The following is a 71,734-nucleotide window of genomic DNA, read 5'->3' as shown; positions in this document are numbered from 1 at the left end:
CCAATCCCGTGTTGCCTCTCTACCGGCATCATCTCAGTGGAGCTGTAGAAACATTGTATGAGAAAGGCATTATGTTTCCTGGCTTGTAGATGAAGAAACTCAGACTCAGAGAGGTTAAGCAATTCACCCACATTCCCACTTGCACATATGCCACATTCTACTTCACCAGGACCTTCCTAAAACATCAACTTGTGAGGCCTCCTGCCCTCCCCTACCCCTTAGGCAACCCCACTCCAGCTCAGAGTTGGCATTAGGGAAGAGGAGGAGAAGTTTGTGAGCACAGGGGTCAAGGCAATGTGTTTTGCTCTGAAGGTGGCTTTGAGCCAACAAGGGGCTTGAGGCTGGGGGGTGGCAGTTTGCAAGGAATGGGATGTGCCTAGCTGTCAGGACTCGCCTCTTTCTTTCATCTACAAAACACTATCTGAACTCGCAGTCACAGAGCATACAAAACCCTTCAATCCATCATATCATTCAAGCCATTCAACAACTCTACAGATCACTGTCATCAATTTAAGATGAGGAAACGACAACTTGAGGAAGTTAAGTCATTTGTCTGGGTCACCCAGCTAGTAAGTGGAGGACATAGATTCAGTTCTCATCCCCAGCACTGAGCCTGGGGAAGAGACGTGAGGGACACAGACTCGATGAAAGCAAAGCAGCCTTGGCCTTCTCCCAACCTGCTCCCAACCACAACCTCAGCCTCCGCCACTGAGTTTTATGGGATGACTTAATTACCCTTTGTTAACCCCAGGCAAGATGGCTGCCAAGCTCGGGACACACCTGCTGGTTCTGCACCTTGCTGCCCAAGGGCATTCTGGGAATGGCCGGTGGCCTTTGCTGGCAGGGTCTGGAAGACGAGCAGAGGTTTCTTCTGCCAATAGAAAGTTGTGCCTTAGGCACACGGGCTGGCCACAGGGAAGAGCTGGGACAACACTTTACTGACTCCGGGAGCCTGAGGACAAGTGTGCACACAGCATCCTACAGCAAGTCCCATGGATGCTAGATGTCTGGAGGACACAGAGGAAGATAAAGAGAGGGAAATAGAGGCAACTGGTCAATCCATGGTACCAGTCCTGTAGCAGTCAGCCTGGTTCGGAGAAAGGATATTGTTTGGGTTCGAATCACAGCAACATCGTTTCCTGGCTCAGACCTGTCTGACTGTGTTTTCTCATCTCTCACAAGGTTGCTGGGTAGATCGGAGATACTGTATGCAAACACAGCTTCGAGTATTTACTGTATTTCAGGTACTCAGTGCTGGTATTGCTTAGCTCCTTTCATCTTAAGGACTCTGTGAGGTGGAGACTCTTTCATCTCTACTTTATGATGAGGACACTGTCTCAGAGACGGTGAGTAACTAGCCCAAGGCACATAGCCAAAAGTGCTGCTGCTGGGGGTGAAAAATGTCAGCCAGTAGTAACAATGCTAGGAGGATAGCAGGGACTTGAGTTGGGCTTTTATAAATTATGAAATATTATGAAAATTCGAATGCAAACATATGAAAGCACATAACGTGAAAAATGCCCATGTAACACAACTTAAAAAATAGGATGTTAAGATGGCAGTCTTGCTGGGTACGGTGGTGTACACCTGTAATCCCAGTGGCTTGGGAGGCTGGAGCCGGAGGTTCGCCAGTTCAAAGCCAGCCTCAGCAACAGCAGGGAATTAAGCAGCTCAGTGAGACCCTGTCTCTAAATAAAATACAAAATAGAGCTGAGGACATGGCTCAGTGGTCAAGCACCCAGAGTTCAATCTCTGGTACCACCCCACAAAAGAAAAAAAGAAAAGAAAAAAAAGAGAAAGAGAGAACTATCACTCTATTAGACATAGTTGTATCAATAAATGCGTGGAGCTGAATTGTGAACACAATTCTTCCTAAGAAGAGATAAGACAAGGAATTCTCACTTGTCCCACACAATTTCCTTTTAAATGGGCTTTTCAGTCATGGGGGAGCTATTGGGAAGGCTTTTGGGGACTGATACTGCAACCCATCCTGACCAAGATTTAAGCAAAGATAATAATAATAATAATAATAATAGTACAGTGATAAAAGTCTAGCTTTATATATGTATAGTGTGTTGACCTTTTGTTTTTTTGGTAGCAGGAACTAAACCCAGAGGTGCTTAACTATTAAGCCACATCCTCATCCCCATTATTTTTCATTTTGAGAAAAGTTCTTGCTAAGTTGCTTATGGCCCCACTTAGGTGCTAACTTGCAATCCTCGTGCCTCAGCCTCCTGAGTTGCTCCACCGTGCCTGGCATGTGTGTTGACATTTTTAAGGCATTTTCCTAAACACTACTGCTTCTTGGGATTATAATGTATTAATGAGTAGATATTTTGAGGATCAGCAGGTCCAGAGGAATTACAGAGATTATTCTAGCAGCAGAAAGTTTTTTCCCCCCAAACAACCTTACCTAGGACAGAATCCAGATGCTTTTCAGCCTCCTGGTCACCTCCTCTGTCCTTTGAGAAAACTGTGGAGACCTGTGACTCTGGAGGAAGCTCTGGAGTGGACCTTTTATTTTGCAGAGAGTGAGATCAGGGTAAGCAGGAAAGGGGACCAGAGCTTGGGTCTACCAAGTCCCTGCTATGCATTATCTCTTTTAGTCTTACCCACAGAGATACAGAAATGTCATGCAAGTTATCCAGGATGGCACAGCTGTATTTTACAAGTCCACAGAAATCTCAGTAGTAGGTGGCAGAATCAGGATTTCAGATCCATCTTCCAACTCCAAGTCCAGAGCAGCTGACCCCTGGACAAAGCAGAATATTCAGGCATTATATTTCAGACCTGCTTCTCTTTACTACGGTCTAGTTGGATGGATCTTTTTGAGAGTGTCTTCCAAAAACAGGCTCAAGCCAAAGAGGAAATGTGACTTAACTGGGTGTAGTTGGGTGCATCTTCCTGGGATCCCCCAGCAGGTTAGGGCCTTAGCAAAGGTGTGATGTGTAGAATCTGCCTGAAGCCCTCTGCTCCTCTTCCTGTCTGTGCCCTTCCAGGACCCTGCACTACATCTTCAGGACCCTCTTACTGATCCAGCAGGTCTACTGATACATAATTTCCTTTCTCAGCCCCCAGACTCAGACTTCAGTCCATTTACTACCATAGACTTCTCCCTGAAAATGCTCCAGCATAAGAGAACACTTATTGCCTAACCTATATGAATATGCGTATCTGTAAAGTAGCTCACAAAGACTTCTGTGTGCTCCTAACTCCTGGAGTTGAATCCCCCTCTGCAGGAAATACTTAGAGTGGTGTCGGTTGCCTTCACTGATCTCTGACTATATCCTGTTGTTTCAAAAGTCTGACACCTCTCATATACAACCAGAGAAATGAAAAGTTGTGCTGCAATTGTGTACAATGAATCAAAATGCATAGGTGTATCATATACCTGATTAAAATAAATAAATTTTAAAAATAATATATCAATACGTAGAATTTCAAAATATAGAAAACACATGCTACCACATATATCTCCATTAAAAAAAAAAAGTCTGAAACTCTTTGAAAAAGGCAACGTACCAACATGTGGGATGACAGGGAGTATTCCAAAGGCTCAAACCCAAGACAAGGTCATTCTCCAAGACCTCATAAGTTTGGAAGAAAAGTAGTAGACTTTTCACAAAACCAGGAGTTTAATTTAAAAACATAACATCCTGATTTCACGCCAATCATCCACATTACAATCAAAGATCTAGAGGAGGCCAGCTGAAGTCTGCTCTCGAATATGGCACAACCAGTTAAGGAAGAGACTTCACTCAAATTGAGATCTCCTGAGATGTTCCCCAAGGCTCCTTCTTCTGCCATATAATGCCAGATTCAAGACTTGATTTAAAAAAAAAAAAAAAGGTTAGGTCACCTGTCTGGACCATTGGGGAGCCACCTGAGTAATATAGAGGACTATATGTGCAACCGGCTACTCAGATCAGGTGAGCATCTGCAACACTGTCACAGTATTTAAGATTGTGCAAGACGTGTTTGAAATGAAATCTAATGATTGGTGTTCACTTTTATGGCATCGTTTATAAAAATATACAGTTCTCATAAAATGTACCATGGCCAACCAAAAGCCTGTTAAGTGCCTAGAGCTTTTATTTCAGAGCTAACCATCTGAGTTCCTCCCATGTCCCCACTAATGATGCCCCACATGACCTCAAGCCCCTGGCTTAAATTTCTTGTGCCTCATTTTCTGTGTCTGTAAAAGGGAGATAATGACACTAGCCACTGGACCAAGTTGGCAACATGCTTGGAGATCCCCAGATCAAAGGTGCACAGCCTGGACCAAGCAAGCTGATGACAGTGCTTACCATCATTAGTGTTGTTATTGTTGTTGTTGTTGTTTGGAGTGGCCGTGGCGCAGTCCAGGAAGGCCACTCCAAACAGACGTGACTCCCAGGGCTGATTCAGCACCAGGGATGATTGAGGAAGCATTTTTTTTTTTCCTGCAGAAGCCACTGTTGTAGAAGCCGTCTCTTTTGTTGACATCACATGGTGTCACATTCCTAGACTTCCCATGTGGCACAAAGCATATGGGACCAGTCCTCAAGCATCTCCAAGATACAAACTTCTGTGTTTGGGAGAAGGAGGCCACAGAGGAAGACCCCCTTATGATCACACAGTGAATGAGCAAACCTAAGGATCACAGCTAGCAAGCTTTCGATTCCAATCCCAGCTCCACCACCTTGTGACCTTGACATGAGCAGTCATTTCTCAGGGTCATCATTTCCTGATTGTAAAATAAGGATGTTATTTTAGTGGTTATAAAACAGTGATCATTACTGTGATCCCTCTGTCTCCTAGGCCTGATATTTATAGTCACCCTCAAAAATCACAGCAGGGGACTCTGCCCAGACAAGGTCTTGCCTGGTGTGTTCCTTTATAGTTTAGTGACATTATCAGTCACTGCTCTTCCAACTGATTGTTGGCCCCTTGCCACACTTGAGCAGTAATGTTCCAAGTCTGGGACAAGAAAATGTACTGAGCTTGTTTTAGAATTTACCAGTAAACTGGGGACTCAAAATGGAACCTCAAATCCTTCGTACTGGTAAACACTTATGGTTTTCAAAGTGCATTCACGTGGGACCATCACTTGTCTTTGCGTGAACTCTATACCAAAGATCACCATCTGGGAGGACGAATTTGAAAAGAAACTTCCTCTGGGTGCTTGCTGCTCTGTGAAGCAAATGAACACAGCTCTTGGGCAGAACCCAAGTCTTGATAAGTAGAAAATGGGCTAGATTTCAACACCCATGGGGCAACTTGGCCCATAAATTTGTGCAGGGTGCACATTGAACAACCAAATAGGATGGTCCTAGATCTGCTGACTACTAGACCTACTGACAGAAGCCCCTTTGTGTAGCTCAGAGAGTTGATACGAAGCCTTGTCCACACCCCATCAACTGGTTTCTACAAGAGTTACATGTTATTCCCCAAACTTGAAAATCTTCATTTGGACAAAAGGGGATTTTTTTAAATGCTTGATAACCACTGTACATATATTAAATAAAAGGAGTATTTGTTTGGAAATATGTAAAAAATTATATATTTTCTTAGGCCCTGGTGGTTAAAAGAAGTGCAAAAATTTTTAGTCAATGCAAAGACTACAAAAGTTCATTCCATAGGCTGGGGTTGTGGCTCAGAGGTAGAGCGCTTGCCTAGCATGTGTGAGACACTGGGTTCCATCCTCAGCACCACATTAAAAAATAATAATAATAAAATAAAGGTGTTGTATCCATCTACAACAAAAAAATTAATTTAAAAAAAAATTCATTCCTCTCTCTTTCTCCCCACTCCCTCTATTGGATAGACTTTCTTTCTGTTCTGGTCCATGTAAAATCATCAGTCTAGTTACTTTCAAGTAAATTAAGTCAACAGCAGTGCTTTTTAATCCCCGTTTCTGCTGTGTGTGTGCGCATGTGTGTATGTGTGTGTAACAGGAGGGTCCCATGTGCGATGAAGGAAGGGATCTACCTCTATTTCAGTGCCACACTCACCTCTGCCTTCAAATGTAACTCTTCCCACCCTGACCTTGCTCCTGCTGCAGGCTGGCAAGTTGGGGTGCTGCTGTGTCCTCAGGTGCTGGAAACTTGGCCCATCCACCCTCCACTCTCATCTCAGCAGGGAGCCTCTCTGGGCCTCCCAGCTCTGGGTTCTTTGCTCTCTCTTCTCTCTTCTTCCTTCTCTGCCTCCTGTCCCTCTCCCTCTCCCTCTCCCTGTCATCCTCTGTACACCAGCTGCAGGGCCAATCAGATGCCCAGGGCTGTGCATTCTGAGGCTATGGGGGACAGGAAGGCTTCCCCTGTCTACATACTATACACCCATTTATACACTATGCAGGCCTTTCTAGATGAGGAAGGAAGTTCTAGTGTGGAACTTACCTGAAGCCTGGGGACTCCCCCAGACTCCCTGGGAAGCTTGTCGCAGGGTCCCCCTTGACTTAAAGCAGTTCCTACCTTGCCTCCCTAGCTAGGTTACATCTTGGAAGATGGGAGATCTTACATCTGTAACTTCAAACACTTGAAATTAAAGACACCTGCCACCTCTGTTTGGAAGTTGCACCATGCCATGGCTAGAGAAAGGCCCTCCGGATGCAAGTGAGTGGAATATGGGAGATGCAGCAACGGTTGACATGTTTCGTCACACTACAAGCTAGCATTTGTAGACAGAGAAGAAGAAGGGACACTATTAATGCTCTGGATGTGATCACTCAGGAGCCCAATGAGCTCTAAGAAATAGAGCCAGGACCAAAGCAGAATGGGAAGGCTATGTAAAGATATGTATCAAATGCTTATTTTTCAAAAAATGTGTGTCCCCTACAGCCAAGCAAGTCTTTCTAGGGGTTATCTTAAGACAATCAGAGAAGTACACAGTGGCTATCTACAAAGAAGTTCCATGCAGAATTGTCTACAATGAAAATAACTGGAAATAATCTCCATGTTCTACAGTAGGGAACAGATACTTAAATAACTATGTTCTTGCAATGAAATATTATGTAATTATTAAAAAGAGATGTTCTTAAACTGTATTGGAGTAGAAAGATATTAAGATATCTGATTAGGTGAAAAAGCAGGTTACTAAATCAAAAGTACAGCATAATCATATTTTTATTGCAAAGATAAAGAATATATTATATTTATGTCATGCATGTGTGTGTGCGTGTGTGTGTGTTTGTGTGTGTGTGTGTGTTTTCAGTCATCTCTTGGTATCTGCAGGCTATTAGTTCCAAGATCCACTCTCCTATGCCAAAGTCCAAGAATGCTCAAATCCCTTATATAATTTGCATATCCTCTTGGATGCTTTATATCATCTCTAGATTACTTATAATACCTACATAATATAAATAGGTAAACAGTTATTATACTATATTGTTTATGGGATCATGACAAGAAAGAAGTTTGTATGTGTTCATTACAGTCAATTTTTTTTCAAATATTTTCTACCCATGATTTGTTGAATCCATAGATATGGAACCCATGGGTATGGAGAGCTGACTGTACAAGATATAATATCTATGTGCCTGTGTGCGGTATATAAATATTCATATTTGGTATATAATATTTATATATGTAAATATTTATATGTGGTATGTAAATATTGGCAGTAGCTATCCTGATATTGGATGTGCTCTGTTTTCATTATCTATATGTTTTCAATTTTCTACAAATAATAAGTTTTACTTTTGCAGTTAAAAAAAAAATAATGAAAAAATTTTGGTTGTGTTCAGAAGATAATCTGTGTGTTTTGGAGAAAATATAGAAAAACCACTCATTGAGAAAGCAGAGAGCTACAGCTTCTGGAAACATTGAAAAAGACTAAGGTGCCCAGCTTCAGGGGACAGCTGTTCTCTGCCCCTGCTCTTCACAAAAGGTTGGTGCACTAATTGGGGTTCTTTGTTGCAAACAATAGAGCTCAATATGGCAAGTTCCAACATTATTCAAAGATATTAGGACTTCTGTTTCTGGAAAGATGCGGATGTACTTCCTGCTTTCTCTCCCACTGAGTATATCTATTGAGACCCAGGAGGTAAGTTTTCTGAGTTGGTTGTTGGTTTCATGTATTTCAGATTTGAATAAAGCTTACATTCTGTAACTGAGAAATGCAGATGAGCACAGACATTAAAAGCCCCCAAAGAAAGTGATTCTCAGTCCAGGAGCAGGAAAGGGGCTTGGTAGGAAGAAAGAAGTTTTTAGACTCTCATCACTCTACTCCAGACAAACACCACAGGAAAAAACTGTGCCTGACCACACCCAGGCCACCAAAGGCTAACTGGGGCACTACCTAGACTCCCACATTGGCCAGGCTGTAACTGAGGCTCCCAAACACCCCCACCAGTGTGGTGTCAGAGAAGGCCAAATGGGGAGTGGGGACCTTCAAATGGCAGCAAGCACCCTCCCACCACAGTGACCAGGAGCCCTCAAGAGGAACCTGGACTTCCACCCGCACCCAATAGTGTCAAGTTTTCCTTCCTCCCCACACCAGGTGCTGTCAAAGGAGGCCTCAGGAGAAGTCAGGGCTTCACCACCACCCGGAGATAACGAGGCCACCTCCCTTTACTGTTGTGTCATGGAGGACCCGTGACAATCAGTAATAAGGCACTCCGATACTTCCAGCCTGGGTGACATTAGTGAAATCCAAGTAGGAAACTGGGACTCTGGTTTCTGTCCTAGAAAAGGCAAAAATCTTTCCTCCACCCAAGTATCAGCAGATACCAAATGGGGAGCCTGGACTTCTACCCAAGCTGACAGTGACAAGTAGCACCTTCCTTTCCCCTGTCAGAGCACTGTCCGAAAAAGCCAGCTAAAGCAGAAGGTGTAACCTAATAATCCAAATGTCCAGTTTCAATAGAAAATAACTTCCCACATCAAAAATCAAGAATGTTTATATAAAAGAGAGTCACTAGGTTTCTAATACCAATATGGCAGAAACCTTAAAATTATCTGAAAATATTTTCAAGAAGTTATCATAAATACTTCAATGTACATTTTTAACATTGTTGAAGCAAATGAAAAAAAAATAGAACCTTTTATCAATGAAATAGAATGTCTTGATAAAGAGAAGATATAAAGGAGAACTAAATAGAATTTTAGAGCTGAATAAATGAAAAAAAAAAATAATAGCAAAATGTAAACACACACACTTTAGTGGCTGAGCTGAACAGCAGACTGGAAGGAGGAGAGGAAAGAATCAGTGGACTTAGAAAGCATAGAACTAACCCAACCTGAATAACGGAGAGAGCAGAGTCTGGATTGAAAGAATTAACAGAGACTCAAGAACTTATGGAACTTTAACAAAAGACACAACTTCATATCAATGGAGTTGCAGAGGAGAGGAGAAAGAGGAAAGGGCTGAAGAAGTAATCGAACACATAATAGCTGAAAATTCCTAAATTTGCAAAAGATATATAGATTCAAAAAAACTGAGCAACAAACTCCAAACAAGATTAAGCTAAAGAAATTAATTCCAAGGAACATTACAGTCATCGTTCTATAAACTAAAGACAAAAAAAAATTTGAAGCATCTATGGAGAAACACCACCTTGCCTATTAACTAAAAACAATTTGAATGACAGTGACTTTCTACTCAGAAATGATGAAGGCCAAATGGGAATGGAACAATAGTTGTTCAAATGCTCAAAGAAAGGACCTATCCATCCAGAATCCAATTTCCAACAGAAATTTCCTTCAGGAATGAACGTGAAATCAAGACATTCTCACATGAGGGACACTAAGAGAATCTGTCACCAACAGACTTTCCCCAAAAGAATGGGTAAAGGAAGTTTTATAAATAGAAAGAAAAATAAAAAAAGAGGGAATCTTAGAACATGAAGAGAAAAAAAAAACTATGGTAAGAGCAAAACTGAGTAAAATCAAATGAAAAAGTCTTTCTTTTTCATCTTGAGTTTCTTAAATTATTTGACAGGTGAAGCAAAAAATTATAATATTGGCTGATGTGATTCTCAATACATTTAGAGGAAATATTTAATATAATGGTATGACAAATGGCGGCAGTGAAGGTACATAAATGGAGATAACTCTGCAGTTCCCTTGAACTGGTAAATGTCAGCACGTATAGACTGTGAAGCTATGAATGTATCTCTAGAACCATCCCTACAGTAGCTATCAGAAACACAGAAAAATCATTGTGATTCTAAAAATGTTTTAGTAACCCACATAAAGGCAGATAAAATGAAATAGGGAAACAAAAGAGAGAGAGAACAAAACAAAACAAAACAAAACCAAAAAACCCTGCATATTTAAGGTCTAAGATACTATTAATTACATTAAATGTAAGTGGTCTTGGGCTGGGGTTGTAGCTCAGCGGCAGAGCGCTCGCCTAGCACGTGCGAGGTCCTGGGTTCGATCCTCAGCACCACATAAAAATAAATAAATAAAACAAAGGTATTATGTCCAACTACAACTAAAAAATAAATATTTTTTAAAAATGTAAATGGTCTAGGTGTAAGATTAAAAGACAGAGATTGTCAGAGTGTGTTCAAAAATATGACTCTATTGGTTGCTATCTTACCTCAAGTATAATGACATAGATAGATTGAAAGTAAAGAGGTTGGAATTTAAAAAAAGCAAGGTGGCTATATGAATATTGGATAAAGCAAATTTCAGAGCAAAGAAAATTACAGAGGCAGAAAGTATATCACATAGTGACTGAAAAGAGTCAATCATCCAAAAGACAAGGGAACCCTGAATGGGTATGCACCAAATGACGGAGCTCCAAAATAGGCAAAGCAAAAACCAATAGAAGTTAAAAGGAAAAAATAGACAAAACTGTAAGTATAGTCAAAGACTTTAACACTTCTGCCTCAACAATTGATGAAACGACTGGACAGAATATTGTCATGAAATAGAAGAACTCCATAACACCATCGACCAACAGAGTCTAACGTTTGTAGAGCACACCACCCAGCCACAGCACAATAGGCACCTTTGAAAGCATCTAAGGAACAAACACCAAGATTGACCAGGCCATTAAACGAACACCAACCAATTTCAACAGTGCTGGGTGGCTCACAGGTCTCCAGGAGGGTCAGAGAGTCGCACTGGGGAATTTTGCCCCTGTAGTGATTTGGATGTGATGAGTTCCCCAAGGATTCATGTGTCAGAAGCTTGGTCCTCAGTGTGGTGGCTGGAAGTGGTAGAACTTTTGAGAGTTGTGGTCTAGGTTAAGGTGACTGTCATTGTGGACACTACCCTCAAAAGATATTAATGTAGTTCTCAGGGGACCCCGATTAGTTCTCTCAAGAAGGTTGTTGTAAAAAAAGAAGGAATGGCTGCTCCCTAGTCTCCCTCTGACTTCTTTTCCCACCATGTGATGTTCTCCCGTGGGTTCTCACCATGAACCTATTGACCATCATGTGACTGATTTAGCTGGTCGAGGGAGGAGGTCACCAAAGCCAGAAGCAGCAAAGATAACTTTATGCCTACAAAACTGTGAGCTCAATAAACCTGTTTTTCTTTATAGAGAACCCAGCCTCCAGTATTTTGTTACAGCAGCAGAAAATTGACTGATACAGCCACCAAGAATAACACCTAGACCCCACATGCTTTTTCGGAGATGCCTCTGCCACCAACACTAGGCAAAAGTATCACATCTCGACAGTGCCATCCCAACCCTGCCAGGACTCTGACCCACTGCCACCCATGGGAATGAACCCCTCTCAGGGACAGCTTCCTCACATTTTCCCCTTCAAAATCAAAATCTTGGAAGAGACATCTTGAAGGATCCTAAGTCCCATTATGTCTCTGATTTGTAAGTGGAGCTGAGACACCAGAGCCTGCCGCTTCCATTGAGGAATCAAGACTCAAAATGCAGAAACAGCTCCAAGAAGAGCGTCCAAACCAGCTAGCCGCCACAGCCCCGGCTCTGCCTATTCCAGGACCAACGGCCCCCGAGGCCTGTCCCAGCAGCCCCAGCCCCTCTCTGCAACCAGCTGAGAGACTGGGCTCCTGAGCATTTGCAGCAAGGAGACCTCAGCTCTCCGTAAAGAACCTGGATGCTTTCCCAGCTTCCCCTTCACACCACCCCAGCCTGGGACTTGCTTCTCCTACCTTTGAACTCCCAGGTGGAAAAAAGTCACCACAGTATCTCGCCCTTCCATCTCGCCAGAGCGGACTCTTATTTTCAGGTCGGATTGTTTTTCACTAGAATTGAATCAAATTGAGGCCGCCCAGGCCCAGCTATCTATCAGGAGGAGCAAGTGAGGGTAAGCGGGACACACATTCACACTTGACCCTCACTCCTGTCAAGCTGAGGGAGCAAGAGCAGTGACTTATTCACACCCAGCTCCAGACTAACTGCAGGATCCCCTGTCCCCAGCTGGGGGGCTCACAGGGCACACAGCAGGGGACACAGGGCAACTGGAGTGGCTGCCCTTCTTCTCCAGATGGCCTGAGCTCTCCCACCCCTGGGGAGTTTGGGGCTGCAGTGCAAAGGGAGGGAAGACAGCAAGACGTGGGATGTCACCCGGGGAAATGGCTGGGAACTGGGGTGTCAGGCGGACCCAGCTCCGAGCCCATCTTGGCTGCTTCTCACCGTGAGGTTTGGTGCTCACAGTCTCTCCCTCCACACTGGTGGTGTGCTCTGCAACTGTGATAACAAGACCAGAGACGCACAAGGGGTCTCCAGCCCCCATGAGTCAGGGACACAGAGGCCACCTGAGGAGCAGGGGGTGGTATGAGAACAAGACAACAAGAAATCACAGGAGACCCACATCCTTGGAAGGAAGTCTTCCCCCCTCCATTAAAGGAGGACAGAACTCTCAGAGGACAGAGGAGCACAGGTAGGCCTGAGTGAGCAGAGCAGGTCAGAGCCAAGGTAAACTGAGACCAAGCCCACAGACATCCAAGAATGAAGGGGTCAGAGCCCGCTCAGATTTACTCTGAATCCCCACACACCAGGAAGAACCATTTCCTCAAAATACAGTCAAAGAAGACTCATTCCCCAGGGCCCATGCCCTCAGGAACACCTCTGATGGTAACTGTCAACAGGGCACCAGCTCAGGAGGGGCAACCGCCACAGCAACTGCTTCCTGCAAGTTCTGCCAAGGGACAACTCAATTCAAATCCCAGATCCGCCATGACTAGCTGTGTGACTCTGGGCAAGTTGCTCACATGATCTGAGCCAGAGTTTGCCATCTACTGAAACGGGGAGAACGATGATCCCAACTGAACAGGATGTGGTGGAATTAAGCGAGCTAATACCTGTCAAGTTCGCACAACAGTGTCCAGAACGCATTGAGCACTCAGAACACCATGCTCAGTGGGGTGTGGACGGCTCAAGCTTCTACCATCTGGGTTTGGTAGAAATAATTTGGTTTACTAGATGGTTTAAACTCAGCTGCACACTGAAATTGCCTGGAGAGTTTAAGAAAATACTGATGCTCAGGATCTCGCTGTCAGGGATTCCGGTTGACATGGCCCACAGCCTGGGAAGTGGGAATTTTTTATAGCTTCTCGGGTGATTTTGATGGAAAACCAAGTTTGAGAACCACTGGGCTCAGGGGCAAGGACTACGTTTTACCCACCATTATGATAATTATTGTTATTGCTGTTATTATTCACATTAGTTAATAATACTCTCCTCCCCCCCCCAACCTGACCACCAAGGAAACAGCCCAGGAAACCACTCTTCTTAATTTTTGTGGGACCTGGGAGTAGAGATGAAATCCACCAGGAAGTGAGAAGTGAAATGGAGAATGTGACTTCATTCCTTAGGGTCAACACCGGGAAGCTGCTTCTCAGGCCAGACAAACATTGGTTCCGAGACAATGCTACTCTTCGATCTTTCTCGGAGCTTCTGCACTCTCATTCTCAGCACAAGGAATGGATCCTCCTTTGCAGATTTATTCCTGTGGATTAAATTGCGCCCATAAAGATTTCCACGTGCCTCACACATACTTGGACCCCAGTAACTACCTGGGTTCCCTTCCCCTCATCCCAATATAGTCCTCGATTTCTAGCTTAAAGGTCATGGTTCTGTGTTCAACCTCCACAAGGTCATAGGAAAAATCTTCCCTACCCCGGATGTCATCATTTCTCCCCTTCCCTCTGAATTCCCAACAACATCCGGCAAAATATGACAGTTAACACAGCAGAAAGCCTGAGCTCAAAGTCCAGCTCCTTTGATGGCTCTGGGACACTGGACACATGACTTCCTTCCCCTGGCCTTTGGTATCCTCATTTACAGACCACAGATAACAGCCTACGACATATGGTTTGGTGGTTTAGTTCCATGGATTTAATTGTACATGATACATAAGAAGGCCTAAGCTCATTAGACCTCGGCACATAATTAATGCCCCACATTTTGCATACATTATGTCATTTGATTCTCACAACAATCCTACATCCCCAGCCTGAAACTAAGGCTCAGAGAGGTTCCTCCACCAACTCCAATTCTCACAGCTATTTCTGGTGCCCTTTCTCGGTTTACCTGGGAGTTGCCAGAGTTAGGCTTTTGGTCAAACAGGTAGAGAAGAGGAATTCCAGGAAGGCCCAGCAAGGGCCTTGGAGGCCTGCCTGCTGCAGCTCCCCCCCGCCCCCCCAGGGGAGGGGGCGCATCAGAGCAGCCCCTGGCTCTCAGGGAGTCTCCCACACAATGTGGGGCCCCTGTAGCTCCAGGTGTGGGTGCCCGTGGTTCATTTTCAAAGCCAGGAGCACAAGGAGATTGCTGGCAGTCCTGTGGTCTCTGTTACTAGAGACTGAATAGCCAGTGAAAGGGACCCATTGTGCAGCCTCTGCATAAAGAATACTCCATTTAGAGAAAGAATTCAACTGGTTTCTCACAGAGAAAGAGGACAGCCCCAGTCAAGAGAGAACAATGCAGATCATTCACTAAATTTTTACTTAATGTCTGAGTCCCGTGACCAACCAGGTTAAGGGCCACACATGTATGCAGAAAGGGAGACTCAGGCTGAGGTTCTAGCAGAGGCCCCCTCCACTGTCCACCAAGGCCAAATTAACTCTGGACCCTTTATGGACAAAATGAGGGGTGTGGATGGACTTCCACCATTTGGGTTTAGCAGAAATACTTTGGTTTGCTACACAGCTGTGCACTGAAATTACCTGGAGAGTTTTAAGAAAATACTGATATTTGCTGCCAGGGATTCTAATGGACATGGCCCACAGCCTGGGCACTGGGAATTTTTTAAAGCTCCTCAGGTGATTTCAATAAGCAACCAAGATTGAGAACCAGTCAGTCCAGGGGCAGAGATTGTTTTGTCCACAGTTACATCTAGAGCCGAGCACAGGACTTGACTCGTATTTGGTGCCAATAAATATTCGTGAGCTGAGGGGGTACCTGGCTGACTCTGAGAAGCTATCAACCTCGGCTTCCCTGGTGGAGTTCTGTCTGTGTTGATCACTTTACCCTCCGTTGGGATTGAGCACAAGTTTTGGTTATTTTCTTTTTTGTTAAAGGGTTGTCTCCTTTAAGCACTTTTTTAAAAAACCACTGGACCATAAAATCTCTTCAGATTCTTTCCAACTCTAAAGCACACGGACTCCAAGACCATAAATCCCTTCTTGCCCTTTGAGAGCAGCGATGTTTTAAGATAAATTATCAGGGCAGGCAGCTCCTGGGAAGGGCCCCTGGGAAAGCCACTTGACCTCCCATCTGGTCCCTTGCTGGTCCCTGGCTCTTAGAGCTGAGCCCTTTCTGCTCTGGGTGATTGACATCTCCAACTTGCATTCTCGTAACTTCTCCTACTGGTTTACACTCAGTCCCTGAGTGAACTGAGTCGCTCCCAAAGTTTTGATTCTGATTTAGAAGATGGAGTTTTCCAAATCGAGATCTCTAGCTCTGCCCTTTCTCCTGAGCCCTGGACTCAGCTATCCAACTGCCTGCCGGGCATCTCCACTTCAATTTCCCTTAAGCATCTCAAATTCAATCTGTCATCGCCTTTCCCCACCCAAACCTGCTCCTCCTCCCGCCTCCCCTATCTGGATGAACAACATCACATCCACCCAGTTGCCCAAGTCAAGAAACCCCAGAACCACCTTCGACTTCTCCCTCTCCCTGCCTCACACCCCACCCTCTGAACAAGCCATTATTTCATTCTTTTGTTTTGTTGGTTCTTTTCAGATATATGTGACCTTAGAGTGTGTTTTGACATATCACACATACATGGAGCATATCTCCCCATTCTTTTGGTTGTACAGGATGTGGAGCTTCACTGGTCATGCATTCATATATGAACATAGGAAAGCGATGTCCAATTCATTCTACCGTCTTTCCTATTCCCGTCCCCTCTCCTTCACGCCCCTTTGCACCACCCCCTACCCCCCACACCCTCACCCCATCCCCCACCCCCCATTGTGTGTCAGCACCTGCACATTGGAGAGAACATTCAGCCTTTGGTTTGGGGGGACTGGCTTATTTCACTTAGCATGATTTTTCTTCTGAGTTCTTTATCCCCACAGCACTGCCAGGGGACCTAAAACAGGTTCAAAAATATCACTGGGAATAAAGTTTGGGCTCCTTAGAAAGAAGGAGAGATGGATAGTCTATATCGGGGCACTGGGCACTTCCCCCACTCCCAGTTGCTTCTGGTCACCTCCTTCCTGCCCTTATGTTCTGACCGTATTGGCTCAACCGGGACATATTTGCTGCACCCTGTACATCCTTTGTACAACCTCCAGGTCAGGTCAGGTGCTGTGCATAGGATCCTTACCCTCCTTTTCACTTCTAACTAAAATGTCCTGCCCCTCTCTACACAGCAAATATACTTATTCTTCAAAATCCACTTTTCAAAGCTTTGCCTCCCTCCTCCCAGGGCCTGCTTGGACAAGAAATTTCTTTTCTTTTTTTTCTTTTAAGTGTTAAATACTATTTATTTGCTCAGTGCTAGGCAATTTTCTAAGTACCTGACATCTTTAAACCAACTGAATTATCACCACAACCCAGGGAGACAGGAACTGTGACTAACCCCATCTTACAAATAGGGTATGAGAAGTATAGCCCAGAACCTGGGATTCAAGTTCCCTTGGATAAAGCCCTTCATACCTGCCTCCTAAGAGCAAGTATCTGGGTACCCGTATCACAGGCTGTAAGAAAACAGCATGCTATTTAGATGAGGACTCTTTCCTTCAAATCAGACCTTACCCTAACACCCAAGCTGTTGCAGTGGAAACAGGAGGCTGAGCCCAGCAGGCGGAGGGACCCAGCCCCCATGCCTCCCACCCCTAGCATCAGTGTGCAAGAGCGTGGTAAGGGAGCCCAGTTCCTAAGATTTCTTTCATTTGTCATTCTGATGTTCACGGTAAGATGGCCTTCCTACCCAGATGCAGCTGTGAAATTGCAGACCTACCTCCAGGGCAGCCACTCAGTTTTTGTGTTTAAAATGTCCATGTGCATCTTTCTTAATGAACGAAGCCACATATCATTTCTGAATGGCTAGAGCTTATCCCATAAAAAACCCGAGAGGCTTCAAAGCTTTCTGTAGCAAAGTGCTTCTGTTGCATGTCCTTGCGGGTTGTGGCCAGTTGTGTGGGAACATTCCTTGCTGCCTAAAGTGTCCCCTGTGCTCCAAGTGAGCCCAGACTAGCATCTTATTGTGTGCTTTATCCTGTTCCCGTCCCTACAAGGGTCAGGCTTACCTCCAGCAGCCTCTCTTCTGTGCTCTTCTTAACCTGTTCTTTCCACCCAGCCACTGATTTTTTTTTAAAAAATCAATCTTGTTTAAATTGTGCCTGAAGTAGGAACAAATAGGATTAGAGAAGTTCTCAGTAAAATAAATGTCCTTCAGGACAATATCTTGTGACTTCTCCCATCTTCATTCATTTAACATTCACAAAGCACTTATGCACCAAAAACACTGGGTGTCAAGAACAAAATCATGGGTAAATTAGAGCCACTGCCCTCAAGGAATCACATTTAGGAAGAGAGATGCACAAAAGGAAATAATGATACCTCTATAGGTTAAAAATGTTATCTACAAAATGCAGCATGTACACATATACATACACATGTGCGCGCAAACACACACACACACACACACACACAGATTTAACTCTCCCTTGAGGAGTAGCAGTGGTCTGTCAAGGCTTCCTGGAGGAGGAGGCATTTGAATCAATTCCTGAAGCAGATCACTCCAAATGCTCAAAGAAAAGATAATGCAAATTTTGCAGTGCAGATTAATAATTAACTTTACTACACCCATATGGAATCAATGAGCCAAGTCAACTTGCTGCAGGGAGACAGAAATAACTAGCGTTGTGCAATTCCCATTTTCCCAATACTGCTGGAAGTGCTTTCCACATATCAGCTCATTTAATCATCGCAACCATCTTATGAGGCCGGAATTCATGTCACAAGGAAACACAAGGGAACAGAAGCAAGGAGGAGGTGAGCAGCTTTCCTGAGGACACACAGTAAGAAAAGGCCATCCAAGTATTGAGCGAGGACCTTAGCCCTTTGGCGTCCTTGGAGTAGAAGTCAGTGACCTGGAGAGGACCAAGAGCTAAGGTATGAAGAAGAAAAGGAGATGGGAGGAAGAGAGAGGGAAAAGAGGAAGAACAAGAGCATGCATGAGAGACAGCAAGAGAGAGAGTGAAGTGCAGAGCTGGAGTCAAGGAGGAAAGCAGGAACCTCACCAGTGATCCCCGGGCAGATCCCTGAGCTGCAGTCTAGAGATGGGGCCCCCCCACCCGGAAAACCAAGAGACTCCACCAAGCCCAGGACTCCCCAAGTGCCAGCCTCACAGCTGAGAAAGGAGCTGACCAGCAGCCAGAGTGTAGGCAGGGGACAGAAACAGAAGCTTTCCACCTCTAACCAACCCTCCCCCCCCCAAAAAAAAAAAAAAAACAGTAAAGGAAACAGGTCCAAAGACTTCCGGGCTGGAAGAGCCCTAGAGAGCGGCCAGTGCAGACCCCAATTTGATAGCTGATGCAACCCAGAAAGGTTGCGTGATTTGTCCACAGCACTATCCTTGTGTGCTTTGACTCTCTTTGCCTAAAACTACTCCACTGGAAAGGAAGGAGGCAGGACTGAAATCCAGGGCTCCTGATAGACTGCAGTCCACATGTGTGTCACTATCCCCTGCTTCCTGCAGAAGCAATTGCTCACTGGAAGCACCACCCTGCCAAAGAACGGGGGTTCAAGGGGCAGGAGCAATGGGGGTAGTGTTCCAAACCATGGTTGAGCTCTTGAGGAACAGGCATGGGGGATTACTCCCATGAAGTACAAGAAGAACCCCAATTCTTTATCACTTGTTTCTTGAATAATCTGGCTTCCATTAACTGATCAAGGAGAAGAGGGACTTCTGGAAAAATAAGTGATGAAAGACTGAACTCCAGAAAAGCACCTGGGATAACCCTTTGGAAGTGCTAGGGATTGAACCCAGGAGTGCTCTCCCACTGAGCTACATCCGGGGCCTCTTGGTTTTGTTTGTTTTTTTTAAGAGAGAGGAAGGGAGAGAGATTTTTTTGATATTTATTTTTTTAGTTTTCAGTGGACACAACATCTTTATTTTATTTTTATGTGGTGCTGAGGATCGAACCCAGCGCCCCGCGCATGCCAAGCGAGCACGCTACTGCTTGAGCCACATCCCCAGCCCCAGGCCTCTTGGTTTTATTTCAAGACAGGGTCTCACTAAGTGCCCAGGCTGATCTCAAACTTACGATCCTCCTGCCTCAAACTCCCAAGTAGCTGGGATTACAGGTGTGCACCACCATACCTGTCCAGAAGGGAACCTTCTATGAAGATTTAACAGGGTGTCCTGAAAATGTTCTGTCCTGTGCTCTGCAGAACAGTCACTCAACATTCAGATGCATATTCTAGTGTTAACCTTGTTAAAATTGTTGACAAATAAGTGATATCCTTCACTCTTCCCTGCTTCTCTGACACCTATCCCTGAAATGTCCCATGACCAACAAATAAATGCTGATGTTCCAGCACCAGGGGTGCCCTAATATTCAGGGTGATTCCTGATTGGTCAGTATTAATCCAAATACAATTTGTTAAATAATTTGAATATCACATCTACTCATAAGAAAAGCTCTGTAGTTCAGTTTGAATATATATATATAGTCTTTCCATCAAACCAGCACAGTATCTCTTGATAACCTACCAGGTCAAGGTCAGGGAATAAATCTGGCATTAGTCTATGCCCAGTTCATAGCTTTCAGTCTTCCAGTCCAGTCGGGAAGGGCCTATGCTTAACTCCATGCCACTGTCAAACAAGAAGACCTGCAGTGTTCACTGATGGTTCTTAGGTAGGGGTGGTGCAGTCCCTCTGTGGAGTTTCTAGAAATGTGGGAGGTATTTTTAGTTGATGTGATAACTGGCTTGTAGCAGGAATTCAATGGGCAGTCTCACCAAAAAAAAAAAAAAAAGAAAGAAAGAAAGAAAGAAGAAGAAGAAGAAGAAGAATCCTCCCCCCAAATGCTAATAGCACCCTGATTTCATAGAAAAATATAAGCAATCAACATGGAATCCATCAGACAAAGCGTTTTGCATGCTGAACTGCTGCCTCCCAGGTTTCACATGGTGCCTGCCATTTAACCATTGGGCGGAATCTATGGGGGGATGAAGTTGTAAGAATCTAAGAGGCAAAAAGGAATTTAAGGGGGGAATGTTCTGTTTACAGAACCCTACCTTTCTATGTGGCACAGAGCTAGTGCTCCTTCTCCTGAAATGAGGCAAATGTTTTATATTCTGAACACAGTACCACCAAGACTCCCCCTGTCAAAAAAAAAAAAAAAAGTTTAATGAATGCTATATTCATGCTAGCCTAAAACCATGGATCTGGAATACTGAACTTGAGCCAGTACATAAACAGTTAAACCATTTCTTGCTCCTGTTTTTGTTTTTTCGTGTTTTTCATGTGCAATGCAGCTCCTAATCCTACTGGTTTCATTCCTATGAAATGAAAGTATTGTCTGAACCAATACACTCCTCTCCTAAGCTTCCTTTACAGTCCCTCTGTTTCAGAAATAGCAGAAACAGGAGTATTATTTACACCCTTAGAATTCCACTCAAAAGAAGCAAAGGATCTCTTGTCCCTGACCACAGAGCCGAGAGCTGGTAAAGCAAATTCTAGTGAAGAAATAAGTCGTGTAGAAAACTAATCCATCCTTCAGCCAAAACTACAACATATTTTCCCAACATTAATCCGGATTTCCATAACACGACTGTGAGAGCTAGAGTAGCTTAAATATCGTGGCCGTGTAGTAGACAGGCACTGGAGATCTGCCGAGCATAAGAATGAGATGATGAAACTATGTACATTGTGGGAGGCAAGGTCCAGATGCTGCCCGGAGCTGCCAAGAGGTCAAGTCCATGTGAAGTTCAGAGGCTGGAACCTAAAGCTCTGCCCTGACTTCTACTAAGTATTCAATAGCTTTTCATGGATTTATAACAGCAGCCACAGCTGATCATGACTAGGTTTCTCTTGCGTGACAGTCACTGCATCATTATACTTAATCCTCCCAGCAATGCCGAGCAGTGGGGTTCGTCATTATCTCCATTCTACAGATAAGGAAAGTGAGGTAATGAGAAATTGAAGTACATGGCCAAGAACACACTGCTAAAGGAAGCAACACAGCAGGTTTCCAGTCCTGATCTCTGATCAGGTCAGCCACTCTGCCCTCTGGGATGGGAGGGGAGTGAGTTCCTGACTTTCAATTATCTGGAGCCTGTAGGATTTCAAAATGTCCCATCTGGCAGATTTTAGAAAAATGGGAGTGGACGGAGCTACTTCTGAACACCAGAGCATCACCACCAAGGACCTAAGGAGACTGTGCCAGATGTTGTGCCCCAAAACTCATTAACAAAAGGATGTCTAAAGAGTTCTGGAGGCTCCGGGGCTAGAAGAACAGAACAGACCAGAGGGCAGAAGCAGGTTCAGGGCTGCGTTCCCAGAAAGACCTCTGACAAGGCTGGAAGAAGAATGGGCTTAAGAGAAAAGAGACACAGAGGGAAGAACATTTCAAACAGAGGGAACAGCATGTCCCAAAGCACTGCCTCCAACCTCACCATGTCCTGCCAATGAAAGGAGAAGAGAGATTCACCTGGAAGAATTTTTTTTCTCCCGCCTCCTCAAACCTGCTGTCAAGACCCAGGGGCCAGGTCTCAGCATACTAAGATTAACCAGCACAAACCACGAATCAAATCTCTGGGGGAATTGCTAAGAAGGCATTTGCAGGGTGATAGAAAAGAGCCCGGAGCAGGCCACCACCCTGCAAAGGAGTTCTGCACATGCCAAGAACCCAAGGGGCCAGAGTGTGTATGCTCACATCAAAAGAGCCTGCCCCTTTGAATTTAGGGGATCTTACAATAGAAGCATGCACATCTGTCTAGAGCTTCAGCTTTCACAGGATCCTTTAATTACTCCAAATTGGAACTGAATCCCGATTTATTTATTCATGCAAACTCTAGAACTTCTCAGACAACAGCAGAGTTCCCAGGTAAACTTGGGGCTCTGTTCAAGATGAGTCACTCAGAAGAATTAAGGGGACCTCTGAGATGGGCCAGGTCTGTCTTCAGCAAGAATTGCTGGGAGCCCATATAGGATAAGTACCCTGGAACAAGGGCACCTGGGAAACCAAGAGTGATAGGAGAAGAGGGCAGAAGCACCTGATGAGGGTATCTAGAGCATTTTGGATGTGTTCATTAAGAGCAATTAGTGGACACGGCTTCTCGGCTTCTCACGGTTATTCTTAGGGGAGTCAGATTTGCACTGAACAGTTTCAAAGAGTAGGTTTTTAGACACTGTGCTGCTAAGATTATTGTAGCTCTTCTGATATGACAGAGATTCAACTCAAATAGCTTTAAAAAAAAAGACAGAGGATGGTTATTAACTTATCTAGCTGAAACTTGAAGGAAAATACAGGCATGGCTGGGTCACAGGTCCAAACAATAAACAGGACTTGGTCTCTCTCTGTGCAAACTCTCTGTGCAAACTCTGTATGTGGGTAACACATCATATAGCCCCAGAAGGTGTCAGTTTACAGCTCCCAGCTGCACACAGAAGAAAAATTCCTTTTAATCACTTTTAAAAAGAACCCAAGATAAAGTCTTCACAGTAGAGTGGCTGGATTCTAAACAAGCATCTCAAGGAGCCCCATAGTATCATGGTTCTACCCAGATTCAATGAGAGGGAAAAATAGAACCCAGCTCTCTGAGAAAAGCATGTCAATGTTACACTGTAAAAATAGCATGTGTAGTCCGATACATTATTGCAGCCATGTTTGGAGACTATGATCTGAAGGTGATTGATAGGCACTTTCCAGTTAGAGAAGGCTTGCGCTACAATTTCTGGCTCACTGCTGACTGGGTAATTTGCTTTCCAGTTCCTAATATGTACAACAACAAAACATGCATAGTGTACATCATTTATATCATAAATGCTACCTCTGTGTACACACAGCAAATAGGAAAGCATGGGCTATTTTCTAAGTAATGTCCTATTGTCACTCATCTAGTCACTGAGGGAGTATATTTAAGGTGTCAAATTAATGGACAAGGCATGGTTCTAGGAATGAAGTGATAACAAGATGATGCAGCTCCTAGTTTTGTGAAGCTTCAATCCAGCAGAGAAGACTTCATCGAGTAATTGCAAGTATAAAGGATATAATGACGAAAAAAGTCAAGGGGCCCAGGAATTTAAAGCAGGGAACACTCACCCAGTCCAGGGCTTCCTCCCATACCTCATGAGAAGAAGCCAGCTGGTCTCATTAGAATTTGCAACACAAAGCCCCACCGACCTGCACAACCTACCCACTTCCTGGATTTATTTTTCTCTAGAGCTCTTCTCTTTATCTGACATAAAATGTTTTATGCATTTATGCTTCTATATTGTCTGTCTGCCCCTTGGGGAGCTCCCCAAAGGATGAAATTCATGTCTTTTGTTCACTGTATAACCCCAGCATCTGTTTGAGTACCTGGCATAACTAGCACTGGATGGATTCAGGATGTTCCAGACAGGGGGATTAGCACAAGCAAAGGTCCTGGGGTGGAGAATCCCATTGAAAGAAGAAGGGCACCAAAGCTGAAACATTGAAGGAGAAGTATTTGGATATGGCCCTTGAGGTAATTGGGTTTAGATGAAGTCATAAGGATGGGGCCCTCACCATGGGGTTAGTGCCCTTGTAAATGGAGACAAAAGAACATTCTCCATCCATCTCCATCACTCTTCTGCTCTCAGACTCAGTTCTCTTTGCACATTGGTCCCCTTTCCTTATGCTGTTGATGGCTTCCTCCATGTAATGAAGGAAAATGTCCCCCAGATCACCAGGATCATTGTCCTTGCAGTCCTTATCCCAGAGAAAGACAGATGTTCTCTTTCTCTGGATGCAACTCTACGCTCAGTGAGAACTCTGGTTGTTTCTGTTTGAGGTGCAGGAGGCTGGAGACCTCTCTAAATGGCCAGCCTGGTCAAGGTCTAAAAAATGCCTGGGAGGAGGGAAGAGGGACTTTAATAAAGGAAAAACAAGCTGCTTTTAACCAGAAAAAGAGAAAAAGGAATAGTGGCCAGTCAAAAATAACAGGAGTCCTCCACATTACCACGGGATACTTGCCAAAAACAAGAACAAAAGGGCTGGACTCATGTCCCCTCTGAGATCGAGATGTCACTGCAAATAATAGTTTCATCAATTCTTCTCCCTCTGTCCTCCCCCAGTAGCCAGACACTACCAAACCTTCAGCTTTAATCCAAATGTTACTGCTTCTGCAAGGTCCTACCTGATTTCCACTATCAAAAGTGTTCATCCTGCTCACCATTGTTGGGCACTCCCTGTGTGCCCAGAACAGAGCCCAACATGACGTTAATACCATGTCATCTCATCGTCACACCTCATGAAATAAGTATACTATTGCCCCCTAGGTTAGTTTGCTAGGGCTGCCAGAACAAAACTCCATCGCCTGGGTGGCTGAAACAATAGCAATTTATTCTTTCATACTTTTGGAGCCTAGAAATCCATATCAGGGCATTAGCCCAGGTGGTTCCATCTGAGGCTGGGAGGGAGAATCAGTTCCATGCAGGAGCTGCTGGTAGCCCCACACATTCTTGGCGTGCAGATAGCTATCTTCTCCCATTTCCCCCACATCTTCCATCCTCTGTACGTGTCTGTCTCTGTGTCCAAATTTCCCTTTTCCATAAGGACACAATCATATTGAATTAGGACAGACCTTAATGATTTCATCTTAACTTGATCATCTGCAAAGACCGTATTTCCAAACACATTCATGGGTGTGGAAGTTTAAAACTTCCCTGTCTTTTGGGAGCGTACAACTTGACCAATAATACTTCCCTTTTACTTCTCACATGAGGAGACTGAGTCTTGGGGAATTTATGTAATCTACCAGGGTCACACAGCCAGTAAGAGACTCCAGTCTCTTAAGGTCCAGGGTCTTAAGAACCTTACTCTGTTTCTCTTCTTATTCTTCTCCAGAAATTTCATCTCTCTTCAGGACACTATTTATGGAATTTGTTTACAGTATTGCCTCACCCCCTTCTAGACCAAGACCTCCTTATGAGCAGAGGTTGATCATATGTATTGTTATTTCTCCCAATCACCTATCAAGGGCTCAGCCAATAGCTCTCAGATGAAAAGAGGTGGACATCAAGATCAGGCAAAACCTAACCAATGTTCTTCAGAGATGATTTCATTTGCGAACCAGAGATTTGTCTTGAAGAGTTAAAAAAAAAAAAAAAAAAACCTTTTCACTTGCTTCTCTGGTTTGTTTTGGCAAATGTTTAATGAGTCCTTCCTTTGAGTTGAGCACAGTTCTAGGTACCCAGGACATAGACATAAATCAGAAAGAGCCCACACCCTACCCACTTAGTGCTTATAACCTGGTGGACAAGACAGATGAGTCAATAAATCCTTTTAATACCATCTCAGGAAGCATTTGACTTCTCGGGTAAAGACTATTTTAGTGTGGGGAGTCTTCCAAAAACCGACGAAAGCAGGCATTCTAGAACTTTCTCAACCTCTCAGAAGTTGGAGAAGAGTTCCTATGAGCCAGGGCCCATCTTAACACAGAGAACTAGAATATAAGACAAACACTGGCAAATCATCCCCCCACCATGATACAGAGGAGAGTCAGACTGAAACAAGTATTCTTAAGAAACTGTGCAGAAGCTTGGACTAAGCCATAGAAAAATGTCTTGTGGCTTTCTAATCCAGGCAGATCTGAGTTCAAATGTAGATTCTGCTGCTCATTAGCTGTGTGCAAATCTCTCAACCTCTGAGTTTCTTTTTCTATCAAAAGGGAAAATAACAAATGGAGCCAGCTGCTAGGTGGGTTACATGGAACAAACACCCAAGCACCCCCACCCACCCCACCACCCCCTACCCCTGTAGTAGCAGAGATCCTGGAAATGTAGTTAAGGCAGACTCTGGGCATGTTGGATGTAGGTTGAAATTCCAGCTCTGAAGCCACCTTGGGGAGTTACTATTCCTCTCTAAACCTGGAGTCCCTCCTTCTAAAATAGGAAGAGTAATCATGGAGGTGTGTGAGGTTCACAAGATAGCTATCAAGGTGCTTAGCAGGGTCTGGTCTGTGACAGATTGGAGTAGTTCCACTCTTCTTGTGAACATGGCCCTTTGGCTCTACCTATAACCTTATGTTCTTTTCCTACCTTTTATCCCAGGATACCTTTACTTTGTCTCTTATTGTGGTAAGATAGACATAACATAAAATTTACCATTTTAGCCATTTTCAGGTGTGCAGCTCAGTGACATTAAGAATACTCCCAATGTTACGCCACTATCACCCCCATCTACCTTCAGAACTTTGTCATCTTCCCCAACTGAAACTCGGTACCTGTTAAGTACCCAACCCGGCCCCAGTCCCCGTCAGCGACCACCACTGAAGTGTTCCAGGTACCTCATGGAAGTGGAGTCCTGCAATCTTTTGTTTCTGGCTTATTTCATTTGGCATCACGTCTTCAAGTTCCGTGCATGCTGTAGCAGGCGTCAGAATGTCATTCTCTGACCCATTCGTTTTAAGCTCAAGTTCAAGTTTTGTTCCTTCCTCCAACTCAGGCCACCTTCAGAGACACAATAACATTCAAGACGGTAACGACAAGAAAGAAGCACAAATTATCTTTTTCCTCATTGCAAATACACTCGTGCTGAGCACTGTGGCGCACGCCTGTAATCCCAGCAGCTCAGGAGCCTAAGGCAGGAGGATTGTGAGTTCAAAGCCAGCCTCAGCAACTTAGCGAGTCCCTGTCTCTAAATAAAATATTTTTTTTAAAGGGCTGGGTATGTGGCTCAGTGTTTGACCAAATAATAGCAATGCCTATTCTTTTCCACGGGACATCAGAGGACAGCTCAAAACTCCTTTAAAGGCCACGTGGTCGCCCATGGCTTTGTGGAGAAGGGATGTGTTTCATGCAAGAAATGGCTTCTTGGCACTTCAGCCCCTGGGGTGGGGCATGGCTGAAGGACAGGCAGCTTCTCGCCAGTGTTTACTCCACACAGTACCATTATGTGTCCATAAATCTATGCTCGCCTCTGTCTCCTATCTCTGGAGCCAAAGTTGAAAACGCCCTACGGTTCTCCTCAGTAGGAGCATAAATCTCTGCTTAATCCTACTCATTTAAGACAAGAAGAAATACTGTGGGTTGTGAAGCCACTCACTCCTTCATGCTAATAAGCTTGACCTGGCCTGGCCTGGGCCTCTGCCTCCCTCCAAGACTCTCGCCCATCACTGACAAAGGGCTGGGCTTTGGGAGGCTCAGTGTGCACCCCACGGGAGGTGCTCTACCCCACTCCACCCCCTGAGCTACCATCAAAAACATCCTGTAATGGTGTTTGTGATGGTGGAAAATTGAACACAACCAAACCGTCTAACACAGCCATGCAAACGCTGGAGGTCGTGAAGAGCACAGTGAAGAACACAAAGGTGTGGGAAGGTGCAAGTGTGTGCATGTGTGTGTGTGTGTGTACGAGTGCTTCAGCTCATGTGAGGAGCAGTGACTTTGACTGTTCTTCTTCAGACTTCTCTGCATGTTCTGGAGAGGACATAGATTCTTTTGTGTGTTCAATTCTGAAGGTTGCCATAACGTATCACCACCACTGGGTGACTTACAGAAACAGAAATTTATGCTCTCACGGTTCTGGAGGTCAGAAGTTCTATGTCGAAGTACCAGCATGGCCATTCCTCTGGCACAGTACAGGGGAGATCCGTTCCTGGCTGTTTCTTGTTTCCAGTGCTGCTGGCCTTCCCCGGCTGGGGGTCCTCAGCACTCCTCTCTCTGCCCCCTCACCTTCTCTTCCATGCCCCTGTGTTTAACTCCACCTCTCATAAAGGTATGTGTGATGGCGATTAAGACACACTCTGCCTCTCAGGACCCTGCTCTACACACACTATTCACTCCCGACTATGTAATCTGGGAAACTGGAACTTGGGTCTGTCTTTGGAGAGTCACTTTTCAGCCCAGTATACTCAGGTTTTCCTTTTAGGTGCTGCAACTTTGTATGTTACTTTAACCCCAGTGCCCAGTGCCTGGCTCATGACAGGCTCTAAGTAAATTTTGTTTTGTTTTATTTTGTTTTGTTTTGTTTCGTTGAAGAGATGAAAGGCCCAGAGAAGGTACCGAGTTCAGGATGGAAAATTGGGATGACTTCTTTTCTCTTTCTTTTATTGTTACTACTGATTTTGGATGTCATTTCCTTCTTTTTAAAACCTAGATTTGGATATTTGTTCCTCTAAAACCAGGAACCTAAAAGCCTCCTCTAGTCCAATACCACAGCACAGAAGCAGCTGGAGGTTTCTCGACGACGCCATCTCTGTCCTAAAGCCTGTGAGTGACGAACTCCCACCCTGTGCCCTCCTGGCCCATTCTTTTGGGCAGCCCCCTCCCCACAAAGCACACGAAGCTCTCAAGACATTGAGAAAGGCTCCATCCTGTCCCTGTGCCCTCTCCTTTCTAGCACCAGGAACACTGATGAGAACACACCCAGAGGCTGGGCCCCAGGGTCTAGTGCCTAGTGTCCTGCTGAAACTCCTTTCGCCCGCCACCTCTTAATTCCACCGACATTATTCACACTGAGCCTCCACAGGTTCTAGCTTAGGGATGGCAAATAGATTACGAAAGCATGGAACATACTTTGTTCTAACTTAGTTCCCAGTGCTTCCTCTTTTCCCCTCCCCTCTCCTGGTTCCTTCCTCTGCCTGCCACACACAGCAGGCACAGAAACACGGTTCATGATGTGGATTCTGCACACAAAGCATCGGGATCCTCGTCAACACCACTCCTTGGGTAGCCAAGCCAGCCGTCCAATGTGGCGCATGAGATGAAAGCCATGTGCCATTCTTCATCCAGCCTGTGGTGAGGAATATGTCTTCATCACCAACATCAGATATGGATGGTGCTCCTAATGTACGCAGGGGTCTGTAATCCAGGTGTGGTTTCGGGAAAGATATAAAAGAGTCACAAGGCACTGCCAGGCAGCCTGGGTAAGAGTCAAAAGACACCATGCAGTCAACATGCTGGAGGAGCTGAGATGACAGCAGAGACCCAGGAGGGCTCCAAGTAAGCTGCTTGAGGGAATCCAAGTCAGTGGGACCATAACAGGAAGAATACTAGGTGCCCTCCAGCAGATGAATGGATACAGGAAATGTGATATACATACACAATGGAGTATTACTCAGCCATAAAGAAGAATGACTTTATGGCATTTGCCCAGTAGATGGATGGAACTGGAAACTGTCCTGCTAAGTGAAATAAGCCAGTCCCCAAAAGTCAAAGGTCAAATGTTTTCTCTGATATATAGAAGCTAATCCAAAATAGGTGGGGGATAAAAAAAAAAAAGATGAAAGATCAGTGGAGTAGATAAAAGAGAAAGAATGGAAGGGAGGAGAGATGGGATAGGGAAAGACAGTGGAATGAACCTGATCTAACTTTCCTATGTACATATATATGACTATGCCATAGTGGGTCTCACCATCTGTGCATCCACAGGACACTAATTTAAAAAAAAAAAAAACTATAAGTAAATAGCAGAAAAATCAGTAGAGTAGGGGGAAGGAACCAGGAGAGGGGAGGGGGAAAGAGGAAGCACTGGGAACTAAGTTAGAACAAAGTATATTCCATGCTTTCGTAATTATGTCAAAATGAATCCTAATGTTACGTATAACTAAAAAGAACCAACAACAAGACAGAAAAAAAATCAACTTTAAAGAGAGTGTGGTCTAAAGCTCAGGGACACACAGGAATGGGTGAGATGTCTTCAGGAACCAGAAGTCAATGAATAGAGTTACTCCCAAAGTCATTTAGGAATGGTATCCCCTCAGAGAGGCCTTTCCTGATAAGCTAAACATGACCAAAACCTAGACTGGGAACCCTACTAAGATAGGAACCTGTCTGCTTTGTTCTTCACGGGGCTCCATGACAGGGACTGTTCAGAAAATATCTTGGAAGGGGTGGATGGACCCAGGTGCCTGCTGGGGATCTTGCAGGACCTGAATATGGAGAAAGACGCAGGCGCAGTTGTTTACCGTCTTTGGATGTCAAACCCAGGCACGTGGCCTACTGGAAATCTTTTCCAAGTATTTCCCGCCCAACCCCACCAGATGTACGAGGGCACAACGGCCATGCCACGAGCAAGTGTGATTGGGGAACACTGAATTAAACAAAGTGGAGCATGTGTCTTTCCGGTCCATCTTTCTTACACCTTTACCATGTCCTTGTGGCTTTCCAAGTGTCCCCGAGGATTCACTCTCAGGGTTCTTTTCATTCTTTATTCTTCCTCTTCCTCTCTTTCTTATTTAACTTCTTCACAATTACTCTGGACTTAGTGCCTCCCTGAAGGCACTTTGGGAAATGGAGCTACAGGAGGTGGAAGCTGGAAAGACTCTGGAGGAGAGGCGCATGCAGACACCATGGTAGGTTAGAGGATCAACCCGGGAGCGGGGATTAGCAGAGGTAAGAGCCGAGAAAGGCAGAGCCCAGCTTGGAGGATGTCGCAGGAATCCTTCCTCCATCATCACGTCATAAAGAGGATGGGACAGGCACTATCCTGGACAAAAGGGATAGAGAGACAACTCCAACGAGCCCATCCCTCATGGACGGGGGGAGCACATGTTCTGGTTTCCCCCACATACCTATTAGAAAGTACCATATTTACTCTCAAAATTGTCTTGGTCTGGATAATAACTGGCCACTCAATGTATGCACCATATTTGTTTTCAAAACTATCTTGGTTTGGATAACAAATGGCCAGCCAATTCATGCCTCTTACCTATTACAGAAGAGACTGTGAAGCCAGCCCACAAGACACCTTTGTACAAAGGTGACATGGCCCACAGATTCCTATTGGGACAAGTAGCTATCTCCCTTGTGAGCATTAAATAAAGGTGTTTTTGTGGGATGATGCTGTTCCTTCCAGCACACTCAGCTGGGCAGGTGGCGCTCGGGGTGGATTTCTGCCTCCACTCCCTCGCTGTGGGCAGAGATTTGCAATCCAGGTGTGGATTCAGGAATGAAGCGAAAAGACACAGGCCCTGTCTGCCCCAGCCCTCTTGTGCCAGGGAACAGCCTGCATAACAATTAGTTGACATCTTGAAGATGATGGGTGGCCAGTAAATATAAACACAGTGCCCAAGAGTGGAAAGTACTGCAAAGAAAACTAAAGAGAAGGGGAATGAGAGTCGTGGAGACGAACATGGTGCACAAGTCCAGAAAGCACCAGTGGCTTTGTGGTCTATGGCAATGGCGCCCCCTGGGGTCGAGTAGCATGGCCTCCCTGACAGGAGGTGCTATTTTAGAGAGGGTGGTCAGGAAAGGCCTCTCTGGGGAAGTGGTAGATAATCTGGTGCTGACTGTAAGGAAAGAGGGACAAACATGAAGGAAACAGTCTCCATGACATGGTTGGTGACTGGCTTCATGCAAGGGCTTTGGGGAACAAGCGTTCCAGGTAACTTTGAACTTCATGCTGAAAACTAGGGAAATGAAGGTGCCACTCAGGTTCACCCAACACACCAAGCCTACCACCAGTGGGCAGAACAGGGAACACACTGGCAAAAGAGGAGCAGTCCCTTGTCCTGGGGAGGTGACCAGCTCAGTCAGAATTTCCCAACATGTATCGGGTAGAGCCCTAGGTGGGTGGTCTGCTAGTGAGTGTTACTAGAAAAAAACTTACCAAAGAAGTAGAGGAAACGCTGGGTTTAGCAAAATCAGACAGGTTTCTCAGAGCTTTTCCTAAGCTCATACACTTTGTGAATGCCACACAGCTTCTCCCTAACCCAGCTGCCCAAGGAAAGTCGGGGTCCCACAGTGTCTCAGGCGCTGCCCCCTGGGGGGGGGGGGCTGGACAAATGCCAAATGCGCCAGACTGGAAAGCAGAGGTAGATAAGGGCAGGAAGGAGACCGAGCTGGCAGAGATAAGGAAGCCTCCTGCTCAGCCCCAAGAAGGGCAGGGGGTTCCCACAAGTGTCAGACCCCCAGCTGCCATCCAGCAGAGCTGCCTGTGGCTGTCCCCAAAGGCCTGGCTTCACCCAAGCTCCAGTGGTAACCTCTGAGTCAGCTCCCCTTGGGGCCAAGTTTAGCCTCTGACTGACTGGCTAAAGTGGTTGTCTGACTTCCTGGGCCTCCACTTACCCTTCTATAAAATGGGGATAAAAATATTGCCCTCCCTCTCCTGGGTGGCACGAGGCTTTGATAATTACTATTTGGCAGGGTGCTGAGGTGCTGACAAGCTCAGTCTGACACATTTCTCCCTGGCTCCTCTGGACGCCGAGCCTCGCCTCCCTGGAGACCTCAGGCCCGGGCAACGTGCAGCCAGAGCCCGGCATCCGTCTCTGGCTCCCCATCTCATTCTCTCTCATGACGCTCCCGTCAAAGCAAGCGCCTCGCCTCACCCTCTGCTGACACCTGGGCATTGTGGAGGTGGAAGAGCCAGACGCCAGCTGCCATTCCAGGACCCTGCTGCACCTGGGAGGCTGCTCAGGGCCGGGACACCCAGAAGAGGTGTCACCTGCCTGGAGGCAGCCATGCAGTGTCCTCGCTGAGGAGGAGGGGCCCATGCAGCCGGGGCCGTCACAGGCCACGGTGATGACAACATCAGAGGACCTGAGTCCAGCCCAGCCTGGTGGGACAAATGAGCTGAGGTGGGTGACCAAGTGTGCATGGTGCCCTGGGGGCGGAAGGGACACAGGTGTCCAGTGGACAGAGCTGTGTTTGCCTCAGTGCTAACCAGCCCCGTGACCACTCTGAAGGGGCAGAGCACCATGGTCTTCTGGGGCTGCTTCCCCTCCAGGTTGACTGTGAGCTTCATGGTTACCCAATCTCAACCAAATAAGGGGTGGCGGGGCGTCTGCCAAGCTGCACCTGGTGTCTGAGCTTGGGCTGGACTCCCTTGGAGACAGCTCTGCATGGTGTAAGTGGCCTAGGCCAAGCTAGGAGGATGGACGAGGAGGAGCCGTTGGGCCTCTTTGTGTGACTTTCAGACTGGTGTGCCCATCTGCAGGATGGGGTCGTGACGTTGGCTGGCCTCAGAACTCATTCCCGTGCGTTGGGCATTTCACTGATGCAGTGCCACCTTGCTTATCTGCACAGACATGCCTTCTGCTTGGCCCCAAAGCATCGCTTGGGGAGTGAGTTTTCATTTTCTCCCTTGGCTAAATTCAGCTGCTGGAAAATGGGATCCATGGGAATGTGGTTGGAAACCTCTAGAGCCCCGACCTTGAATGGCAGTTTTAAAATCGAGATCTCTTAATTCCTGGAAACTGGGAGGACCAGAGAGGGACTAGGTTAGAGAAGACGGTAGAGGTCTGCGTGGCTCAGTTTCCAGTCCCTGCCTTGTTTAAAAACAGTCATCGTCTTTAGCCCTAGCATGTTACCAAGTGACTTGTCAATGTCAGAGGAGTCACGCAAAGAATCTCTGGCACGTCGTTAACCTCGTTCCAACATGTAATTAGCCCAAAAGGCCTCCTCATGGCCTCCATACAGCCTGACATCATAAAGAAGCAGATATTTTACTATTCACCGAGCACTGTGAAGACTTGAAAGAGTTAATTATGGCTCACTGGAGTCTGTCCCCAAAAGCCCGGGACCCAGGAATGAAACTGTCTATTTTTGAGTGTCCCGTCTTCAAGAGAGGAACTCAGAGCCGTTTTCTCCATGAGTCTGAGAGTGAGCCTGGTTTGAAAGTAGACCCACGGAGGTCCCAGATGGAGGGCTGGAGGTTGGACTTGGATGGGGGCCTTCCTCCTTGTTGGGGCCATGTATTTTAAGAGATATCATCTGTACAACCCCGGGAGAGAAAAGAGGAGCCAGGAGAACTGGAATTCCACTTACCCTCCTGGTTCCATGGGGTGAATCCACCTAGAGCTTGCAATCTCTGAGCTGGAGAGACCAGGAGTGTGGCCAGAGTTCAAAGGGAGTTCAGTCCTAATCTGGATGTTACAATCTAACCAGCAGGCTCTCAGGACATTATTATCAGTCAAGTGTAATTATAGATAAAATAGTTTTATTAATCAGCTTCCTAAGGGGACTGTGTTTATCTGATGATTGTGTGTAGAATGTGTGCATGGGGGAGGAGGAGGGAGGAATCTGCTGTGTGGTCTATGTGATGGAGGGGGGGACGGGGTCCAAGGACAGAATGACACACATGTGGCTGGGAGTAACGTCTACATGCTAAGTAAACTCTATGTGAGAGAGGCAGGACTGTGTGTGGTAGCAGAATGGTGTGTGTGTGTGTGTGTTTACCCAAGTTCTTGTTTCTCCACTAGACCTTGGATCTCCACTAGACCTTTTCTCCCACCCCCCCAGAAAAGGGCTTTCCTATATTCAGACTTAGGTGGGGGACCACAGAGCTCCCTGTTTGCAAATTCCACCTGCAGTTATCCTCTTTGGTCATGCTCGGCCACATTTTCAAATCTTGTCTTCAGATCCAACTTGGCTTGTCTTAGGTGTCCATCACCATAAATCACTTTGTCAGTTCTGAGGGATCCTGAACAGGCAGGGATCCCCCTCCATATTGTATGGACTGACCCCAAAGTCAACTCCACTCACCCCTGAGTAGGAAAAATGAACTTTGTGGGATTCAGATGCTGGAGCTCTCTGTGGAAGTCTGCAGGTCTAACTTCGACTTTATGAAGCATCAGAGGTGAGATGGGTGTTGGGTAACACTCCAAGGCTGGGGCCCCTAAAGTGAGGCTGAAGGCTAGGCAGCTGCCTGTGGAACAGGCACAGAGCCGGTCTGGTCACCCTGCCCTTCCCCTGCAACCTACTCGAAGCATTAGGTGCCTTCTCGGGAAATGCCCCATGTCTGCTGGCTCATGCAACTCACCGTTCATGTGGCCTGGAACATTTGACCAGAATTGTGCCCCCAACACCACTACCTCCCATCAGAGGCCCTGGTGCAAATTCTGCCCTCTGTCTTGAACTTTGCTTGAAGTGACAGCTGTAACCTGGGGGTGGACACATCCTGAAAGCCAGAAAGCCCAAGGGGCTGTTTTCTTTCCCGTTGAAGCAGGTGGCCCACATTCTCCCATGGGGACTTCAGAAAGGTGACCCCACCAAAGCCCCACCCCCAGGGCCTGTGCAGAGAGATGTAGGTGGTGCCATCTGGATTGGTTGCGACCAAGAGGCAGTTCTGTTGGCAGGTCTGTGGTGACCCCTTGGATTCCTGGACCTTCTTTGCTCCCAAAAGGGCACTTTGAAGTCAGGAGGGGGGAGTTGGGTGAAGGAATGAATGTTGTATGAAAACCTTGTTCCATTTAAGCTACTTAAGGACAATTGGCCAGATATAGTGACCTCCTTACCCAGGTTCATCATTTTTTTGATGAGTTCCAGATAAGAAACTAAAAATGAACAAATGGATATATGAGTACCTAATTATGTGCCAGATGTATTCACTCATATTGTTTTGGTTGGATCTAGGGAGCAGCTAACATTGTTCTCATTTTGCTGATTAGGAAACTGAGACTTAGATTGGGTTAATAATAATTGTATTATGATGATGATGATATAATAATTTGCTGAGTATTTAATAGGTGCCAGGCACTGGGCTAAGTAGTTCTTATGTTATATTATCTCACTTAACAGCAAAACTTTTTGGAGGGATCATTTATTTTCAGAAGAGGACACTGAGGCTCAGAAAGATAAGTGATTTGGCTAAAGATTGAGATCTGAAATCCAAACCCACATCTATCCGACTTAAAGTCTTATTAGTTCTTTCTAACACTGGCTGTTCCTTAGTGGTCTTTGCATCTGGTTTTTACTCTTAGCAACACCACGGTAACCTGTTTAATTACGTTGTTCCAAGGGGAGCCACAGGGCCAGCTGTCAACTCCAAGGGAAGTATTGTTCCACCCATCTGCCTTCACACACCGAGAAGGAATTAAAACGTAGTTATAATAAAAAGGGATGTGGGTGAGAGTGAAGTTAGGACTTTGAAGACACCTGTCTTCACTTGAACTCCCTGGGCTCAATGATAACACCAAGGCTGTGGACCCTGGGCACGTATCTTGGGGGTAGTCAGTTCCTAAGAGGAGCCTCCCTTGGTCTGCAAGCTCAAGACACAAGTGAGTCCATGTTGATGGTGAGACTAGGAAGCTTCCCAGCCTGAGGGCTGTCCCCTCAGACCTACCAGGAACCATTGGATTCCTCATGGGAGATAATGGCAAACTTTGTATTAAAGTAATAAACCAAAAACACAAGATTTTCATTAAAAAAAAAAAAAAAAAAAGAATTCCTACCTTCATACACGACTCTGTTTTCCATGGAGACTGGTTCTCCAAATGAGTTTCTGATCAGAACCAACCTTAGGAAATTTTAGAGTGTAATTTATTCCTTTGAACTTGTGGTGGTGGGGGTGGTGGTATTGTTTTTGGTACTGGGAATTGGACACGGGGACATTTAAACACTGAGCCACAGCCCCACCATTTTGTATTTTCTTTAATTTTAGAGACAGGTCTCACTAAGTTGCTTGGGGCCTTGCTAAGATTCTGAGGCTGACTTTGAACTCAGAATCCTCCTGCCTCAATTTCCAGAGCCATCGGGATTAAGGCATGCGCCACGGCGCCCAGCTTTTCATGACAAATGAAACTGTGGAAGGCGGCAAAATATTGCAAAGCCACTATTAAAAAAAAAAAAACTATTAGCTCAGAGCTGACGGAAGAAGAAAACCAAGCAAAAACCCATAAGAAACATCAGTATGACTCTCAGTAAAGCAAGAAAGTAAGGCAAGAGTAAGAACAGACCTAAAGTTTGTGGTCGAGTCTCCACTTATTGCCCTGCACAAGGTTGCCCCTGCAGAGTGACAAAATCCGAGGTTTCCTCAAGGATGAGGTCCCATCCATGGGCTAGAGGCCGCTTGTTCATAAGGCCGGGGCTGCCAGGTGGGGACAGGTGAGGCTAAGCCGACCCTTGCTGAGTAGGCATCTGGGTAGCCACACTCCTCCCCTCCTCCCCTGCACCTCCAGGCTCCCTTCCGTGGAAAGAGCCTCCCCTCTGGTCACCCCAGGCACCACGCAGCACAGTGAGTGGTCAGTAGCCTGGACTTTGAGTCAGGTGACCCCAGAATTGAATCCTGGTACAGCTGCTTAGGTGATAACCCTGAGCAAATGACTGAAGCCCTTTGAGCCTCAGTTTCCTCATCTGTAAAATGGGGATAATGATAGCCCCTACTGCTGCTGTTGTTGAGTCTGGCCCATAATAAGCATCCGTTTTTAGTAGGTTATCCCAACCCTTCCTCACTCAGCTCAAATACCAAATCCCACAAGAAGTTGTTGTTTTTTTTTTCAGATGGCCCCAGACCTTATTAGCCTCTTCTCCCCCAAAGTCCTATAAGTTCCTGCCTCTTGAAATTATTAAATATTTCCTCTTGAGTTCTGTGTTAAGGTATCTGTTCCTCAAAGGCCATATCTAGGTTTTACTCTTTTTTATATTGCTCTTATTTATAAATATAATGCTACCTTGTTGCATTTATTGGGTTTTTATGACTATATTTACCAAATTCAAATATTTGATATATACTTCTGTAATCAAGATAAGCTTCCTAAGCCGGACGCTATGGCACACACCTATAATCCCAGAGGCTTGGGAGGCAGAGGCAGGAAGATCACGAGTTCAAAGCCAGCCTCAGCAACTTATCGAGGACCTGAGCAACTCAGTGAGCTCTGTCTCTAACTAAAAATACAAAAAAAAAGGTGGGGGGTAGGGTGGCTGGGAATGTGGCTCAGTGGTTGAGTGCCCCTGGGTTCAATACCTAGTATAAAAAGAAAAAAAAAAAAAGATAAGTTTCCTAATCCATCTGTACATTTAACAGTGTGTTCCCTCCCCAAGATTATTATTTAAGTAAATAAACATGGTAAAGAATATCATCCACAGAATCTTAGAGATAATGTTTGGTTAATCAATGAGGATATATCCACATGGATCCAATTGTAAATTCTCCACCATCCCTCCTCAACTGCCACCCTCTGTCCCCAGGCCCTTCCACCCCCATGCCTTTGTATGGTGACTGACAGGAGAGAGGAGTTTGGTCTGGGGATAGGAAAACCAGCGTGGTCACACACTGGCTACCTGTCAGGCTACCTGAGTGCTCATTCCCACTCAGCAGGTGAGCAAACGGGTTCAGAAAGTCAAGTTCACCCTGCAAGTTCAGGGCTAGCCTGCCTGTGGGAAGATCCAGGCTTTAATGAATGGTTGAGGCTGGGAATCATGGCACATGCCTGTAATCCTAGCAGTTCAGGAAGCTGAGGCAGGAGGATCTTGAGTTCAAAGCCAGCCTCAGTAATGGCGAGGCACTAAGCAACTCAGTGAGACCCTGTCTCTAAATAAAATACAAAATAGGGCTGGGGATGTGGCTCAGGGGCCTAGTGCCCAAATTCAATCCCTGGTACCCACCCCGTGGCAAAAAAAAATGAATGTCGGATTATCCGTTGTTGACCTTCATTAGTGAGGCTCCAGATGAATTGAGCTCCTTAGTCATGTCTGCAGGGACAGGCTCACTCGCTATGGGGATTTCAATGGTGGCGCCACTGGTCCCAACTCACCCTCTAACCGGCAGCATGGAGCAGCTCTAGAAGTCAGGGCCACCTTTTCTCAAATGGTCACCCCCAAAAATCTCAGAATGCAAGCTCGTGCCTGCTGAGGCACTGGGGTTCAATAGGAAGACAAAGGAAAAGGCTGCTTCAACAGCCCTCCCCTGAGAAGGGTCACCTCCCCTACCCTCTCAGATCTATGCTCTCTCGGAGCCAGATTCGAATTTCTGATCCAAACCCTGGAAATCCTCAACAGGTTGACTTCCCATACTGAAAGAAAGGGGGAGAGGAAATCGAGCCAGGAAGCTGTGCCAACTCTTTCCCAAACATCAGAATTAAACTTTAGGAAATCACTCTTTTTCCGTGATGCATCTTAACAAAATCAGCTTCTGCTATTTTTCATTAGTAGTTTTCATTTTCCTTAAGTTTCTGCCAACCATCGTCTTTGCCAGAGTTTGACCTCCGTGATGCCTTCTCTGCTGGAGATCCATATAGATGCCTTCTATGCTTCCGGAAGGTTCATAGCCAAGGAAGGGTTCCTAAATTAGGGAGCCACCTCACTGTTGTTCTCAACTGAATTGGGGCTCCTGGTCAGGAGGATGGACAGTGTGGAGAACTAAAGAGTGAGCTAGACACAGGAGGATACCCAAAAAGAAAACAAGAAAGAAAGAAATCTGAGCGTGTACAATCCAGAATTGCTGAAGCATCTATTTGTCCTCAGGTCCATGCCTAGTATTTAAGGGCACAAAAGGTCTACAACTCTTGTCTTTGCTCTCAAGGGCCCTGCCAGCCATCTGGGGGTACCCCAAAACATTGGTAGGTCTTCAGCCTACATTCTGCCTCCCCGAGAAGTACCAAATGATAGCATAATGGCCTACCTCAGCTCAAATCCAGCCCCAGCTGTGTGACATTGGGCAAGTTACTTGAACTCTCAGAACCCGTATCCTCATCAACAAATTTCAGGTGGTGATAATGATACTTACCTTGTAGGAATGCTGTAAGAATTAAATGACTGAATACACACAGCCTGAAGGGACCCTGCCGGGACAGTTCCTGGCACCCAGGAAAGGCTAGCAAACGGCAGCTGGTAGGATTATTCCCTGTGGCAAAGCAACGTCACCCTATTTGGTACGGTAATCTCAAAGGTCGGGATCTCAGTCAACATCGGCATCTCTCTCCATGGCCCGTTATCACAGCTGCCGTTACTAAAGTCCACTGTGCACCAGGAATGATCACAGACAAGGTCCTGATAAGGAAACTGAGACCCAAGACATGGGGGGGGGGGGCCTCACCTAATGTTTTGCAGGCAGCAGGTGCCAGGAGTTTGCTGTCCACACATCCAGGGACAGAAAACTTTATTCTTAAGTATTTGAGCCAACAGAGCATAGAAAATATACAACTGTTCCAGTAGGTTCCTTTCTAAAATGACATCGGGAGATGGAACCAAACAGCATCTGCCATGGTTTACTTAAACCTTTCTTTTGTTTCACTTTGGTTTTGGGCCGCCTCTTGCAGGGGAGGTCAATGTGGCAGGTTTGGGGGAAGAGGAAACACTGGCGTGGAGGGAAGGTTCTAGAAGTGGCAGAGACATGGAGCCCCTTGCATCCAGCAGAGAACTGGGTGGGACTTTCGATGGGACCCCACCCTGTCCCATAGCGACGCGTCCCTTGAACACAGGATTCCTTGATGTGAGTCTGTACCCAGTGTCTTTTTTGTTCCAAGAACCGTGCAGGCACAAGATCCCATGAGGTCCCAGGATTTCCACCCCAAGTAAGAGACAGACTGTGCTGGCAATGACCATGAGACACGGGACCTCAGGCCAATGGAGAGGGAGGGGTCCAGAGAGGCAAGTGCCAAGGCCAGTGCAGAAGCAGAGAAGCCAGCTCCTGTTTCCACAGTCCAGTTTTAACACTTGGGTAGGCTTGAGGTCGACCCAGGGCTGGTCACCAACCAGCTGGGTGGCCCTCAATAAGCACGTTACTTCTGTTTCCTCCTCTTAAAAAGGAAATGATAGCTACTCTCCAGCATTTCAGTAAAAATGACCAAGATAAGACAGATGAGCCAGCCAGCATGATATTTGGCTTGGTAGACACTCCATACCTACGTAAGCCCCCCACCACCACCAAAGAACTAGCCCAGGAGCACCCAGAAACTGGTAGGCCATGCAGTGGAGAGGATGGGCTCTGGAAGTAGGCAGTCTAGAATAAAATACTTGTTCTACCACTTGTTCACCATGTGACCATGAACAAGTTACTTAACCTCTCTGTGCCTCAGTTTCCTCATCTGTAAAATGGAGATGTTCCAACCTTGTTGAAGATCCGTGAAAATTTAATGTTAGGAACGTCACAAGACAAAACACAGATAAGCCACACTCAGGGCTCTCGGCACTCCCCGTGTTTTAAATCGTTAAGCTACACAACCAGCCTACAGCTGATGGGTTCCCCACTTTGCAGATGAGGCAACTGGAATTCTGAAATGCTCCATCTGCTTCCCAGGTGTACCCCGCCAGCAATGGCTGAGCAGGGATTCAAACCCAGGGAGTCTCCCTCCAGAGTCAGCTTGTTTAATCACTCTGTTATGAGATTAAGCCCCAGGAATGTTCCCTGTTATTGCTACATGGTGACACCAGAACAGGCTGGGGAATCTGAATGCCCCATTCCGGCCTCTGCAGGCCTTCGCCCTCCTCCTCCTCCTCCTCCCCAAGCCCCATCTCTTTTCTGCATCCGACATTCGTCACGCAGTTGTGAGAAGTGTAGTATTTGAGATCACCCAAGATCTCCATTCCAATCAAATTTAGATTACGTGTGATGCTTAAACTTTAATTAGAGTTCAATTCCTCTTTTATTTTGGTTTTATCTTAATCATCCCTTTTATCCACTGGTCAGAAGCCTGTAATTTCACACAGTCACCCAGAGATGCTGCCTTGTGCGTTCAGGACTCTGAGATGGTCGGTTGCCATCAGACACGTCCTCTGCCAGAGAACTGCTTCCTGGAGAATAATCGAGCCCAGAGAGTGTAGAAAAAATGTGATTTCTCCAAAAGGCTCTTTTCTAAAAATACTATCACACTAATATGTTTTCCCCGATAACATCTCCACTGTGAAAAATGAACACATAGCGACACGGAGAAGATGGGACAGTGCTCAGCAGGAAGGACTGAGAGAGGGCCCTAGAGACCAAGCAGGAAGAGAAGTCTCAGGGCTTTAGAGCTTACAGGAATCCCAAGACCATCTAATCCAGTTATTTGCAAGGTCCTTTTAAGTGCAGATTCTTTTGTTCAAGTGAAATCTTACCCAGAAGATTTATAGAAAAGCTGAGATGCTCTTACTGAGTCACAAGGGTGGTGGGGGGGGGTGGCATTCAGAATCCAACCCCACTCCACACCCTTCCTCTCACCCCTTATGAGGGCTCTGGGGAACCCCTAGGGTTCCTCAGGACTCAGTTTGAAAATCACTATCTTAATCCCCCTTCCTCCCTCTACCATGGAGAGAATGAAGCCCAGAGAAGCTGCCTGACTTGCCCGAGGTCACAGAGCCAAGCCGCAGCCCAGGTTGTCCCCTTATCTTTCTTTAACAACTTTTCCATGATGACACCTAAATCCTTGAATGAACTGCCTTTTGTTTGCTCCAGCTCCGGTGTGAGTTTGCATGTTTGTGCCCATGCCCAGTGTTCCCAAGAAAACCTAACAAACCAGTCCCTCGCTTTCCCTTTAAAGCTGGGAGCCTGCAGTTTGGACACAATGTCTTGGCCGCCAGGAGCCCGCACGGAAGGCAGAGGTTGTAAACCTCGCCCCGCAGCTGACCTGGGGCTGTTTCGCCATCTAAATTAGGTTGAGTTTCTGCTCCCCAGGGAAGGCCTGAAAATGCCTTAAGTTCTCAGAGAGACACCCGAGAAGAGAAAGCCGGCAGCCAGGTCAGGGCCCCTGGCCCACCCGCTGAGGACACATGACTGTCCTCTTGGGGAACAGGGCATGGGCGAGGAGCCACGTGGTGGCTCCGTGTGTCCAGATGTGGACACGTTGAATAAATTCATGTGGTTGATAATCGCACTGGTGCTCACAGTGGAAAAGCCCAGTGAAGGTCTCTCAAGCCACCTGTGCCCTTTACCTGGCCGAAAGGGGTAGGTTGGAAGAAATGGTAAAGAAGGGGGGACTCAGATCAATGTGCCGGGTAAAGGAAGTACTGGGAGCATAGCAGCTAAGGACATTATCTTAGATGGCCCTCCCAGCAGCCCAAGAACAGAGGTCATTCCTTGCATTGACTGATGTCACTCAGACAGGCTCATTAACTTAATTCTGAGTGGCACAGCCAGAAAATGGATTCAAATTCTGAGTCCCTCCAAAGCATCTCACTGCAGAACTGGCATCCTTAACCACTACCCCACACTGCCCCACCCTTCCTTCCTATCACACAGGAAAAAGGGCAAATGATAGGACATACTAAGGCATAGGATTCAGCCAGCCCCAGGGGAGAGGTGACACAGACAGGCACTAGGGCTGGATTTCTGAGTTTCCCCCCTCCAGCTTTGCCCCAAGAATTCCCCAGCACACGCTGGATCTTACGAATCTCCCAGAGGCAAGAATTCTCTGCTTGTTTACTGAATCCCCTGGACCAGGGGGTGAGTGAGCTGGGTACAAAGCAGGATAAAGGTAAACTTTCTGCATGTGAGCACCATCCCCCCCCCCTCCAAGGAGCATGTCACACTGTATGTCACCGTCATCAAAGGGGCTGTGCATAAACCTGAAAAACCAAACGAACCTGTCTGTAGGTGTCACTTATATCACAAGGCTACAGGTGCCTTTTTTCCAAGGTCTGCTGGTGCCGGGAGCGCCTGCCTTCACTTGTCTCTGGACCTACAACCGCTGTCCTCACGTAAGCACTTTTCTTTACTCTCTTGGATGAACCTTAAGGGGCATCAGGGCTCAGAGGCTATGCCCAGGACCTGGGTCTGTTTCTCAGTCTCCAGTTCCAGCGCCAGCCCACTGTGACTAGGCGGTCACAGTGCCTCCCGGGAGCTGTTTGACTCAGATGCCACTGCCTGCCTGAGAGGGACATTTTTCCCTCCCCAGGCTATGGGGCCACCCACCCCCTCTCTCCAGCCCCTGTTCCCCTGGATCACTTGATAGAAGTAGAGGGAACTGAGAGTGAATGCTGACAGGGGCTCCACCCTCCACCCTTTCTAAAGCTGTCTGTACACAGACAAAAATTCAGCTTCAAGCTGAGCCCCCCACCCCATACCTGCACTGGACTCCTCAGATCCCCCATTGGCCTGCCCCCACCCTCAGACTCAGAGGACTGCCTTGTTACAGTTTGGGGCATTTTTTAGGAATTTTTCTGTACAAAAGAGTTTAAAGGAATCGCACTTCACCCTCTCACACCCCCTTAGAGTAGTATATTTCCAGAAAGGCAATGGTGAAGGTTTTTTTCCACTGTCTTCCCTGGGGTATGTGGGTTTCCTGTGTTTCTCCCCCTGCTGGCAGCAACTGGTAGCGCATGCTCCCTCCTGACACAAGCTGGGGACCCGCATCCATCTGCATGAACGTGCTGAGAATTTCATGAACTGGAAAGGAAGGGTGTCACAGATCATTAGGTAGGACTTCTTCATTTCACAGCTGAGAGAACTGAAGTCCCCAAAGGCTCCGTGATTTAGGAAGACAGCTTTGTGGTTTGGTCTAAAGATTCAGGAAAATGGGTTATTTGCTTATCCGAGTGAAAGCTGGGTTTTGTGGTCTTCGTGTCCTCTGTGAGAATCTTTCTTCATGAGTCAAGGTGTATTTGACAGGAGTTTCCTGTGCCATTGTCTTCTTCTCTCTGACATTGCCAGAGTAGCGATTTTTCGGTATGTTGACGGTGGTTGATTTTTCTCTCTGGGACAGGAATGGATGCAGATATTATGCCAGTCTTCGAGTGAGCGTATTAACTCATTTTATTAAATCCTTAGGACATTCTGAGGATTTCATGTGAAAATTCCCATTTTAAGGGTGAGGGAACAGGAGCTCGGGGATGGTTGTGAATGTTGATACAGCACAGCGGTATGAAAAAACAAACCAAGAATTTGAGCAGATGGAGTTGTAGGAAATGGGATCTGTGTCTCCTGCCTCGTGAGTGGCCGAGGTAGAATTAAATGCCCCCCCGCCAATGCAAAACAGGTGGACTTTGTGTTTAAGCCCCACAGCAAACGATATGGCGTACCTTCTACGGGTCTATGCTGCACCTTCCAAAAAACAGCTAAAAACAAACAACCAAACTCCCTAAGCAAGTTGAAGAAAAATGAGGACTCGCTTGATAAGCCGCCAGCTTGGCTCTCAGGGTGGCTGTGGTTTCTCCCAGAGCAAACACTCATGTGCCCAACCCACAATCTTTCACAGCAACTGTTGAAATATCCCACTCAGTTTTCCCCCTTCCCACTGAAGAGTGGGAAGTTGACTCCGCCTCCCCCACAAGGCTCAGGACCCAGTGGACACTCAGGTGTCCCAGGGGTTTAGGAGGAAGAAAATATTTTTCTTCCCAGCCACACTGCCCAGATGGTCGGATTGGGGAAGGTCCTCTCAGCCCCCTTTGGTCCGCGGTTTGCACCTGCGTGGCCTTGTTCTATCCGGCGATGTTTTGATACATAAACAGCCAATGTGTAGGTGCTTAATTGGGTAGATTTTTGGTCACATGCCCGGAGCAAAGTTGATGATCCCCGCCAGGGTCAGGAAGGAATTTTCCTCCTCTGGTAAACTGGCCAAGGCTGGGTGGTTTTCTCCTTCGCCTCTCTCTGGAAGGCTGAGCAGAGGTGCCTGGGTGCTGAGGCCATGGGCCCTGCACCTGTTATTGCTGCCTCTGGTCTGCGAGGGGGTGAGAAGCACACAGGCCTGTCCTGACTGGGTGGACCCTCTGTGCGGGCCGTCGGTGTGTAAGCTGGCTCCGAGACAGGCTAGGAAGCCACCAGAGGCATCAGGGGACCTCAACTTGCATACTATCGCTGTCTCACTCCCAAAGGTACCTGACGCCGGTCTTTCTCATGCCTAATTCTTCCACCTTGTGTTAATCGTGTTTAATCCTTTTCTACTGACCCGGCAGCTAGAACAGTAACTAATACTGGGGGAAACTGATTCCCACCACAGTGTGTCTGTTTGTGGGCAGTAAGTGAGAGTCTAGAGCAGGCAGAGCACCCTGCTACCCCGGAGAAAGACTCCAACCGTCCTGAGATTCCCAGACTGGGGCAGAAGGTAAAGGGCTTCTATTTTCCTTCCATAATTATTTCTTGCATTTCAGAAGAAAATAGAGAGAAGGGGGAAGAAGTCATCAGAGGGCTTTTTCAGAGCTATGAATCTAACCTGTGGTTGTACTAGTCAGACTTTACCCCCATTTGGTGAGTAAAGTCCAACCACAGTATCCAAATATTATCAATCTACATCCAGATGCAGGTGGGAGGGTGTGCATACACCCCAAGTTTGGATGTGTTGGCTCAGTCAGGTGGAGGCTGCAGACTATCACAAACGTGGGGTCATCTGGAAGTCTACCCACCAGTGTCCCCGTCTACTAAGTGAAGAACTAAGGTTTGGAAAAGTGCAAGGGGCAGAATCATGAGTCCAAGTTCAAGGCTCAGTCCAGGATGACAATCAGCCTCAGAAAGCAAAGCGTTGCTAGACCTACGGGTCAAAGAATTTTCTAGACCTTCCATTCTTGTTCTGAGTGGTCATTAGGTCTACATAACCTAGTGCTTCTTGACCTTCTTTTCACTCCGTCCACTAGCCTTTTCTCACCATCCCTCCTGGAGAATGGCTAATCTAACCTCAGGCCTGGGCTTGCATATCACTGGGCCTCAGATGTCCTCACTGAGAAAGGGGGCCCCACACCTGCTCCTTCTCACCCAATCCACTCCACTGCCATTAGAAAGTCTATAAGAGCCAAAATGTCCAATTACTACAAGGACCTTAGAGGGCCTACAGAGAGGAGGTGCTCAACAAAGCAGGCATTATCGCTGAGCTTGCCCACCTGGTACATGCTGGTTAAGAAGCCGAGGTCTTTTGTGCTGAGCTGAGACTCAATAGCACCTCCTCCTACTGCAACAGCAAAAAAGGAAGAAGGGGGGGTGGGGGGTACTTTGCTGCAGTCATAAAAGACATTTTCTTCCAAAATGCAAGAAATAATTATGGAAGGAAAATAGCATGTTGTGCACTTGAGAGAGCCCTTTAAGAAAACTTAATGGGTATAATTTGCCATAGAAGGAATTACCATAGGGAATCAGATACGGCATGTGCACAGCGCTGGAGAGATTACAGATCAAGTCCAGTGGGCTGGACTAGAAAGGGGAAAATCCTTAAAGGAGGTAAATACCCTATTGATCCAAAAAGTCCCTAATATTTTTATGATTAAATTCAACTTAACTAACGACTTAAAAAAGAAAGAAAGAAAGAAAGAAAATACCAATGCTACTTGTCAGGCATTGACTGGGAAGATCTCACTTGAAGTTGTGGTCAAATTCTGTATTTGGAGGACGCCCTGTGGACATTGAGGGCCTGGGGACTGTGTTCTGTTCTCTTGGCTTTGGGGTCCTCCTCTCCTTGCTCCACACTCAATGAAGGTCATGCCAGAGGGCTGCCAACTTTCTCTGCAGTTTTCTGAGCCTTCTGGCCCAAGAGTGAAGGGGCATGTTTTCATCCTTAACCTTCACTTAGAAGAACTTTTCTGAAGTCTCGTCCAGAAAGCAGAAATGACTTTGGATTCCAGGGGCCCTTCCCTCTCATCCTTCTTCACCCTGCCCTCCAACACCCGCTCACACTCCACCTTCACTTAGGATATAAAATGGGCCAATCCGTGGGAACATTGGAGTTCCAAACCCTGGCAGCCTTGACTTGTGTTTGATAGGCTCCCCGGGGAGATCCATGGTCATCCTTCCAGGCCCATGACCCTGTCCAGGCATAGGAGAGAAGTCTTCCTACTGGGGTCTGGGGACTCGTGGGTACTGGCCCAGAAATGGTATCCAAGCTCGGTTCTTCGTTTATGTGCAGAACGCAGGTCTTTGTATGATGCAGGTGGCGACGATGGTGATGATGGTGGCAGATTTGTGAACATCCCCAAGGATTTGGTGCCAGAGTCACACAATCCCAGCCCTTCTTAGTATTGCTATGAAACTGTTTTTAGCAAGGAAGCAGATACGTCAAGAGTCTGAAAACATAGGGCCTCCACCTTCTTAACTCTCCCATCTCTTGCTGTGTGACCTTGAGAAAGTTATACACATTCCGTGGGGCTTCAACCTCCTTCCCTGAAAAGTGGCAGGTGAGAGGAGAGATTAGACAAATGTACTATGTTCCAATGTTGGTACTCACACTACCAACAAGATGATTCTGGCCAGAGGTTGGCAGACTCATTCTCAAAGATCCAAATAGCAAAGGTTTTAGGATTTACGGGCCAGTCAACAAAATTAATGATATTATGATAATATGGGTACTTATTTTAAAATACAAAATCATTTTTGGCTGCATTTAAAAGTAAGTGGGAGGTTGGATTTGTCCTGCCGGCTATAGTTTGCTAACCTCTGACCTAGGAGGTGCGTGAATGAGCAATTCCTATTTAAATGCTTGTGTATTATTTTATGTACATTGAAAGAACACTAACTTTCCATTTATGGTAAGTAAACATTTATGTTAAAACAAAAAGGGAGTGGGTTTTTTTTAAATATTTTAAGTAAATAATGGTGCTTAGAAGTATTATAGATGGAGTGAAATTATCATAGTAGCAAATGCCTGAAGAGTGGACTGAAGACATTGGATTAGATGATGGATAAAACCTAACTGTCTTAGAATTCCATCTTTCCTTATCCAAGGACTTGGAATCTAGTCTTTTCCCTGATGTTGACCAGTGCAGTGATCCCGAGCTGCTGTGCCCTCTGTACACGTGGAAAGGGACTGTCGCATTAACATTATTTCAAGAATCAGAGAAGTTGAGTGAATACATTTTTTTAAAGAGAGAGAGAGAGAGAGAGAATTTTTTTAATATTTATTTTTCAGTTTTTCGGTGGACACAATATCTTTATTTTATTTTTATGTAGTGCTGAGGATCCTTTGCCTACCAGTTGGCTGATTCTGCCCTTGCTGCCCGAAATCTCAGCGCCTCTACCCCTCGGCTCACACACCCCACTTCCAGGTCCTAGCTCAGAGTAGTTGTTCTGAGGAGGCCAGGAGTCATGAAGCTAAAACGCTAATGTACCCAAAGTGCATGGAGCCCAAAGTGTGGTGTTTGTGACAGTGACACATGCTCTTCTCCAAGACCTGGGGGTCAGATGTGCTGCAGAATTCAGAAGACTTCAGGTCTTAGGTAATGCAGTGCACACACCCCAGAATGCAGATCACCCTTCAGGGACTCAGACGCCTCCAACACATTCATAACTCTGCAGTGAATCCTAGTCACTACATGGAATAAATAAAACTGTTACTAGTTCTAGAATCATATGACAAATAGTTTTATACACTGTTATATATGTGCACATGCACATGTGTGTTTATACAAACACACATAAAAATATGTACCACCAATTCAGTGGCGTTTTGCTGGAGAATAAGTGTACCAAATACACATGTGCTTGTGCCCCCCCCCCCACACACACACACTCACACACTCACACATACACACTCACACTCATACACTCACACACACTTTCAGTTGTCAAACTTAAGGATTTCAGAATTTGGGATATAATCCTACATAGCAATTCTTGCACTATACTCAGAAGCATATTGCTAGCCAGCATATGTCAGAGTTCCGAGGGTCAGCCAAGGTCACTAAGAGGCAGGATGGCACAGCAAGAGCCTCCATCCCCAAGTCCCAGCTTTGCCACTTTCTAGTTCTGTTTCTCGGGCGATTATCTCCACCCCTCTCCCTCAGTTTTCTCATCTACAAAATGGGGATAAACAGGATGTGGAGAGGATTAAAGAGCACCACTGTGACCAGCAGTTAGAGGGGTGCCTGGCCAGTGTCATTTTCAAAAACCAAAGGTTGCCCTGCTGGGAGCTCCCACCTGGTGTGGCTTCCAGAGCCCACCCCCTGCACCTCCTCACAGCCTCTCTGCCATTGCAGGGTGATGTTGGACTCGGTGACACACAGCACCTTCCTGCCCAACACGTCCTTCTGCGACCCCCTGATGTCGTGGACCGATCTGTTCAGCAATGAAGAGTATTATCCTGCCTTTGAGCATCAGACAGGTACATACACCTGGAGGGGACCGTTTGAGGCAGCTGGGAGGGGCTCCAGAAGGGGGTGCTGGCCTTGGGCAGACGACAATGCTGTGTCGGGGCCTCGAAATGGCAGTGTTTGGGATGGAGGCTGGGATGGGGAGGCCCAGGTGGAAGGACAGGCAGCCTCTTGCAGAAAGGAAACACTAGAATCCTCACCCGAAACTCTCCCAAGTCCTGTGTGGAATATCAGGTGCTCAGTCCACTTGCGTCCCTCTGTTGTTCCCAGGCCTTCCTCCTCACCCTTCCTCCTCTCTCTCTCAGCCCATTTTTCTCCACCTGAGAAGAAACCATGAGAACTTGCACAAATCTCATGCCAGAGGGAGGCCAACTGAGCTTTGCCCCAGAAACTCTCTGAGGGCCTCTGTCCCTGAGTGCTTGGATGACTGCACATCACAGCAACCCTGGCCGAATGCTGGCCCTGCAGGTGCACACCCCAGGCAGTGATGCAAGCCCTCACCAAGTGTCAGTCCTCAGTGAGACTTAACCCTGCAAACGCCGGCCTAGTGGAGTCCAACCTGGTGTCCAGAGGCAGTGCCCAGAAGGGGCCAAGCCTCCAAGTCTGCAACACAGTGTCCACCACCACAGGGAAGCCCCCACCTCTGGGACCACAGGCCAGGGCTGCACACACACAATTAGGAACTCACCCACACCATGCAGTCTTATACCCACCCCATGCACACACTCACAAAATCTCTCGCCATCTTCAGAAAGGTCTAGATCGTTGCATTTGGACTTGAATCATTCAGACACGTAACACAGTTCTTCCTCAAGCCTAAGAAGCACATGGTTTCCCAGAAACACAGTGAGAAATGTACTCCACCTCCTTCCCCTGAAATTGGGGTAAGAGGTTAAATCTAAAGGGGAAAGTGACAGCTGTCAGGTCCCCATTCCCCCACGTGTCCCACCTAGGCATAAGGCCAGCCCTCATGTCACCCCGACCTGCCATTGCAGGACCTCCCTCCCTGCCTGTTCTCCTGGGTGGCAGCTGGGGCGTCAGCAGGGGGAACAACCTCAATGACCTGCAGGCACCATGCCCAGGCTCTGGACTTCACGTTCCATGGTCATCGAGATCCAGGTGCTCTCAACATGAGGTCTGGCTTTGACACTCTCTCACCCTCTCATGCCCCAAACCTCCCACCAGCCCCATGAGGATCACAGGTGCCTACCTGGTAGGGTGGTGATGAGCCTGAAATGAGTTAATATTTGTGGAGCATTTGGGCTGTGGTCTGGCACATGGCCAGCACACGTAGTGTTTACAAAACGGGTCAGTCGTTCCAGTTTGGGATGATGAGAAAGTTCTAGAGCTAGATGGTGCTGATGGTTGTGCAACAATGTGAACTTATTTGATGTCACCAACCTGTACACTTAAAAAGGGTTAAAATGGTAAGTTTCCTGTTCTGTTTATTTTTCCCCAATTTTTTTTAAAAATGAAGAATCAAAAAGGAGTAAGTCACCCATGAAATTGCCAGTGTGGCTTAAATCTGTCCAAGTCTTGGATTCTCAGACACGGCCTTCCCCATGGAGGCCTTTGCATTTTTATGAGTGTAATAGAAGGTAAGGCCAGGTCATGGCTAGGATTCCTTCCAGAAGCTTCTCTAAATCCTGCATCTAGCAACATCACATTCATAGCCTTCTCTTTCCCCCACTCTTAAGAGAATAGAAATTTCCACAAGGTGTGAGGCCAACGTCAACACAATATCCTTCAGGAGTGGCCTGGGTCCTAACATTGCCTGCCGACACACATGGCTTTTGATAAGTCACCAGGCCCTCTGTATTTCAGAAGCTGACCTCCTAAAGGTCAAAGCTGGGCATGAAAGCTCAGTCCGAGTGAACACCTCTCCAAGCTGCGCAGCGCCAGGTGAGCCTCACGGTCTCTGGCTCTCCTCGGGGTCCCCGTGGTGGGAAGAATACCTGGAGGTACATTCTTGTCCTCTTCTGACAAGGACATTGCCACCCAGAGAGGTGGTGCGCTGGTCCAAGTTTCCACAAAAGCACTTTCTACCAGGGAAGCATCAAGGACAGCACATTTGCCCCTGGGCACCTCTGCAAACTTTCAGTGCTGTGTGGCTCTGAGGCATCTCTCCGAGGTCCTCGCCCACCTCACAGGGACCTCTATCTTGAATCAGAGCTTGCGTTGGTGTGGACCTAATGGCAGCTTCCTGTGCAAGTCTGGCTTCAAGTCCTGGCACTGCTGTTCACCAGCCCCGTGTCTTGCAACAAGTTTTTTGAGATATATTTTCCTTTGCTGAAAGAATAATTGCCTCCTAGCCTTGGGAGGAGGGAATGAGATTTCTGATGTTTAGCAAGGTGACAGCACTCGGTGACGGCTTGCCGTAGGAGGAACATTTCTTAGTCCCCAGGTAGGTGCAGGGACAGCCAGCCGTCTCTCACCTCTCCTCACTCTTCACGTTGGACAAAAGCCACACCGGTCTCCATCGCAACCTTCCCAATTCAGAATTTTTGACAGAGTAGGTACATTGCAACCAAAGGGAGGGAAAGCCAGAGAGAAATGATGTTCCCCTAGATCAATGATGTCTAGGAGAGGACAGGGAGGAAAACACCCCAAATGGTTTCAGCAGATACAGCTGAAACTGTGCCCCGATGAGCTGCCCACAAAGGATTCCAACCCGCTCTTTGAAGGGGACTTTCATGCAACTGCACCACAGGCTGAAAGGGGGACAATCACAAATTGCAAAATTCCCTAGAATTGCATAACTCACCCTGACCTTGAATTTGGCTTTTTCAAAATAAAGAATTATCAATAGTGAAAATGTATTCAAGTTGAAGAGGCACGTACATTTCACATGCGTACACTATTTTTTAAATTTTTTTTTAGTTCTAGGTGGACACAATATCTTTATTTTATATATATATGTGTGTGTGTGTGTGTGTGTGTGTGTGTGTGTGTGTGGTGCTGAGGATCGAACCCAGTGCCTCACGCATGCTAGGCGAGCGCTCTGTCACTGAGCCATAATCCCAGCCCCAACATACACTATTTTTAAAAGATTTTTTTCTCCCAAGTTCCAGGAGTCAGTCCTGTGATGAGTCATTGAGTATTCTAGCCTAGTCCTGACTTCCTAGAGCTCTAACCTAGACCTCCACATCCCACATACCTGTCCCCTGACTGCCAAGGTGGCTGTGCCTACACCAGGGACCTCCTGGGCTTTGGAATCTCACTTTGTCTGTAGCAGAGGTTTCCAGGCTGGGGCATTTCTAGGGGTTCTCAGTACCTCAGGGCACACCCTAGAAGAGAGCTAGGTCCCAATGACAACTGGACTCATGCTCCACCCTCTCCACCCCCATCCTCCAGCAGTTTCCTCCACTTGACTTCTAAAGACAGTAAAGCACAGTGGGTATCGAGGTTTGGCTGCAGGAGTTAGAACACACCTATAGGACCCACTCCTAGCTCTACCCTTCACCAAAAAGTCACCTGAAGACTTCCTTTCTTCATTTGTGACATGTAACCATAGAAGACTTCATAGCATGTGGGGAGTATAACATGAGAAAACACAGGGCTTAGCATGACAGGCACAGGTGAAGCACACAATAAATATGTTAGCTATCATAATCAAATGTGAGATTTTATTTTAAGAAAGAACTTTTAAAAAGAAAAAAAAAAAGTGAAATCACTGAGCCAGAAAATCAGGGAGAGAGGCATTTGGATCCCACACAGGCTTTTCTTAACAAGATTCATGTGCTTGGGTAGAGATGTTTGAGAGCAGATAAGATACAAAGGTTAAGAGTCTCAGAACTTCTATATCAAAACCATATAATCAAACACAAAATCATCTGGAAGTCTGGGGCACCCTGTGGCAGCAGTCACATCCCAGGGGACCTTGCCTCTGCTTCCTCCTCTACACATCTGAGCCTCTGGGTAGCGTGGCCCCGACACCCCCCAGGCTTGGCCCTCTCTGCACCTCCCTAACTCACCCTGACAAGCCATGGCCCTTGGCAGATCCCAGCCGGCTCTCCTCCTCTTTCCTGCATCCCATTTCCTACACTGCTCCTGGGCTTTCTTTTTCCCATCTCATGGTCTGAGTCATTCCAGAGGTTGGGATGGGGAAGCCAAGACAGCCCACTGGATGGGCCTAGCCTGGCTCCAGGAGGAATCTGGAAGCAGTTTACCTATCAGTGCGGGTTTTCCCTCATAAAGTCCTTCTTGCAGTGACAAAGCTACAATTGATGGTGCCCCTCCTCGCTGCCCAGTTCACCCACCACCGCTCTTTAGGGCCGCCTGGGGCAAAACACTTTCCCAACTCCCTATGCTAATAAATCATGCTAATTATGGGCTGGAGTTGCCTGGCTGAGGCCTCCTCTGAGGCAGACTGTCTGCCTCCCCCTCACCAAGCCCTCTGCTGACTTTGTTCTGGTGTCCCTCAGCTAGACAGAGGAAAACCTCCCTTCCCTGAGAACAAACGTCATCCTGCAAGGGGAGTTGAATAGCAACGGTCCCCTTTCCAGTTCCCAGTGTCCCCAGGGGGGCCACTTCAGGCATGGATGTTACCTGCCAATGCTGTGAGCACTGGAGAACACCAGCTCAGCCCTGAGAGAGCTCAAGTCCTTCAGAATTTAAATACCTCCCAGGACATGTTACCACCATGAGAGTTCCCCCAGAATTGCCAAAACTCCCTCTAGCTCCCCAACGTCCCTCCCTTTGCACCTGGCCCTCAAGGTGTCCTGACCCACTTCTGACTTAAAAGGAGCTGACACAGCCTGCTACTTAATAGTGGCCTTTGGACACAGGATGCTGGCCAGCCTCAACCGGAGACACAGCAGGAGGGCCGCAGAGCTCAGTTTCCCCACCAAGTTTAGCTGATGTTTTAGGATGATAGTTTCATTAAGGAAAACTCTAGGCATTCTAAAATACATTTGCTTAAAGGTGATAGATGTGCGGATGTACGAATTCATCCTTTATCTTCCCTGAATTCTTTTCTTCCAAGTAACAGAAGGGTCTTCTTTATGTCATTCGCTGGGGTTGGAAATACTGGCATCACCATCTCTCCATCCGCTTTCTGATTTTTCAAATCTAGACTAGACAGACAGACAGACAGATCTTTCTCCTTCTTGACCCAAATCTTATTTTAGTCATTCTTTGAGGTAGGCACTGCCCTTGGTTGGCGTGGGCCCAGTGTCCCTTACTGACCACACCGTGACCTTAGGGGGATAGAGAACCTCAGTCTCCTCATCTGGAACAGGAGGTGATAATCACTGGTCACCCTGTTACACCAGCTGTGGTCTGGGTCGGGCTCCCCGTACCCCCAATTCAGGGTGGGCAGAGTCCAAGGTCTGGGGAGGGAGGTGCTGTGAGTCCTCTGAGCACTTCTGAGAAGGGCGCCTGAGGGGAGGGGAAGAGCGGGGATTATGCTAGAGATGGCAGAAGGGGACGAGAAGCACCTGTGGAAAGGCTGGGCCATGGAGCAACCTGAAGGAATGGACGGGCTGTGACAGGGAACGCAGGGTGGCAGGGGTGGATAGGGCGGGCCTTCTCACCTCCCTCAGCCTCCCCAAGGATGGGACCATGGAAACACACCACCACCAAAACCACCCCTGGGTATTGGCCCTGTGGCCCTCCTTCATGTCCCCGAGGACAACCGCCTTCCTCTCAGCTCTGGGCTGTGGGAGGCTGTGCTGACGAGGAGCCAGCCACTCTTGGCTCTGGCCCCCAGCTGCCCGCCAGGGCCCAAGCTGCACACAAAGCCTGCTCTGTGGCTGAGCCTGCCTCCCAGAGCAGCCGAGAACAGGGAGCCAGGCCAGCAACACCTGCCTAGTGTCAGCATCCACCCCCACCCGGGCACTTCTCCGAATCCTTGAGGCCCTCTTGGCTTCCAGAAACAATATGGTCCCCTTTGAGTGCCAAAGAAAATAGCAAGGTGGTAGAAGTGGAGAAGGGAAGAGAAGAGCGACTCGGTGGAACCTTCCCATGAGCAGAAAAGTAGGCTGTGGCCTCCCACGGTCACACACCGATAGCCATCTCAGCCAGCAGGGCCCAGCGGGACCAGCGTCTGAAGAATGTCAAGGCTCATAAACATCTCTCATCAGGAAACCAGGAACGTCCAAAGGCCCCTCAGATTTACTCAAGCCAGAAATCAGTAGATGAAAGCACAGAACTGACTGGGGCTTGGCCCCTGTTATCCCAGGAGCTCCTGCACGCGTGTGGTGACCGCCATGTGCCTGACAGGCCGGCCCCAGCCAGCAGCCAGGGAGCAAGAGCAGGGGAGGGGGGACTCTCAGCCCTCCTGGCCACCTCACGCTTCTCACCCACCAGGTAGAAGCAAAGACATCAGCCTTCACCAGCCTGGAGGAATATTGACTCCTTCATTGACATGCGTGTGAAATTCTGGTTAAAATTTTTAAATAAATCAAAACAAATCTACTGCCCCTCAAACTACTTCATGATGAGAAAAGAAGTTTCTGGAAGGACTTTGAATTTTAAGGAGAGCCTCAGTTTCCGCCTCTGTGAAACAGCCCCATCTCACCTACTTGGTAGGGTTATTGGGAGAATTTGAGAGACTTGAGATAGTGTCACCAAGGACATGTGGCACCTTCGTGACTTGCAGTGGGTGCTTGGTGAGCAGTAGCCCCTGGAAGGTCAGGGAGACCATTCCCTCACTGGTTCAGAAGTGCCACAGCTGTGTTGGGGCCAATGGCAGTGGATGTAGGATTGAAAGTGGAAATAGCAGTAGCACTAATTTGCTGTGGAATCTAACTCAAGGGACCCTTCCTGTCATCCACACAGCCTGAACCAGCCACCTTCGCTGTCCTCTGCTCTCTGCCTTCCCCCTTAGCCATCTCCTGCTCTCTAGCTCTGTCTGCCTCTCTTCTCATTTTCTATCTCTTCTCTGTGTTGACCCTCTGAGGACCAGTATGATTGGATGGGAAGGGCAGGGAGTGACTTCCAAGTTCAGACTGGGATTCAGATCCCAGCTTTGCCACACACTGGCCAGGGTATCTTATGACATTTCTCATTGACCCTGAAGTTCCTCATCTGTGGCCTCCTCAGAGACAGGGACTAAACCTGCCTTAGCTACCACGTATTCCTAACACAGATTTTGTTGCATCACATAAAGTAGGGGCACAATGATAAAGTTAAGAATAGTATCGAAATCATCCAGGCTCTGTCCTAAGTACTTTTAAGTATATTAACCCATCCAATCTGCAAAACAATCCTATAATATCGGTGCTATAATTATCCCATTTCACCAATGAAGAAACTGAAGCTGTCATTTATTGAATGGATGGATGGGTGGGTGGATGGATGGATGGATGGATGGATAATACCATTAGATTACAGGAATTATTTACATCAAAGTTAGACCTAATATCTGATACCTCACCTCTTACCCGTGTCTGCCACTCTCCATTTTTCCTTGGGACACTAGGACAGGGATGCTGAATTTCTAGTTTCTGCCCCTGTGCCAGGTACTGCCATTTCCCAGCCTCCCAGACAAGATGGCACCCACAATTGCCTGGGTGTATATGCAGCTTATTTGGAGGAATGAGGGGCTCTGATCTCAGAATAGAAAATTCTCAAAACACCACCAAAAAACACAAGAACACCAACAACAAATTCTCCCATGTCCTGCTTCCTCTAGAGACACTAGCTATCATGGTCCAAGCTCTGTTAGACTCTAGGCAATGTCTAAACATCCCGAGCCCTTGGCGGGAGATGGCCAGAGACTGCACCAGCAGGTAGCCGTCATGGACTGCCCATCCATGAGAACTGAAAGAATCAATCCAGCTTCAATGGATTGATGTGTTCAAATGTTTCAAATGTGTCTGGTACACAGTAGGTGTTTAACAACTGTTGAATTGCTTGGTCATGGTCTCTGCACCAGTCTACATACATTAATCTCCTGTGAGTCAATCATATTGTCCTCATTTTACAGAGAGAAGGAGACAGAAACTTAAATGGCTACAGACTTTGCCCAAGTGAAAAGCAGCCAAATCAGGATCTGAACCCAAGCCTCTTGGGCTCCTGAGCTTGCCCTCTTGATACCGTGTTGTGTGAAACCAAATAGCTGAGGAGCATTTGGGTTTTCCTCCTTCATTGGATCCCTCTTTCTAAATACCAGAATGAGGTCTGGTTATCTTCCTTCTCTGGCCCTAAAGTCCATCTGCAGGACCCAGTCCCTCTGGTTTTCTCTGCAAAGTAGGAGGTGGCCTGGGACCCTGCAGGACACCACAGAAAGGAAGACCTTTCAACCCACTGAGTGAGGGATGGGGATGTTACAACTGGGGGCCTTGGAGATCCTTGTCCCTCACTTCTCTCTCCTCTGGTGCAGCCTGTGACTCCTACTGGACTTCAGTCCCCCCTGAATACTGGACCAAGCGCCACATCTGGGAATGGCTCCAGTTCTGCTGTGACCAGTACAAGTTGGACGCCAACTGCATCTCCTTCTGCCACTTCAACATCAGTGGCCTGCAGCTGTGCAGCATGACACAGGAGGAGTTTGTGGAGGCCGCTGGCATCTGTGGGGAGTACCTGTACTTCATCCTCCAGAACATCCGCACACAAGGTCAGGTCAGGGTCAGAGTGCTTGGGGTGGGACCAGATGCCCTCTAGGGTCCTTCCCTTCCATGGGCCTTGCAATGCAAAAGTTAGCTGGAACTCTCAGACAAAACCTCTCAATAAATAGAAGCTACATTTGGGAATTTCAAGTAAAAGGGAGTAAGTTATAAGAAAGCAAGTCGAGCATATTTTTAGAAAGAAAAGCTAAAAACGCATTGCAGGATTGCCCAGGAATCAGACCAATGTTCATGAAGATGTGAAACTACTTGGGGTAGACAAAAAGATATTTCTGCTTTATCTCACATTAGTCATAAGGGGAAAATATCAAATAGACCCTTTTCTGTTTGAAGAGGAATCCAAATATTTGGCATTTCATTTTTATCACCTTTCTGATGGTCATGCACTGAATGGCCAGAAGGTGGCGCCATTAACACGATTTGACTTGAACATCCTCTGAGAGCAGGATGTTGCTGAGAACTGTTTTTTCAAACGTGAAAGGTTTTTTGAAAACATCTAATTCTGTGTAGCAATGTCGTAGATAATGGAACTGCTGTCCTGAGTAGTTAAACGACCTCCCCAAAGTCGCACAGCAAACATGGCTGATTCACTGCACAGCCTTGATCTCCAGTCTCTTTACTGGGAGGATGATACACACCTCCACGGGCTTCCTGAGAGGATTTAGTGAAATACCACCTGGCACAGCACACGAGGAAGCCAGTGCAGTAGATGGAGCTATCTTCACCATCTTTCATATCACCAAGAGGCAGAAATTTTAACAGCAAAGGAAGACCACCTCAGCTCAATTTTAACAAAGCTCCTTCTATGAGTTGGCACCTTCTCTTGGAAAGGCTACATCAGGAGGTACAGGAGGAAGGAAGGTCCCATCTCTGGAGATGATCAAACAGTCAAGCCCCTATTGAAGGAGGTGCTTTGTCAAGGATTCCTATTTCCACAGAAAGACCACACCAGACCTTCCAGCTCTGATTCTTTGGTCTTTATTTGCTCCTCTCCAACGCAAGGGCAAGAGGGCAGGAAAGCCAAGGAGGGCCAACTGGACCCTTGTGAGCCTGTGCCCTGAGCTGGGACCGTGGCCTGTATTAGAGTGTGCATTCCCTGACAGGGGACAAGCATCTCTGGGAGAAGTTGTTCAGGGCTCCACTCAGGATCTCCTGAGGGAACCGCCTTGCATGAGAATCCCAGGACCATGGAGAGGAGCATACTTCATCCTGGAAGAAACAGCAGCCTGGCACTGCCAGTTTGGCCAAATGCCAAGTGTGTCCAGGCACCAAACAGTCCCTGGGCTGGGGCCATCTATCATTAACACCTCCTATCTCTGGCAATTGTTATATCCAAAAATACCTATTTCTGGTCCCATTAGCTCAGGGATCTGGGCGAGATGGATGAACTAAAAGCTGATTGCTTTTTAATAAGTCATTGGTAGCTTATTTTTTTCTAAGGGACCCATGGTGACATGTAAGGCATTCTCCAGGCCAGGAGGGCTTCTCATGGAGCAGTAGAAGTCTATTCCACCAACCTGCTCCTTTCTAAAGTCCCTCCTCCAGTGTTTCTCCAGAAGGTCTGTGTACATATGTATTGTGACCAAAGTTTACACAGTCCCAATTTTCCCAGGACATTGTTCTCATCTATTGTCCTGAAATAATTATTATTAGTGATGCCTTTCATTCTCAAAAGCATTTCCATTTGGACAATAAATTTGAGGTCATTATTTAGTTTATGCTTTGTGTTACCACCATAAATTAGGGAATAGGACAGATGAGGGAGTTTGGGACAGGAGAGGAGCTAGAAGGGGAGGTCTAGGGCCCAGAGAACCACAGTAGGATTTAAGGACCCAGAACCATGAGGGTGTGGTCACTGGAAGGAGAGGTCAGTGGGAAAGATGGAAGGCAAGAAAGCAAGTTGAGCATATTTTTAGAAAGAAAAGAAAAGCTTAAAAACACATTGCAAGGACTGCCCAGAACCAGACCAATAACAACCAAATAACGCAGGATGTTCATGAAGACGTGTGGGAGAGGATGAGTCCTGTCCATCCCCCATTCTATTCTGGTCTGTGCTTTGGGTGGAGTCATCTGAGGGGCCATGGCTAACCAAAACAAATGAGGACACGGCACCAGGAAAGAACAACCACATACGTGCCCTGTTCCCCATCTCCTCCATGAATAGAAAACAGAGTCAGGAAGCAGTCAGTCCTCGTGTTGGGCACCAACTTGAAAATGTGATCTGAAACTCCCAACTCAAGCCCAGCCCACCCCAGGCTGCAGAGTAGGGAAGCAAGGCCCTGGTCTTCCAAATCCTGGGTGAACTTGGCACTCAGGTCGGGTTTTATGCCCCTTTTGGCCTCTTGTGCCCATGCTCCCCTTTGATCACCACTTTTAATCTCAGGGGATGATAATACCGCATCCGAGGTCATAGACACAGAACCAAAGGGGAGCTGAGTGGGTGCTTTGTTTCAGGTCACCATTGACAACAACCAGTGACCCCAGACACCACCTGACTGGCAAAGCCACATGGGGTTCAGTGGTCCCGACCCTCTCAGAGCCCAGCCCTCTGAGTCCCCAGCCCGGGCTCCCTCCCAGTGCCCACTCAGAAGGTCCACAGAGCCTGCTGGGACGCTTGGCTCTAGTTGCTCCTTCCAAGTGACCTTGAGAAGGAGATTGTTACCTCTGAGAGGTGGCTTCAGGGTGTTCTGTAAGGACCAGATGGTCCCGGAGCTTCCTTCTGAAATATATCACCGTCCGAGGGAGCTGTTTCTCCCCTCTCCGCAACACGTCCTCTCCTGCAAACCCGGACTGAATGGTATGGTTTCTGTGTTTCTTTTTCTTTCCCAGGTTACTCCTTTTTCAATGACACTGAAGAGACCAAGGCCACCATCAAAGACTGTAAGTAATCAAGCTCAAGCTGCCCAGGGCTATGCCATGGCTGGGTGGGGGCACGTGGGCTTGATGGGGCTAGAAGGTTGGTGACTGAAACAAGCCAAGACCTGGAGAAGAGAGTGGGAAGGGGCGTGGCGGGGAGAGCGAGGATGTGGCTCTTGGGGCCACGGCTCAGGTCTGCGGAGTATCCATCCTCCCTGAGACTTTGTCTCCCTGTCTAAGAATGTCAGGACCCTGTGGGGTTGTGGTGAGTTCCACAAAAGTGCCAGGTATGTGCCAGCAGTGTGGCTGCTCCAAAAACTGGTATCCATTAGCTGACATGCTAATGATCACTCAGCGTTAGAGGCCTCGTGTCAATACCATTTCAAAACAACCTGAGCTCACCAAGTAGGTTGAATTCCTAATTATGAGATAATGAAGGATCTCAGATGGTCTCACTCATCCTGAAGATCAGCTCCCCATTTCACTTTTTCAGACAGAGAAGGTTCTGGAAAGGGCACTTTTGGAGCTTCCATATTTTTAAGATGATGATGATCATTGCCATGAGTTATTAAGTCTCACCACAAAGGTTCTGGCCCAGGGACCTGGAGGAGAGGTGGTTCTGGGGAAACTCCTTCTCCCCGTGGACTCCCGCTCAGTCACCTGCAAAGAGGGCCAGAGCCTTTGTGTGACTTCCAAGGCCCCTGAGAGGTGTGAGCCAGCTGGGCAACACACAGGGACCATTTCTTATGATTTATTTCTTCTTTCTCTAAGGTCCCTATCAGTTTGTTTAACTCCTGGTTAACAAGAATTTAGGGTAATTTTGTTGTTTGGTTCTTGGAGCTCTACCACAAGAATAGCCACATCCAGGAGCCATGCTGTGGCTTCAGCAGCCCTCCCCTTCCTCACTCTGCTCCACAGAACCTGCTCCCCTCCCAGGAGAGAGGAAAGAAAAGGTTACCAGGAATAAATGGCAAGCGTAGAGGCCCCGAGGTGGGACGAATCTTGATCCCTGAGAAACGATCCAAGAAGACCAGGGGTCTCGCATTAACTTGTCTAGGCTGGTAGTCACTCACCACATGTGGCTATCTAAATTAATTAAAACTAAATAATACCAAAATCCAGCTCCTTAGTAGCACTAGCCATATTGTAAGTGCTCAGTAGCCATAGGTGGCCGCCATATTGGATTGCTCAGATTTTACCATCACCGGGTTCTCTCAGACAGCGTTGGTAAAGCATTGAGCCTCACCAGCACCAGCAGCAGGAAGGAAAAGACCTGAGGCAGAGAGTAGGGCAGGGCACATTTATGGGAAGCAGAATTTGGTTCAATCTGAGCAGGTGGGCAAGCTGCTGAAGGGTTATAAGCATGGAAATGGTAAGATCCCACCTGCATTTTAAGATCCCTCAGCTACTGTGTCTGGGGCAGAAAGGAGTGTGGCCAGGAGGCCTCAGTCCAGGACATAAGTGGTGATGGCCCAGACCAGTGATGGGGAAGAGATGGAGAGAGGTTTCTGAAGGTAGAAGTGGTAGGCCGAGGGCTGGTGGTTAGCATCTCTGGAGCATACACTCATGGAGTCAAATCATCCTCTCCTGGCGGCTGCCTTCAGCTCTGCCTAGTGTGCTCCCATCAGTAGACATGATTTCTAGACTGACTCAGGGGTAAGGCATCGGATGAGCCCACCTGAACACCAGCTTCACAGTCTCGCCATGGCCCAGACACCAAAGCCTTCCCAGGGACTTCTGAGGCCTAGGTCTGTACTTCCACAGCCCTGATGACCCACAAAACAGAAGCCCTAAGGTATAGTTTGAAGGGTGCAAGATAAGTACAAAGGCAACACTCTGGTAACTTATACAGTGAGCCCCTTCCAGAAATCCAGGACATACGGCCACAGAACCTATAGCCCAGGTGGCATTTCATGGTCTCTCACAGCCAAGAAATGAAAGGTTGCCTTTCAATGTTGATGTGCCAACCAGAGACCAACTCAGTACCCACCAAAAGTGCCAAGGCCCAGCAAGCTATGAAACCATCAGGACTGGCCAAAGCGAAGCCCCCAGCCCCTCTTGGCTTTGTCTTTTCTCTCCACCTGCCCCCACCCACCCATGCTGCCCAAACACCCCCGGGGGCTCCATGCACCCAGGAGCAAGTCCTGCAGTCCCGGGTCCCCTGCTGGTACCTCCTTGCTCTGATCCTCAGGGCGTCCCCACATCGTCCCAGCATGCAGTTCAGACCTCATGGCTGGACTGCTTGTACCATAGCCTGGGATGGGCTTGATCTGGAAACCCCACCCCACGCCTCAGGACCCCAGCCCAGCTCCTGGAGAACACTTGACTATGATTTCAGTCAACAAATGAGAGAAAACCCTTCGGCCAAATTTTAAGTTTCCAGACTCAAGGTCACCAAGCCTCTCCAACTCACAGTCAGCTGAGAACCCCGGGCCATGCCTCCACTCACCCCACACCAGGGACACAGCTGAGATTAACCAGCTGCAAGGCAGAGAGACCTGCACCCCCAAACACCACTGGCATTTGCAGAGAAATCTAGAGGGTTCGGGTGCCACTGAAAACGCACCAGCAGGGCTTGATGTGAGAACCTACCTCAATGTTGACACCACAGTAATGACGTCAGCCCCTCTGCTCCTGCCACCACCACCACAATTGACACATCAGCCAATTGAGGCCTGAATCTAGTCAACCCATGAGTAACTTCAGAGCCACCACCAAATCAGACAGAACAGGATGGCCTCTGGCCAGTCCAACCATCCCCTGACCCCCACCACTGGTACCATCCCACTTCACCAAGACCTGCATTGTCTTCATGCCATCAGGCCGAATGCCCTTCTTCCAAAACACCAGGCAAAATCATTCAAGTTAGAAGGGTGACTTTTTCCTTCTCTTTTTGCCATTCTGGATCTCAATGAAAGCTTATTTTCTATTCATAATTAGTAATGCACCTTTGCCTATCTTTACGGGTCCATTTGTTTTCTTTCTTTCTAAAAGTTGAAGTCAAAACAAAAGATAGGTCTGGGGATAGGAATAGACAGACATCGCAAGGGTCCCTGAGATGGAGTGAGAGTCAGGCAATTGCCCACGCTCAACAAATCCTAGTGGATAACTTGTCATTCAATTCTACTGAACCCCTACCATGAAAGATGTGATAAGGGAGGAGTCGTGAGCACCAGCTTTGGAATTCTCTGGGTTCACGTCTTGGCTTCACCATCTGGAGAAAATTCCTAAGACTCTGGGTTTCTAATGCCTTCTCAGTAAAATGAAAATCACAATAATATCACACAGGGTTGTTGCCGCGCCCAGTGAGATGCCATATGGGAAGCACTTAACTGGACTCAGCATTGAGTACATGATCCCTATGTATCAGCTGTTAGAGGAGACGGGAGGAGATGGGTTTTTATAGTGGCGTGGAACCATTGCAGGATGCCAGGGGACTCACAGGAGGATCTAACCCTGAGGGTAAGTTCAGGGAAGGCTTACTGAAGAGCTGGGAACTTAATCCAGCTGGGTAAAATGGCAGAGTGGGGAGCCTGTGCAAAGGCCCTGAGGTAGAAGAAAGCCACACCCCACTGGGACCATCTGTCCCAAGAGAAGGGAAAAATTGGGGGAGAAGAGATAAGGTTGAAGACCTGACTGGTATCAGCTTATGAAAGGTCTTTGGGACAGCCCTCATCCTGGGGACAACAGAGAACCCCTGCAGGACATTGCATTAGTGAGTGACATGACTCAATGTCCCTGAGACAAGTCAACCTGGGCAACAGTGTGTGCGCAGGACACCACGCTTCCCTTCTCCTCCTTCAGTGCAGCATATTACTGGCCCACACAGTAGGCGCAGTTAGGAGGGTGGAGCCTAGAGGCTGCTCAGTGACACAGAGCATGACTATATATACCCAGCAGTGTGCCAGGTGCTGATGGGGTACATCTGGAAAGACGACTCTCTGCTCCCCCATGGGCACAGACAGACAGTGACCTCCATAAATAAATGCATAAAATAATATACTCAGATGGTTAATAAAGGGAAGCAGTCATGGAACGCTGCCTGGGGTACCTGCATGTGACTGCACCATGAGGAGTCAGAGAAGGGCCCCTGGGAAGGTGATTTTGAGCCAAGATTGTGTGAACCTGCAGATATCCAAGGAAAGAGCACTCCAGGCATGGGGAAGAGCAAGTGCAAAGGCCCTGGGGAGGAATGTGTCTGCAGGTTTGAGGAGGAGTCAGAGGTGAGAGTGACTAGAGCAAAGAGAGCTGGAGAAGCAGCAGAGGATATGGGTCAGGAGAGACCAGACCTGGTGCTGCCATACACTACGGTGGGACGGCGTGTGTCCAGGTGTCTCCGACTGTCGCTCACAGCATAGCTTATACATAATGGGACCCAATGTCGACACCGCGCTTCCTCCCTTCATAAGCGCCGGTCTCTTTGCTTCAATGTGCCCCTTCCAATGTGTCCTCCACAGAGAGCCAGAGAGATCTCCTTAAAACGTGGACCTTCGCTTTCCACTTTGGTATCAAATCCCAAACCTCCCTGTGGCCTCCAAGCAAGTCCCCGCATGGCCTGCTGGCCACCCGCTACCCCCTGGCACAGGGCACCTGGCTCCCGCCACACTGGCTCTGCACCCACTGCTCCCTCCACGGGGCCTCCTCCACCTACTCATGCTGATCCTGCTCATTAGCATAAATTTAGTCTCCTTCTCATGACGTGGGTGCGCCCCCATCCTCGCCTCTCACGTCCTTCACTACATTTAAAGCATCAGGCAATCCGTCTGCTTTGCCTGGCCAAGGAGTCCTTCCGTCCACACGAGTGGGGGCCTTGCCTGCTCTGTTCACTCTTATATTCCTGCACTGAGCCCAGAACCCCCAGTGTGGCAGGTCCCCGGGATCCAGCGCAAACACTGTTCAAAGGCATCTGCTTTGCATTTGGCCTCTTTGTCCCTTACCTGGGCTGAGTGCCCTCAGGCGGTCGGTGAGCATCTGCTCCTGGGTGTGACCCAAGGGCTCAGTGCTGCCTCTGTCCTTCTCCTTCAGATGCTGATTCCAACTGCTTGAAAACAAGTGGCATCAAAAGCCAAGAGTGTCACAGTCACAGTCGAACAAGTAAGTACAAAGACCCCGGTTTTCCATTTCTAACGTCCTCACACCATCACGGGATTTGCCTGAATGAGCTCTGAAACTGAACTTCTGAGTGGGACCCGTTACTCCCCAAGGAAGGCAGAGCCACGGCTGATGGCTTTCGTTCATATCAGAATCAGGGTTGTCTCTTCTCCCTTGGAAAAGCAATTTTAAGAACTGAAGTGAGGAAGCAAGGACAGTTTCTAACCAGTTCGTATTTCTGAATGAGGATTTTGTTTTCCGGGTCCACCCTCTGGCTTCTCCTGGAAGTACTCAGGGGAAGTACTCCCAGCATTAAGAGAGCCACCCAGCAGCCCGGGAGGCTGAGGCAGAAATCGCAAGTTCACAGCCAACCTCAGCAACTCAGCAAGGAAGGCCCTCAGCAATTTAGTGACACCCTGTCTCTAAATAAAATATAAAAAGTGCTGGGGATGTGACTCAGCGGTGAAGCGCCCCTGGGTTCAATCCCTGGTACCAAAAATAAAAGGGGGGGCGGTGGCGAGAGGGAGAGAGCCACCCATGCAGAGTCAGGCAATCTTTCCGTGGGAGGTGTGGTCCCAACCACTTACCGTGAATTGAGTCATTACATAGTCTCACCTCTGGATGAGACATGGATGCTCTTATTCCACTTTACAGATAAGGTAAGTAGACAGATGGCAGTTACAGAGCTTGGAAGCGGGCAGCTTCAGGACCCAAACCCAAGTACCCAGTCTCAACTGCACTACCATGGGCAAGAGAAGTGCCGACTTTTGTGAACAACAAAATTGCAGGTTTCTGCAGGCGACAGAATCATAGCACAACCACACTGCCTGCCAGAAAGGAGACCCTGGTGGTTTCATTCCATGAGAATAGAACATCTGTGAGCCACAGCGCTGCCGGTCAATGTAAATTTGATGTCTCTCTGTGTTTTGCTTCTGCTTAATTAGAAGACAGATGTTTCACAGTTCAGGAAGGTTTCAAATACAGCATTCATTCATTCCATAAGAAATTTCCCCAGAAAGCAGCAACTCTCAGGGGTTATTGAGAAGTTGTACAATTCTTCCTTTATTTTTTTTTTAATAATCTTTAATTGGGCACAGCGGCTCACAACTGTAATCCTAGCAACTCAGGAGGCTGAGGCTAGAGGTTGGGAAGTTGGAGACCAGCCTCAGCAACTTACCAAGGCCCTAAGCAATTTATCAAGACCCTGCCTCAAAATGAAAAATAAAAAGGGCTGGGGATGCAGCTCAGTGGTAAAGCATCCCTGGGTGGTTCAAAACAACAACCAAAAAAACCCAACTTTTTTAAGTAACTAACTTTCCTCCCCTTCCCAAAAGGCCTCCAAAGTTCTCATCTCTGGGAATTTGTGCGAGACTTGCTGCTGTCTCCTGAAGAAAACTGTGGCATTCTGGAATGGGAAGACAGGGAACAAGGTATTTTTCGGGTTGTTAAATCAGAAGCCCTGGCAAAGATGTGGGGACAAAGGAAGAAAAACGACAGAATGACATACGAAAAGTTGAGCAGAGCTCTGAGGTAAGTTAATAGCATCGAATGCCACTGAGCCTTCAAAGACCAGTTATATAAAATGGCCGGCCATAGAAAATTGCCCTGTGTTTTTGCAGCTTTTATTTGATAATGGAAAGGTCATGAGACAAAACTCAGGTTCTTAGTTGCAGGTGGGATTGTGGTTTGTAAATTGACCTGCTGTCCTCCTCGTTCTTGGCAGAGTTCCCCGGGGATCACTCTGAATCCAGGCCATCTCACACACACACACACACACACACACACACGCGCACACACAATGTTTTGAACCGAGTATGGTAAAGGATGTCTGGGAAAGGTTTAAGTGTAAGCTGATAACAGGGTGTGAAAATACCAGAGTAACTGAAGACCAGCCTGTCACCGGAGAGGAATGAGGAGAGCGAGTGGATGTCCTGTTGTTTTCCTGGGGTACAAACCCTCTCTGGGTTTCTCTTGTGCTTTCTTTCACAGATACTACTATAAAACAGGGATTTTGGAGCGGGTTGACCGAAGGTTAGTGTACAAATTTGGAAAAAATGCACACGGGTGGCAAGAAGACAAACTATGATCTGCTCCGGGCATTAAGCTCATCGGATGGATTTCTCTTTTGAAACAATCAAGATTGCAATAGACATTTGAAAGTCTTTTTTTTTTTTTTTCTTTTTTAACCTGCAAATGTGCTGATGAAATTTCTCCACACCTCAGCTTACCCACTTGGGGTGTTGGCAGGAAGGGACAATGCCCTTTGGCGGTACCTTGTTCAAACACTATTTCCCTAATCAAGTGTCACAGAACCACAATAGCTAATGTCATTGGTGCTGCTCAGAGAGAAGGATCTAATTCTGCCATTTGAGACACACCCAATACTTCCATTCCAAAGCTTCCCGTGGTCTCCGGTGGTTAACTGTAGCAGCTCACAAAGGAAAAAAAAAATGAAATCATGTTTAGTTCTTTAGCTTATAGTAGGAGAGAATGAGCTGTAAGACATACGTACTTTAGATTTTAAATCATTAAAGTCAAATTCTGCAGAAAAGTATCTGAACAAAAGAGTTAACCCATTAAGCTGGAACATAATTGGATTTAGCATAGGTTAGTCATAAATTGCTTAACCAGAGATCTTCTTGACCATTCAGCAAAACTCCATGGCCCACCTTCTGAAGTGACGACACTTCAAATTAGCCACAATATTCATTGAGATCATCCCCCTTCTCATCCTGACCAGTGGCTGGCATCAGATATGCAAAAAGTTAGTCAACAGACACTTGCATCAATTTCTAAATCATTGCTGTTTCTTGATTCAAGTGGTCAACTCAGTAAAATCATAGCTCATTGATTCTGTCTGTGGTCAAGACATTATTCAACCTTTATAGAGCTGGATATGTCCCAAAACGTGTAATGGCCAATTAAGTGGTCTCTTTTGTTTCATCTTCTTGCCTGGTATGTACTCAAGTACTAAAATATATTTCCTTGAAAAAAAATAGCAACAGTGAATTGACACCAATAAATGTTCACGGGTTAAAATCTGCACTGACATTTTCTCATCATTCACTGGTATGTCAGTCGTGACCTACAACTAAGTGGACTGCACCTAGGACTTCCACTTCACCACAACTGGAATCATCAAGCTATGAGGCACTGATCCATGACACAGGCTGCAGACCTCCATGTTCAGTTTAACTTCAAAAGTAACTTGTTCTAAAAAATGTGAATTACTGTAAGATAATCTATTTTTGGATTCATGTGTTTTCCAGGTGGATATAGTTTGTAAACAATGTGAATAAAATATTTAACATATGTGACTGTCTGCATTGTTCAGTTCAGCAGAGGAGGTACATACAGCGAAGTATTGTCAACACCTCCGGACACAGTGCCCTCACCTGTCATTCCAGCTGCTCAGGAGACGGAGGCAAGAGGATCACACGTTCAAGGCCAGTCTAGGCAACTTAGCATGACCTTGTCTCAAAGTAAAAGATAAGAAGGTCTGGGGACAAAGTTCAGTGGTAGAGTGTCCCTGGGTTCAATCCCAAGCATCACCAAAAAAAAAAAAAAAAAAAAAAAAAGGCATCGAATTGACAACCTGTTAAAAACCCTGGTGATTTTTAAAGAGCCCCAAAAGATTCAAGAAATATATGGAATGATTCTACCCATCACCTTTAATATTATAAAAGAGAGGTCCACACACAAACGAGCTCATGAGCTAGCAGAGCAAACAGATGCATTTTTGTGATACACAGTGTGTGTTAAGTTGTTGATGATCTGAGGTTGTGTTTGATTTCTTATTGGTAATTGTCTTCTTTAGAAATCAGGAGATTTACATAAAAATCCAGATTTCTAGATTCTTTTCAGATATCAGATCTGGCAATACTAGTTTCTTAGTCATTTTTGGCCTGAATTTTCTGGAGCTAAGCTGAAGCTGCACCTACGGGCACAGAATCTGGTCACTTCCTACTGCCCTCTGTTTATAATGTCAGCTACCTTCCAGCTCTGCTCTGCCCTGTTGATTTTGGGCTCGGTTTAATTTTGCGTACATTCAGAACGCCTTTACATTTTGAGTTCAGGACCCCCGCCCCAGTCACCTGTCAAGGTAAGTGCTCTGTTAAATGACTGGAGCAAAGCCCAGGGTGAGGTTGAGAGAAGAGATGGTCCAGGAATTTGGAAGTTAGCTTGGAGCTTGCAAGCAAAGAGCTGGGCCAAGAGGCTCCAGGAAGGGCGGGCCCTGAGGTGGGCACAACAGGCAGAAGTGGGCAGGACCCTGGAGTAAGTGGTGGCTCCTTTCCCTCCTGCCCCAGCACATCAAGGGATCCAGAGAAAGCTTGACCTTTCTGCATCTCAAGCATGTATTTCACAAAACTGTTAAATCAGCATCCTCTGGATGAGCTTCATAAGGCTGCCCGAGACAAATGACCAAAGTTGGTGGCGTAAAACTAAAGCGGTGCATCCTTCACAGCTCTGAAAACGGCAAGTCTGGGATTGAGGCATTGCCAGAGCTGGGCTCCCTCCATATGCTCTTGCGGGGGGGGGGGGGGTGGGGCTCCTTCCTCACCTCTTCCAGCTTCTGGGGGCGCCTGGTATTACTGGCCTTGTGGCTACCAAATTCCAAGGCACCACCATCTTCACATGGTCTGCTCCTCCTTCACCCCCTTGGTCTCTCAGAAGGACACCTATCCCTGGATTTAAGGCCCACCTGGATAATCCGGATCCCCTCATCTTGAGGTCTTTCATGACATCAAAGGTTCTTTTCCCAATATGGTCACATTCACGGGTTCTGGGAGCTAGGACATGGGTACATCATTGGGAGAAACATCATTCAACCTGCTACTTAAGCATGTAGCTTAATTCATTGCAGAATGGAAATATAAGGGATTGTGGAAAGTGCTACACTTTAACTTTAAACATTACTCTAAGTAAAAGAAGCCAGTCACACAAGACCACATGTAAACAGAATGTGGACCCCGTTTAAAAAGAAAGTGCAGAGTAGGCAAATCTGTAGAGAAGAGCTTAGATTTAGATGGCCCAGTGCTAGGGCCAAAGGGCAAATAAGGAATGACTGCTAACTGGTAAAGGG

At 47.0% G+C, this 71,734-nt stretch overlaps 1 protein-coding gene across 5 annotated transcripts; it reads left to right on the top strand.

The window, feature by feature from the left end:
* The first annotated feature begins 32,659 nt into the window (after positions 1–32,659).
* Positions 32,660–69,963, top strand: Elf5 (E74 like ETS transcription factor 5). 5 transcript variants are annotated; one of them, XM_048788573.1, is made up of 7 exons: positions 32,662–33,075; positions 50,021–50,145; positions 58,461–58,694; positions 61,534–61,584; positions 66,586–66,654; positions 67,986–68,181; positions 68,641–69,963. In XM_048788573.1, exons 1-7 carry the CDS (start codon positions 32,990–32,992, stop codon positions 68,735–68,737), a joined length of 858 nt encoding a protein of 285 aa, XP_048644530.1. In that variant the 5' UTR covers positions 32,662–32,989; the 3' UTR covers positions 68,738–69,963. The 5 variants fall into 5 exon arrangements, with proteins under 5 accessions (XP_048644533.1, XP_048644530.1, XP_048644531.1 ...); XM_048788574.1 differs by lacking the exon at positions 32,662–33,075 and adding an exon at positions 35,002–35,075; XM_048788575.1 differs by lacking the exon at positions 32,662–33,075 and adding an exon at positions 43,714–43,828.
* Positions 69,964–71,734: the final 1,771 nt, after the last annotated feature.

The sequence above is a fragment of the Marmota marmota genome, unplaced genomic scaffold (assembly GCF_001458135.2).
Source record: "Marmota marmota marmota unplaced genomic scaffold, marMar, whole genome shotgun sequence".
NCBI classification, from domain to species: Eukaryota; Metazoa; Chordata; class Mammalia; order Rodentia; family Sciuridae; genus Marmota; species Marmota marmota.
The sequence above is the reverse complement of the archived record's forward strand: the minus strand, read 5'-3'. Positions and strand labels throughout refer to the sequence as shown.

Coding starts and splice junctions, on each gene's coding strand:
- Elf5 (XM_048788573.1), top strand. CDS start 32,990: ATGCAGCCGGGGCCGTCACAGGCCACGGTGATGACAACATCAGAGGAC. Junction 58,695..61,533: donor CCAGAACATCCGCACACAAG/GTCAGGTCAGGG, acceptor TTTCTTTCCCAG/GTTACTCCTTTTTCAATGAC. Junction 68,182..68,640: donor AAGTTGAGCAGAGCTCTGAG/GTAAGTTAATAG, acceptor TTTCTTTCACAG/ATACTACTATAAAACAGGGA.